Source organism: Erinaceus europaeus, chromosome 7 (genome assembly GCF_950295315.1).
Source record: "Erinaceus europaeus chromosome 7, mEriEur2.1, whole genome shotgun sequence".
Taxonomy (NCBI): Eukaryota; Metazoa; Chordata; class Mammalia; order Eulipotyphla; family Erinaceidae; genus Erinaceus; species Erinaceus europaeus.
In genome coordinates, this window is record NC_080168.1 from 112395334 (window position 1) to 112464994 (window position 69661).

Below are 69661 nucleotides of genomic sequence, written 5' to 3' on the forward strand. Positions count from 1 at the left end.
TGTACCTCTGTCTGTGGTAGAGCTGGGGCAGGGAGGGTGGTGGCAGGCACCCTGTGGGTGACATCTCCAATCCTCTGTTTAGGCTTCCAACCTGGAGACGGCCATTGCTGACGCTGAACAGCGGGGAGACACTGCCCTGAAGGATGCCAGGGCCAAGCTGGATGAGCTGGAGGGCGCCCTGCACCAGGCCAAGGAGGAACTGGCCCGGATGCTGAAGGAGTCCCAGGAGCTCTTGAATGTGAAGCTGGCCCTGGACATCGAGATTGCCACCTACAGGAAGCTGCTGGAGAGCGAGGAGTGCAGGTGGGGGGACCTGGTTCTGACACAGACTCCTGAGCCTGGGAGGGATGAGAGGAGAAAGAAAACACACCCCAAAACACAAAAGATGAGCTCTTGGGGACAGGAGGGAGAGATGATAGGAAGGCCGACAGTCCTCAGCAGAGCCCACCCATCATGGGTGCTGCTTCTTCCCAGGCCCTGTGCTATGTCGTAACTTTCCTCTATATCCCAGGGCACAGAGTCAAGCCCTGACTACTGTGCTAGGATCTCTTGTTTCATCTCCTTTACTTGTTCAGGGGAAGACAAGCTGGTGGGGGACCTCCCAGGGCAGCCACTCAGCTTCCCCTCAAGTTCCTGGCAGATTGGTATGCTCTGTACCCTGGGGCCTGACCGTGGGTGGGGAAGCTTGCTGACCTGCATGTACTCTCTGACACAACTCGCTACCTGCTTACCCCAAAGAGTCAGGGACACCCTCACAGGTGCCTTGGTTCTGCCTGTGGTGGAGAGCCCCCAGAATTTCCTTAGGATTTAGAAACCCAACAGCAGGGCACTGGGAGGTCTGGTGGGGGTGGTACTAACTCAGGGGTTACCAGACTGTGAGTTGCATAACTGGTGGCTCTCATTTTATTCCCCTCCCTAACAGGATGTCAGGAGAATTTCCTTCCCCTGTCAGCATCTGTAAGTACTTCAATGCTTGAAACTTAAACTTGGGGAAATCTGAGGACCAGGCAGGACTTCAGCCAGACTCCATGTGTGCAGATGAGCAATCTGAGGACCAGAGATGGCCCAGACTTGCTTGAGATGACACAGCCAGGCAGCAGAGGCCCAGCCAGCGAGTGAGCTTGACTCTTAACTCAGCATTCCACTCTGGTTTTCATGCCAGTTCCTTGCTCTGGGGAAAGGCAGCCAGGAAGGCTCCATAAACCCCCAAGACAAGGAAGTAGGGGGGCATGTTCAAGAAAATGAGTATGGCTGTGTGAGGCTTGGGGAGCACACCAGCACTGAGGAATTAGGGGACTGATAGAATTCAGGAGCCTGGGAGACCAAACTGACAGCTTGATATCTGCATTTCTCAGTGGGGCTGAGAGAGTGGACTGAGCTTCAAGAAGATGCATTTGTAGGCAGCTGGCATGGGAAGGACATTTAACACAAAGGCTGCTGGAAGGGGCAGAGCTAGAAATACAGAATGACAGGTGGGTGCATTGGCACCTGACTAAAAGGATGGATCTCCTCATGTTGAGAACCATCCAGACTGGGTAGGAACTGGGCAAGTCAGGGCAGGACATGGTGGGAAGCTGTCTTCTGGACATTTCCCCAGAGGGGGTGTGCATCTGTGCCAGAGCCCCCATCGAGCCCACTGCTCCAGGAGGGAGCATGCAGCCTGTGGCGGGGTAGGCAGCCTCCTGCGGTGCCTGAGGGGTGCTTACTGCTCTCTCTCCACAGCCATTATCAGCAGCACCAGCGGCAGCAGCTTCAGGCCTAGCTCAGTCAGCGGCAGCTATGTGGCCAACAGTGGCAGCTGCATCTCGGGGGTGTGCAGTGTCCGAGGTGGTGACAACAGGAACCGGGCCAGTGCCAGTGACTACAAGGAGACCCTGGGCAAGGGCAGTAGCCTGAATGCCCCCTCCAAGAAAGCCAGTCGGTAGAGAGGGCTGTCAGCCCCTCCTGCCACCCTGCATGTATCCCTAGTTCTGACTCCCCCCCCATCATGCAATCCACTAGCCTACTGTCAGCCCCCACCCCCTCTGTCCCCTGCAAGTCCTGCCCTTGTAGCCCAGGTCTGGCCTCAGTCATCCCCTCCTTCCAGCCTGTCTCTTGAGCCTCACCAGGCTTGAGGGAGGACCCTGCTGGCTGATGCTCAGTTTTGAGTCAGCCAGCAGCCCATCCCTGAGCCCCGCCCCCTACCCCTCACTGCCAGCTCTTCTGCCTAGGAGAGGAGGCACCCCTGCTCCTGCTTTGTCCTCACAGCCCCTCCCTACTGCACCCTCAATAAACAGCACATTCTAAAGGCTTGGTCTCTGTTGCTTTTCTTTAAGAAGCAGGAACAGAAGGGGCTTTGGGGGAGTTGGGCAGTGGTACAGCAGGTTAAGTACATGTGGTGCAAAGCGCAAGGACTGGTTTAAGGATTCCAGTTTGAGCCCCGGCTCCCCACCTGCAGGGGGGTCGCTTCACAGGCAGTGAAGCAGGTCTGCAGGTGTCTATCTTTCTCTCTCTCCCTCTCTGTCTTTCCCTCCTCTCTCCATTTCTCTCTGTCCTATTTAACAATGATGACATCAATAACAACAGCAATAATAACTACAACAGCAATAAAAAACAACAAGGGCAACAAAAGGGAAAATAAATAAAATATATAAAATTTTTTAAAAAGAAAATCTTTAAAAAAGAAAAAAAGAAGACGGGGCTTTGGAACCAATGCAGAAGAGGGTGGGGGGATACAGCCAGGCCTTGGGGAGGAGTGTAGATCAGAGTCAAGGGAGGAAGCAGGGGTGTAGGGAGAAGAGAGGAGATATACAGGGGACGTGGGGGAAGGGGACATGTGAACAACGTAATTCCTAGCTTTTCCCAGAATCTTCTCAATGACAAGACAATCTGACAGGAACACCTGACAGGAACCTGGCCTCTTCCTGGGAACCAGCTCTCCCACCTGTCCACTGTGCTGCCCCCTTCACCCTGAGCTGAGTGATGCTCTGGGGCACAGACCCAGGAACGAGCCAGCAAAGGCATAGGCCCTGCATTTAGGTAGCTCCTGGCCCTCCAGGAAGCAGGCAGGTGGAGGAAAGTTGAAGTAAAGAAATAAAGGGCTGGGTGGTGATGTACCTAACTGAGCACACATGTTACAATGTGCAAGGACACGGGTTCTAGCCCTTGGTCCCCACCTGCAGGGGGAAAGCTTTGCAAGTGGTGAAGCATTGTTGCAGGTGTCTCTTTTTCTCTCTCTCCCTCTCTCCCCCTTCTCTCTTGATTTCTGGCTGTTTCTATCCAACAACTAAATAAATAAATACATTCAAAAAATAAAAAAAGAAATATAAGATAGGACGCATGTACAGAAGATGAACCCAGAGTGGCAGATACAGAACAGGGTGGTAGGGAGCATAGAGCAATGTATATGGGTCAGGCCCGAGACCTGGGGCCTACCTAATGGGCCCCCACTTTGCCCCGTCACCTCCCATTCAGTCGTTGAAGCTGCATAGAGGAACTGCCTTGCCACATCTATTAACAAGAGTGATGAAGGTGCAGAGGTTTCTCTTGGGCTGCCAGCAGAGAGGGACCTAAAGCAGCACAAAATGTATTTGCTGAAGGAGCATGGCTTGTGCTGCAGGGGATCAGGAGTGGGACTGAGGGGCAGGGCAAAGAGGACTTTGTGGGCAACTATTGATTGTGACTTTGGGAGGAAAGGACAGGGACAAGACGGGGCATTTCCTTTTCTCTTCTGCGAAGAGTGAAGACGGGTTGTCTGCAGATGCCTACCCTTCCTGAGACCCTGCTCTGCTCCCCAAGTTGCCTCACATGTGCTTTCCATCTGTTCCCCAACATCAGCGACCAGGGCATGAATTGTCTTCACCTGGAAGACTGTTTACACACAACATTAGCTGGTGGACTTATAATGCAAGGGCCCCTGGGGACTCTGGTTCCAGGCTGTCATGGCAACTGTTGATGGGACCAGAGTTGGGAAGCCCAGCTGGAGGGCACCCTGGACTAGGCCAAGCATCATTGTAGTGGTTGGGGGTGGGCAGCCAGGGGCTGCTGTGAGTCAAGCTGGCTGTCAATGGGGGCGGGGGAGTACCTTTAGGACCTCTCTGGAGGTCAAGGTGAATAAAAACAGTACTTCCTGGCCTTTGAGTGTCCCTCTGAAGGAGCGGAGTTTCCCCGACCTTGGCCATGGCACCCATCCTTTCTCCAGAACACATGTATGTGCCCTCAGTCCTGTCCTGCACTTTGGGCCTGATCGTCAGGTAGGGCTCCAAGAGGAGGGCTCCCCTGGGCAGGGCACATCACCTGTGCCACCTCTATGAGTCCCAAATCACTGTGCCAGACCTGGAGCCAAGATTCCATGAGATCTGTCTCTCTGAAGCCCACACTCTTTCCATGTTCTCTCCACCCAACTGGATGGGAACCTTCTGCTTCTGCCCACCTGCTGTGGAGTGTTCCCACCCTGCAGGCTCCCTACCTGGCTCCTGTGGCAATCTCTGTGGGATCCCTCATCCAGAGCCCGCCCTCTCTGGGTCCTAGGCATGGGGCTGGGCTCCCCTCTGCACTACTGGTTGTCATCTAACCCACCCACAGTCCCAGATTCCCTCCTGTGCATGGCCTGCTGAGGAGCCTTACTCACCCTCAGTAACAGAGAAGGGTCTGCTCATTGTTGGAGGGTATCGAGGCAGAAGCTAGACCAAGCTCTGCCTCAGCCACCCTTGAAGCCCTGGTCTCCGGGCTGAGTGGTGGTGGCCCTGGAGCAGGAGGGAGGCTGTGAAGAGGTGGGCTGGGGAGGAGGGGTGGTGGGTATTTTGGAGAAAGTGAAATGGGCGGTTTATTTAGAGAAGCTGGCTGGGAATTGGGAGTAGAAGCTCAAGAAACAACCCAAGGACAGCAAGAAGACTGCAGAAGAGACTTGGGAAGTGACGCAGTGGTAGAATTCTGGACGTGCAAGCATGAGGTCCCAAGTTCAGTCCTCAGCATTGCACATGCTAGAATGATAATCTGACTTTCCTAGTATGTGTCTCTCTCTTATGAAATAAATAAACTTAAAAATAAAGACAACTAGAGAAGCAGAAAGGAGATGGCTTGGGTCACAAGGATGGGATCCTCTCGGGGAGTCCTTTCTCTAGACACCCAAGATGGTTACCAGCAGTACTAGCTCCTGGGTGAGGGGGTCCCACAGGGATTATCACAGGAGCCAGGGAGGGAGCCTGCAGGGTGGGAACACTCCACAGCAGGTGGGCAGAAGCAGAAGGTTCCCATTCAGGTGGGTGGAGAGGCAACGTGGAAAGAGTGTGGGCTTTGGAGAGACAGATCTCATGGAATCTTGGCACCAGTCAGAGGGGGTTTCCTCCTTTGAACAGTCTGAGAAGATTTGGCTTCCTTATTTCTCACAGCCAGGCATCAGGAAAGCTCTGCTTTGTGTCTGCTTTGTGTCCCTCTTCCTATGCAGAACTTTAACTTCCTGCCCCACAAATGTGACCTGGTTCACAACAGAGGCTGCTTCTCTCTAGTCTGCTCACCCCTTCATCTTCTGGAGGTGGAGCCCCTCAGGTCTCACAGTCTGATCCCAGGGGCATGATCGACTAGCAATTTTTTATTCATAGGGTACCTGTGTTTTCATCCATGTGGTCCAGGTTGAGCCCCAGCATCACATGGGAAGCTTTATAGCAATGGAGGAAGCTTTGGTGGGTAGTGGTATCTCTCCCACCCAAGCCCCCACTTCCTATCTACATATGAAAAAAAAGTGGCCTGGAGCAATGAGATTGTGTATGCTCCAGGCTCTGGTTCCATCAGAATAAACAAACAAACAAATAAATATATAAATAAACAAACACATAAATAAAGTTATTTGGTGTTCCTGGAATTGAGCTAAGATCAGGAAGGAGTCTCAAGGATTGCATGGAAAAAAATCTTTTTTAAAAAAATTTTTTAAATCTTTATTTGTTGGATAGAGACAGCCAGAAGTTGAGAGGGAAAGGGGTGATAGAGAGGGAGACAGAGAGACACCTGCAGCCCTGCTTCACTACTCACAAAGCTTTCCCCCTGTAGGTGGGGACTGGGTGTTTGAACCTGGGTCCTTGCACACTGTAACACGTGCACTCAACCGGGTGCACCACCACATGGCCCCAGGGGGAAAAAAATCTTCAAAACAAACAAGAGGTGGCTGAATCATGACTTTTGACTGAGAGGCAGAAGGGACAAGTGAGGGCGGTGGGAAGAATGTTTCCTGAGTTTTCTTTCCCAGGGTGGCAAGTGGAGCATGAGGGCAGGAGCCTCAGTCTCAGGGCTGAGGCAAGTTTGAGGAAGAAGCTTGGTGGTGGTGGGAGGGGGTTGACACAACATACCTGCATCCAGGAAGATGGGATGCCCCCTGTGCATGTCCTCAGCAGGGAGGTCAGCACAGGCGAGGCTCTTTCTGAGACCCACTCCTCCACAGGAGAGGAGGACATCTTCCCAGCTAAGTGGGAAGTGACTGGGCACTGCCCTTGGCCCAGCCTTTCTCTTTTCCCTTGGTAGTGCAGCTGCACTTAGGAGCATGCCCTGGCTCTGTGTGGTGAGACTGGGGAGCTTGCTGAGCTATCCCTGGGGTTCAAGGTCTGCAGGGGAAGGCAACGGAGCCTCGCCAAGGTTATCCAAGCTGAGTTTCCTTTCATCAAAACAGGACATTAAAACAAAGACAAGCAAGCAAACAAAAACAATAGTTAGCTCCTACTGCCTTCACCATTTCAGAAAAGCAAGGGGGCAGTTTGACAGCAGGAAGGACATTGAGAATACCTAACACAGGCCTAACACAAAAAGGCCTGAGCCAATAGCTGATCAGAGTCCACCATCTATATGGCAGATGGGAGTGCAGCCAGTCTGCCTTTTTATTTAGTATCTTGTTTATTTTATTTGAGAGAGACACGGCAGCGCTGGAGCTCCTAACAGTCGGTGTCACAGTATCTTCCACTCGAACCTGAGTCACACACATGACACGGCAGGTGAGCTATCTCTCCCATTCAATTCTTTCTTTTTCTTGCCTCCAGGGTTATCACTGGGGCTTGGTGCTGGCATTACGATTCCAGCATTCCCAGAGGCCATTTTTAACTTCTCTCTCTCTTTCTAGAGAGAGACAGAGGAAAAAATGCGAGAAGAGGAGGGAAAGGGAGAGAAAGAGACCTTCAGACCTGCCTCATAAAGCACCCCTCTATGCAGGTGGAGAGCGCGAGGCTTGAACCTGGGTCCTTGAGCATGGCAACATGTGCACTTCAGAAGTTGCACCACTGTCCAACCCCCTCCAGTCTGATTCTTTAATAAACTTACCTAAAATCTGCATTTGTCTGTTCTCAGTTAATGGTTCTTTAGATTAAACAAAATGAGCCACATAAAAAAGTTTCAGTGCTTTACACATTTTTTTTCTTCTTTAGCTCCAGAGCAATGATAAAAACTTGCAAGTCGGTGTCCCTTCTTAGAATTTATGCTGTAACCTCTTCAGAGCTCAGTGTCTCATCTTTAAAAAACTTTTTTTTGTTTATTTAAAAAAGGAGACATTAACAAAACCATAGGACAAGAGGGGCACAACTCCATACAATTCCCACCGCCAGATCTCCATATCTCATCCCCTCCCCTGATAGCTTTACTATTCTTTATCCCTCTGGGAGTATGGACCCAGGGTCATTGTGGGATGCAGGAGGTGGAAGGTCTGGATCGACCAGTCAATGCCCATGTTCAATGTCTCATCTTAATAGTGAGGGATAAAATTGCTCTGTCAGAGACCTGTTGTTCAAGACTCATTAAAAGGGATAAAGAGGGGGAGACTCTGCATGTGAGGATGTGGGTGTGAGGCACCTCTGGAGACAGTGTTGAGTAATGGTGGGGACCTGGTCTCTGAACCCACATTCCATCCACAGGGAGCTTAAGATGCTTCGTCAACCTCGCTGTGTTTCTTCTTGTGCAAAATGGGAAGTGTAGCCAGAATTACCTCCTGGCATTGTTGTGGATGAGATATGAAACGCCAGGCCCTTACTGTGTTAGGTATTATTATTATTAGTGTTGTTGTAGTTGTTAACCATCGTCAGTATTATTAAAAACATCGTTATATAGAAAACCACAGGTATTTTTTTAAGGGTCCACTAGGGAATCCGAGTTTAACTTGATTTCCCAGCTTCAGGTATGTGGGTTTTTTCTCTTATTTTCCATACTGTCCGTATTGATGCATTTGACCCCATGTTGTGAAGCTTTGCTGCCTCCAGGGTAGCAGCCCAGCTCCTCAGAGAACACAACTGTTTCCTGTTGCTGCTCATACCCATAGCAGAGCATTTATCCCTCTGAGTCCTGTCCCTCTGAGCCAAATCCCTGAAGTCTCCTAGAACCACACCTCACTGCTCACTTCCAGATGCAAGGGTCTCCAGGCAAGCATGGGCAGGCAGGGCTCTGGTGGGACTCCAGCGGGGCACACAGCCCAGGAAGCACTCTCCCTGGTTGGCACTTAGGTCTGATGTCTAGAAACTGGGATTCAGGCCAGCATGGCGAGAGAACAGACTGGGAAGGGGGAAAAAAAAAGAGTTTGGAGGAGAACAAAGAGAAGATGCAGGTCAGAGAAGATGGAGGAGTCCCCATCCCTGAGGCCTGCAGATTTAGAAGCAGAAATATGAAGACAGATGGAATGTTGATGCCACAAAGGGCAGAGGCTGGGGCTGGGCTGGGGCTGGGGCTGGGGCTGGGGCTGGGCTGGGGCTGGGGCTGGGGCTGGGGCTAGGGCTGGGCTGGGGCTGGGGCTGGGGCTGGGGCTGGGGCTGGGACTGAGGCTGGGGCTGGGGCTGGGGCTGGGGCTGGGGCTGGGGCTGGGCTGGGGCTGGGGCTGGGGCTGGGGCTGGGGCTGGGGCTGGGCTGGGGCTGGGGCTGGGGCTGGGGCTGGGGCTGGGGCTGGGGCTGGGGCTGGGGCTGGGGCTGGGATTGAGGCTGGGGCTGTGGCTGGGGCTGAGGCTGGGGCTGGGCTGGGGCTGGGGCTGGGGCTGGGGCGGGGCTGGGGCTGGGGCTGGGCTGGGGCTGGGGCTGGGGCTGGGGCTGGGGCTGGGGCTGGGGCTGGGGCTGGGACTGGGGCTGGGGCTGGGGCTGGGGCTGGGGCTGGGGTTGGGGCAGGGTTGGGGCTGGGGCTGGGGCTGGGGCTGGGGCTGGGGCTGGGCTGGGTTGGGGCTGGGCTGGGGCTGGGGCTGGGGCTGGGGCTGGGGCTGGGGCTGGGGCTGGGCTTGGAGCTGGGGCTGGGTTGGGGCTGGGCTGGGGCTGGGCCTGGGGCTGGGGCTGGGGCTGGGCCTGGGGCTGGGCTGGGGCTGGGGCTGGGGCTGGGGCTGGGGCTGGGCTGGGGCTGGGGCTGGGCTGGGGCTGGGGCTGGGGCTGGGGCTGGGGCTGGGACTGAGGCTGGGGCTGGGGCTGGGGCTGGGGCTGGGGCTGGGGCTGGGGTTGGGGCAGGGTTGGGGCTGGGGCTGGGGCTGGGGCTGGGGCTGGGCTGGGTTGGGGCTGGGCTGGGGCTGGGGCTGGGGCTGGGGCTGGGGCTGGGGCTGGGGCTGGGCTTGGAGCTGGGGCTGGGTTGGGGCTGGGCTGGGGCTGGGCCTGGGGCTGGGGCTGGGGCTGGGCCTGGGGCTGGGCTGGGGCTGGGGCTGGGGCTGGGGCTGGGGCTGGGGCTGGGCTGTTGCTGGTGCTGGTGCTGGGGCTGGGGCTGGGGCTGGGCTGGGTTGGGGCTGAGCTGGTTTAGAAAAAGGGACCAAACAGTGAATGCTGCAAAGGGTTTTATCAACAATCTGAAAAAAATAAATAAGTGTTACATGTAACAGATATTTCTTTTTTTTTAATATTTATTTATTCCCTTTTGTTGCCCTTGTTGTTTTATTGTTGTAGTTATTATTATTGTTGTCGTCGTTGTTTTATAGGACAGAGAGAAATGGAGAGAGGAGGGGAAGACAGAGGGGGAGAGAAAAATAGACACCTGCTGACCTGCTTCACCGCCTGTGAAGCGACTCCCCTGCAGGTGTGGAGCCGGGGTTCGAACCAGGATCCTTATGCCGGTCCTTGTGATTTGTGCCACCTGCGCTTAACCCCTGCACTACAGCCTGACTCCCCCTGTAACAGATATTTCTATATGTGTATAGGTAACATATTTTCACACACATTTACAGCTGTCTACTTATATATAATATGGGTAGCACACCATTCACAAATAATAAAAGGTGCAGTGCTCACTATTGTAAAATCATATCACTTCAGCTGATCTTTCCCAAATGCACGTATTCATAGCTGCCCTGTGTTTACAAAAATAGCTCCAGTACAAATGTGGCTTCACATTTCCCCTCTAACAATTAAGACAAAGGTGAACCAGTGAAGATGGATGTCAGAACTGCATTCATTCTCCAGTGATGGCAGTGGCTCCTTTGCTGAGTCAGATCACAGAATTAGGAAATTCTGCGAGCTATTTAGCCCGGTTTGGGGGGTGGTGTGGTGGGGCCTATGATGTAATGGCTACAGACACAACACTGTCCTGAGGAACATTTTCTTCATCACTTAGTTGTGGCTGTACCAGGGCTGCCCAGCAGAGGGGTAACACAAGCTCTATGTGTCATGGTAAGCTTTCTTGCAGTGTTGAAAAAAAAAACCAGCTGCAACTAACAGTCATGATGTATTATAATGGACACAATCTACATAAAACATTATCACTTTATTGAGAAATTACTGTAAAATTATTAGTGATATACTTTAAGTCTCTACTCATGCTAAGTCTCGGAGACCCAGCACGCATTTTGTGTCTATAGTATAATGAGGAATTACTGTAAAATTATTAGTGACATACTCTAAGTCTCTACTCATGCTAAGTCTCGGAGACCCAGCACGTGTTTTGTGTCTCTAGTACATCTAACTCTGGACCAGCCACAATCCCAAGGGCTCAGTGGCCATGCAGGGCTACTGATAACTCTAAGAGGCAGTGTAGCTCTGGACAGTCAACTGAAGCAGTTCTGACTGGTGGTATTTTATTATTTCTCTGTTGGAATTGCTCCCACCATGATCATCTCAAGCTAAAGAAACAATCCTATTCATCCCACCAGCACATCAGAGTTTTTATTTCAAGGGCCTGATAAAGGCAAATGGTTTCCAGAGTCAAGAGTATTTGTGAGAGAACTACGTAGCTCTTGGCGCTGAGCATCTCTTACGTTTGGATTCAATTCAACTGATTGAACTGCAAGTCTAAGCAACTGTTATGAATTTGGGATGTTTGCTAACCAGCTCAGAGCACTCCTGAGGATTTACCAGAGGACTCTTGGAAACCATTTAACTGGCTGTAGCACTAGCCAGCATTCAGTGCTCAGGGCACCCTCAAATGGAGCAGGTGGTTTTAGAGCAAGGATCAAAACTGGGTTTTCTTTGTTGAACTGAACAGAGTGTGATGGTCACTCTGATGGAGCAGCTAATCTTCAGGAGTCTTCCTGGCTGAGAGAGACGCTTGAGTCTGTGGAGTGAGTCAGCTGGTCGCACTCCCATTGTAGTGGGCCTCATCCTATCAATTGAAAGCTCAAGATAGGACAAAAATGCTGAGTAAGAAGAAACATGCCAGACCTGACTATTTGAGGTACCCTCTCTCAGACTGGAAATTTTTCTCATCACCTCTCCTAGCTCTCACACACCTGAGGATAGTTGGCACTTACACCACCAGCTAACCTGTGGCTGACCCAGCCCCCACAAGCAGGGATTCAATTCTTTATGGTTGATCTCTACCCAACATCTCTCTTTACATCTATCATTTAGATATCTATCTTCTGTCTTTATATATGTCATCTATATACCTTTATATCTATTTTCTATCTATTTTCATCTATCTATCATCTATCTTTATGCCTTTTTATGAACTATATATCTTTATTTATTAACTTTTCATTATCTTTTATTTATTTGATAGAGACAGTCAGAAACTGGGAGGAAAGGGGGTAGAGAGTGAGAGAGACAGAGAAACATCTGCAGCACTTCTTCACCATTTGTGAAGCTTTCCCCCTGAAAGTGGAGACCAGTTGCTTGAACCCAGGTCCTTGTGCATTGTTAACGTGCGCTCAAACAGGTGCACGACCACCCAACCTCTCAGCTATATGTCTTTGTGTTATCTGCCATGTCTTTCTATCTTTATATCTCCCATCTACCCATTATCTATCTTTACTTCCACCAGGCTAACATCTATGCCTCATGACTTTTCTGACAACCCAGTATCTTTCTATATAATATCTGTATATGTCATTATATATTCATATCTATCTCTCTATTCCCTGTCTACCTACCAGTCTGTCATCTTGTTCTGTTGGTTCTGTTTCTCTGGAGAACACTCACTATCACAGTGACTATGCACGAAGAGCCATCTAACACAGGGGTTGTGTTGGAGAGAGGAGTCAGGGTAGGGGTCATTAGGAGAATGGACAATTTGATTCTGGCCCAGCAGACTTGTGCTCTAAAGGGAGGCATAGATAACCACAGCAACAATAATGTGCAAGCTGTGATGGTGGCCCTGAGGGCTGAGAAACCCTGAAGTGAAAATATTAAAGGGCATGTGGGTTCCAGACCTGGCTCTGTGACCAGTTCACTGCTTCATCTCGTCCTCAGGTTCCCTGTCTACTGCATGAGAGGTTGGGCTGTTTGAACCTCCAGGCTCTCTTCTGGCTTCCAGGGTGGTCTTCTCACTGGAAGTGAAGGAGTGATGGCTTCTTGGAAAAAGCAGAGTTTGAGCTGGACTTAAAAAAAAATGTCTTTCTCAACAGATAAAATTGTGATTTAAAGAAATCCCAAGTGTATGGAAAATAAGACAGACAGGAACATGAAAGATGGTTTCGGGAATGGCAGATGGCTCTAGGAGACGGCACACTTTGCTATGCCTGAAGACCTGGGCTCAAGTCCCCAGTCACCTCAGAAGCACCATGCATGGCAGGTGCTGTGGTGTCTCTCCTTCTCTCTCTGTCTTGATCTTAAATTATAAAAAGAAGAGTAAATGAGACTTTTGGGAATAGTAGAGTCACAAAGGCATGAAGTCTTGGTGAAGTCCCAATAAGCCCCCCAATAGAAAGGAAGAATAGCATCTGATTAAGTTTTCATTAGTGGTTCTCTTGGTGCTTTGGTTACCCTAGTTTTATGTAAATAAGAAAGCCTAGGACTCAGAAGATGGCAAAACATGTTGAGGGTCACCAGTCACACATGTCATGTCCCTCATGCTTTCTCTTTGGCTGATGATGTACAGTATTCTGGAGAGAGAAGCTGAGACAGAGTAGATGTCACCACCCCTTCTTGTATCTGCCCCAGGGCCCGGCTCTGTGTTGTTAGGCTCCAAATCTGAGATAATAGTAGACAGAAGGGCTCCAGAGAAGCTGGACACTCAGTGGAACCAGCTGGAACTATCTGGAAGGGCAAAGGGAGAGGTGGGAGTCCGCACCCAGGCCTGGACAAGACTGTCAGACATGGTTAAGGCTACACAAGGGCTGTGTGCTCCTGAAGTGGCCAACGAGACTGTGCTTGTGAGCCCAGTGCTCTGGGGAAGGGGCCACTGCCTTGAGGTAAGAAGCTTCTCAGGAGTTTGTCCTGGGCCCTGTCAGCGAGAGGTCAGTAGGAATGGTCCTCCGCATCTCTAGCGAGAAAGTGCCAGCTATCACAAGTGGGGTGGGGTCGGCCCACATTCACCCTGTCTCCCTTGACTCATTCCTGGCCTCCACTTCCCACAGCCTGGCTTATTTTGATGGTTTGGTCTGGAACTGCCTCTGCTAGCTCACCTTCTCACCTGTGAGGACTGTGATTTATCTTTCGAAGTGCTCATTTGTGGTTTCCAGACACTTAATGGTATAATTACAGAGGTGGACTTGACACCTCTGTGACTCTTGAGTCAAGTGTACCTGTGTGCTCAGGCTCCCCACTGGACATTCCCAGGGTGTAAGCCAGCCCAGGCACTGCCCCTGGCCTCAGCCTTTCCTGAGTGCTGCAGGGCGGTTCCTCTTTGGACTGGAGTTGAAGCTGGAGGTGAGAGAGTATGGTGTCACTATGCAGGTGGGAGAGAGAATGGAAATGGGGGACAGGAAATGGAAGGGAGATCTCTCCTAGTCCTTGAAGACTCCAGAAAGAGGAAGTGGAGGCATGCTGGGAAAGAGGATGGTGGAACACAGCTCCCTCCCTGAGGCCAGTCCAAGTCATGCCTCTCTCAGCAGAGACAGCGGAGCCACTGGCAGACAAACCCTCCTGGGCTGTGTCATAGCCTGTTTTATAGTCCTGGCGTGATTTCCATGTACATTAGAAAAGATGTCATTCAGTGGTTAACAGAGCGGCCTTATAAGGCAAATCAATCAGGTTAACACCAGCCTGTGTAAAGGGGGAAAAGTCAGTAAAGAAAGTCTCAGCAATAGGCAGTGTGCAGATTTGGACAAAATCCTGATGATGGCATCTGGAAGGCTGTAGTGTGGGAAACGTTTACACAGTTGTGTCTGTATTAGGCAGAGAACACAGGTACTCTCTGGAAAGACAGACTCCCAGTCCAGGTTTGGGTGGCAGCTCCTGAGGAGGATGAGGAGGCTGGAACAGGCCAGTAGTGTAGACAATTTAGGATGCAACCACATTATTCTCCGTGTCTTCTGGATCATAGAGATGGTGGAGGTGGTAGCACTAAGAAATGGTCCCTGAATAGAGAAAGATTTGCTAGATGGAAAAGGAATTGGAGCTCCACTTAGAGCAGAATTATAACAGAGTTGTGGATGCTGGTGGGAAGCCAGCATCAACCTACAATGAGGAGGAGATTCCATCCAATGAGTACAATCTGGAGACTAGTGGGTTTGGAGAGAGGAGAGCGCCCCTCTCTCACATCTAGAGGTGGGGCAGATGAGTGCCTTCTCTGCTTGCCAGCAAATGCAGCATATTCCATAACTATAGACCACTTCTCCCCAGAGGTGGCTGTGGAGAGGGTTGGCCAGATGGCTCTTTGGCCCACTGTTGCCAGGCCTCATCCAGTGTCTGAGAAAAGATACTTCACAGGTGAGATGAAGAACAATGCTGGTTGCTGGAAGCAGGATGAATGAGAATCAGGAGGGTAAGACTCTAAAATGTGATAAGAGATAGCCCTTCCTTCTGTTGTCAGTACACTTGGGGAGGCAAACCCTGCTTCCTACATCTGCAGACTCTCACCTATGGAAAATGACCCCTGGAACTGAAGGGTCTGGATCGAAGCCCATCAGAATGAAGGCTGTGGCCAACCTGCCACCCAGCATGTGGATGAACTTGAATCTTGGTACCAGCCCAGGTAATTGATGGTGCTGGAGGCTTTTGGAGGTGCCTGCCCCACTGACTCACAAGGTGGGGCCAGATCCAAGCCCAGTGTTTGGGTATCATCTGAACCACGCTCCTTGCGGAGCAAACATGGGCTGTCACTTACTTCACAGATTGGGTTTCCCTCTGGGGCTGTCCCCAGATGAGCCATAGACCAGCCACATCATTCCTCTGAAGGGACGTGAAGGGAACACAGGTTGTGGAGTCCTTGTGAGGGTGCAGAGTGAAGAGGAGGGCAGGAAGTGTGAGGGTCAGAATGATCCCTTAGTCTGTGCTCCCAGCTGAAACTGCTCTGAGGCAAACCCACAGGGCACGCCTTTGTTCTCCAGGATCCAAATCTTTGTCAGGACTCTAACACAAAGGGGTGCTCTCTGTTCTCTGCCAGACAAGAAGGCTGTGGAGCTGCAGGAAGACAGGCAGAGCCCACACTGGTTGTGGTCAGCCCTCTGGGACCTGTCTGGGGTTAGGGTGGGGCGTGGGTGGGGCTGGGCCCATTGCTCCCTCACAAGGAGCCAGAATGCTGGGAAATGTCTCACTTGTCTAGCAGGCTGGTGTCTAGAGGACACATTCTTCACTGACTGCCACACTCTTTCCTACCACTGTCATCTTGTCCTTGGCCTCACCAGCATGAATACCTGCAGGTGATGGGGTGAGAACCCAGGTGGACAAAAGCAACAATGAATGAAGCCAGTATGCTGCTCAAAGCTCAGCTCCTTCAACAAACAACCAGGACAAAGCCTGGGAAAGTGGGGTACTCTTCACCCCAAGTGGCAAGGGGCTGGCATGGGCTTCTGGTCATCTTCATTAAATGCTAACTAGAGGTCTATGTTCAATCTGAGTTCTTTCTGCAACCCTTGTGAGAGCCCTCAAGCCAGATGGTGAGTGTTAAATTCACTCAGCCTGGGCGTGGGGAGATGCAGAGGACTTGGGAGGAAAAGGTCAGTGGTGAGGAAGTTACCCAGGGACCCATTCATAGTGAGCTCTCTAGCTGAGACCAGTGGACAAAACCCTACAACCTCCATGGAGCAGGAAAACATACTACAGCCCTCACACCTGCCCCGCAGTATATAGAGAATGTATCCTGGCCTGTATTGTTCCACAGACCTAATCCAGCATCTATTGGTACAAGATAGGCAAGTGAATCAATGAAATACAGGGTGTTCCTCTGAAGTAGGCAGATTTTGGAGTGGAGCTTTGAGGACCAGACTTCAGGGACAGAGAGGGGTAGGCAGGGCTGGGAGGATACAGGGAAGAAACCTGGAAGTTGAGAGAGGGTGGCCTTGGTGAGGAGGATGCAGAAGAGATCCCCTTGAGAGAAAGTGAAATCTTGTGGACATGTTTTCTGTCACTGCTATAACAAAGTACAAAAACTACAAATGAGTTATCGTACAATCCAGGAAGTGAGAATCGGAGTGTTGGCAGGTTGGGTTTTTTCTGGAGGCTCAAGGGAAAGCTTGTGTGTTTGCTTTGTCCAGCTTCTAGAGGCTGCCCACAATCTTTGGCTTGTGGTCCCTTTCCTTCCTTTTTCAGGGCCTGTGGCAGGGGTCAAGTTTCTCTCCCCAGCATCATTTTTGCCTCCCTCCTCCTCATTTAAGAACCTTTGGGGTTACATGAAATACACTTGAATAATCTAGAATATGTTTCCTACCTTAAGGTCAACTGAGTAGCAACTGTAATTCTGCGGGTAGGGTTAGCTTCTCTTTGCTCTGTAGTATGGTCTGCTCACAGGTTCTAGGGATCCAGATGTGGACATTATGGGGCCAGTGTTCAGTCTACTAATAGGTGGAAGGAGGACGATGAGGAACGAAGAGATGTATATGGCCAGCAGGTTACGGCTGAATATTCTGGAGCTAGTGGGGTCTGTGCTTCACAGAGGTGCTGGGATAACCCCAGTTCTCAGCATCAGTGTGAGATAATTTTCCAGACCCAGAACAATAGCAGCATGTTATGTCTGAGATTCTGCAGACCACAGCATGCTATTGTTCTCTGTGGAGGGCACTGTGCCAAGCTCTAGGAGGTCATGGCTGGCACCAGAGTGAGGGGGCCCAGCCCTTGGGGAAGCCCAGGTCTGCTGGGGTAGGAGGCTGCCCAGGAGGCTGGGTAGGTCATGACTTTTCTGGCAGTGCTAGACACATATCTCTCTCAGCCTGGCCTTTGGAACTGCCCCTGGCAAGGAGGCCTGGAGGGTGAGGACAAGCCTTAGGGCAGACGCAGAAACCCAGAAACCGGTTGGGACTCCTGGGTGACTGGGGGAGGAAGCAGGTCCTGGTGGGGCTAGGAGAGGATCATCTTGAATTGAGCTTTTGTTCCATCCTTGGCATAGGCCCTGCCTGGACAGGCTGATGGGGAAAAGAACCCTCATTCATCAGAGTGTTGGGAAGCTCCGTCTTACAGTGGCATCATGGTATTCATGGCCCTCTGAGGCCTCCAGCATGTCTTCACGGGTGGGGCTTGGGGCTTCAGAGCTGCCAGCTAGTTAGAGAGAGGCTATGGGTGGCGTGGCAAATCTGTCTCAGAGCTGGTTTGCACTGTAGGTGGTATGCCTATTTGAGGATGCTTTTATGTGTGGGTGCTGATGGAGACTGTGGGGGAACTCTACCTCTCAGGGTTGCCTGGACACTGTGTTTTGGGTGAGAACACAGACTCCTGACAGTCAGAGCTGGAGGGTCACTTCTCAGGCTTGGCACTTATTAGCTGTGTGTCCTTAGATGAGACACATTTCTTTTGTGATGTTCGGGCAGAAGGAAAGAACAGAGCTTCCTTGCCTATGGATAATGTAAGTATATGCAAAATTGCACAAAGGGTCCTAGCATGGTATCAGATGTGCAGCAGACAGTCAACAGCCATTCACACAGAAAGAGGGCAGGGGACAATATCAGTCACCAAAAGAAAGGAAGCTAATGAAGTAGGGCTTGTGCTTTCTCTGAGGGGACTAGCTCAGGCAAAGAGTTGGTCTAATTCTTTTGGATCCTCTGGGTAGCATGGCCCATCCTAGAGGTGCAAAACTGCCAGATTCTGAGATGGCTCACCTGGATATTATACCTGCTCATAACACACCTCTTAACCAAGGTTCTATCCAGGCCCCTACTATATTAGAAGTTTCGATACTGTGGTATCTTCCCATCTCTCCCTGTGTCTCTTTGTATTTGAAAATTGGACCTAGAGTAGTGAGCCCCAGTAATCAAAAAAAAAAAAATCTAGATAATCTTTGGGCTGAGTTATCCCTCTGCAGATTTTCTCATTCATGGCTTCTGTTTATTTATCACCAAGTTGTGCAGGGCCCTACGCTGGTGCCTTGGCCATAGAGAGTTGGGAGAGTTGAGAAACAAAAAGTAAAGCTAGAGGCTGAGCCAAGACACTGGACCACATTTGAGGTGTTGGGGAAGCAGCTGTCAGACACATCTGGGTTATCTGGAGAAGACAGAATCAGAGACATCTGGACCTGTGCACTCCGTCCTGGCATAGGCAACTTCCCAGTCTCACCCCTGTCATCTCCTTTCTCTTCATCCCATCATGACATCACTGTCCTGACCCATCCCCTCATGGTGGGAACTCACCCAACACTGCTTGGAAGCAAGATCACTGTCCCCCATGCCTGACTTTACTGTTTCCAGATGAGGAAGTTGTCCAGCAGCAGAAAGTAAAGAACAACAACAAGCTTCTGGTTCTGCCTCTATTTCCCTATGGCTTCCCTGGGTGGGAGATAAAGGGACTGGGAACAAAGGGCCAGGATACAGCTTAAGAATGCAAAAGAGCTCCAGAGACAGAACTGAGATCCCACAGATGCATGTTCTCTGCAACCAGTTTTCCTTTCCTACATGCAACCCTATGTGAAGAGGGCAGCAGAGCTGTTGAACAGGAAAGAATGTTTAAGATAAGACAAGATGCAAGCTGTTCCTGCAACGGACAGTGAGACAACCTGAGTGCTACAGCCCCTAGTGCATCAAAGGGTGCAAGGCTGCTGCCAGCAATGGACTTTGGTTTCTCTCTTTGCACTCCCAGATCATCTCTGAGATGACCACTTGGGATGGAGGACTTACTGTGCTATTTTGTAGAAATCTGAGAAGCTGCCTTGGAACTTAACCAGACTCCAATTTCCTTCCATTTTACAAATGTTAACTTGAAATTTTATATCAAGTGGCAAGTTGCTTTCTTATCTAGCTTCCCCCCCCCCCACGCCATGTTTCACTTCATGGGACCTTATTTGTGAATAAAGAAAGCCCTCCTTAAAAAATAGTCAGGAAAGTCGGGCGGTAGCACAGCGGGTTAAGCGCACGTGGTGCAAAGCGCAAGGACCGGTGTAAGGATCCTGGTTCGAGACCCCGCTCCCCACCTGCAGGAGAGTCACTTCACAAGCTGTGAAGTAGGTCTTCAGGTGTCTATCTTTCTCTCTCCCTCTCTGTCTTCCCCTCCTCTCTCCGTTTCTCTCTGTCCTATCCAGTAATGACGACATCAACAATAATAACTACAACAACAATAAAAACAAGGGCAACAAATAGGAAATAAATCAATAAATATTTTTTTAAAAAGCAGTCAGAAGACTTCCCTGTGTGATTCTGGCTCCTTAAGGATAGAAGCCTGTTTTAAATGAACCCTGCTCCCACCACCTCAGAGGAGACAAAGACTGCAAGTTCCCACAGCAACCCAGGCATGCTCACTCACACCCACATGCAAGGACTAAAGCAAGAGCTCAGGAAATGGCATAAAGTCTCCTTTGCTGAATTACCATTTTAGAGGGATATATACAAAGTTGCTGGAACAGTGCTTGGCGCATGAGTGAGTCCTGTGTAAGTATTCATCTAAGAAAAAAAAAAACCTGCTATGAGAATGTAAAACTCAAGAGGTTTTTTTTTTTTTTCTGTTCTTTTACTGTACATTTTTAAAAAGTCTCTCTGACTAATTAAAGTATCTGTTGATTTCCAGCCCATAGTTTCAATCAACCAAGGGGGATTTTCAAAGACTTTGGTATGTCATTGGCAAAACACCCATCAGAGGAGGGAAGAACATTCCCTAGGACTTGCAGGGACCTGTTGGAGGGAGCTGAAAGCTCCCTTCTGAGAACATTACCCCTCAATGCCAATTGCCCGCTGACTCTGAGAGGGCTAGGGGCCAAAGCTGCTCTCCACGGCCCCCTGCCTGTTCGCCCCACCCTTCCTGCCCAACCCTAGTCACATCAAAATTACACTTCCAGCTCCCGTGGCTCCTCTAGTGGGGATCAGACCCTTTCTGCATCTGCCCATAACTTACACCATCACTCACCTTAGCAGTGGGGGCAGCTACAGGGAGAAAGTGGTCTCCATGTCTAGATTTCAACAAGCCAAGGACTGAACTAGGACCAAGATATGCACAGGATGGGGATACCAGGGTCTGCCCCGATGCTGTCACCCACAATCTTTGTGAAACCCTTGTGTTTAAACACTTAGCTCCAAGGGCTTAAGACTCACTTGTCGTGGTGACCCAAATAGTGACAAAGGGCACAGCCTCCATGTCCACTTCAGCCATAGCAAGTACCTGCTGTCCTCAGGGACATTCTCATCTACCCGGCTCTGTTTTCAGACATGAGATACAAAAGTCCCAGAAAAGCTGAAGGAGGGGGGCAGTCCTTGGTATCCCAAGGCAGCCTTGGGCTGGCTGAGGTGGCTGGATAAGGGAGGGTGGTGTGTATCCACTTTCCCAGTCCAGGACTTGCTGGTCTTTCTGGAGGGTGGCGGCGAGGGGGGAGGGGGGGTCGTTGCACAAGCCTGCAGATCCAGCTGAGATCAAAGCTGGGACCCAGAGTCAGGGTGGGGACAGGATTCCCACTGGCTCTGGGCGGAGGCAGCAGAATTCTTTCCTCAATTCCTCCCTCAGGCTAGGGCTTTGTGCAGAGCTGCTGAGGCTGGCACACCCCTCCACCTGCCCTTCTTCATCCTGCCCAATCTGGCTCCTCATTCTCCCAAACAGGGCAGCCAACATAGGCCGGTGAGCAGGGTGACTCAAGCAACAACTATTGCTCCCCAGTTTTGTGCTAATCACCCAAAGGATAGAAGGTCTGCAGAGACAAGAACACTGCAGCTTTCTTACTCATGGGGGTGTGTGTATGGGGGGACCAGGGTGTAGGGGCTCCTGGTGGATTCAGGTGCAAAGTACTCCAAGGACTAAGGGTCAGGGGAAGGGAAGGGAATGGAGGGAATCCCAAGAGATGAAGAGTGAGGGATTCCGTTCTCAGAAGGCTGAAGGGGATGAGACACTCACCCTCTGGACCACAACCCCCAGACAGAAGCAGGAGGACAAGAATCTGGGGCATGGGCCCTTGCAGGGGCTCACACACAAAGAAGAGGGGGTGTGGAAGGTAACCTGCCTGCCAGGCCAATGCAAAGAGTGTTTGCTGAGAACCTCCAGTGCCAAGGTTAGGTTGAACATGAATCCAGACCCAGGGCAGAGCTCTGACCTCAGGACTATGTGGTCTGGTGAGACCTAGAGGGATTCATAAGCCCACCTTCTGTGAAATACACAGCCCATTGAATATGTTCTCTTTGCCATGGTCTAGCCATCTCAAAACTATGCTTCTGGCTCCTATGGCTCCTGTAGGGGGGATCAGACCCTTTCTTCATCTGCCCATGGCTTACACCTCCCCCCTTGCCTTAGCAGTGGGGGTCAGCTAACAGGGAGAAGGTGGTCTGTTCAGGCCATACAGATTTTGGAGGGGGCTCCAAGGAGGGATTCCCCAGACTGCTGTCACAGACTTCTCTATACCTCAGCCTGAGATGAAGGGTCAAGAGCTCAGTCCTCCCCTCTGCATGATCTGTGGTTCATGTCTTAGTTTGCAGACAATGCCCACATACTTCTGTGAGGATCCCATGCAGTGATCCTTCTTTCTCTCTCTCTCTTTCTCTCTCTCTGACAAGAACAATAGCAGTGCTGGCCATCACAGCTCACTGTGTCCCACACTGTCTCTTGCTGATGGGGAAAAACAGTAAGGAGTATGCCCTGCCAAGTCTTGGTAACGCCCTCTGAGAGGTGCCCAGCAGAGCAAGGCAGGCTGTGGGCTCCCTCTCTTTTTGCCACAGTGCCATTCCAGCTGGGGTAAGCTGCTCCTACACTGGCTCCATTACTTACACACATGCAAGGCTGGAATCACAGAAAGGGTTGCTTTGCCCACCAGAGGAACAGGGTTCCCACAAAGCTTGGACAAAAAAAGCTGTTTTCTCCCTGAACCAGGCACTAAACACTCCCTGTCTTGTTTATCCGCTGCCCACACAGTGTCTGAATCTGAACTTGGCACATGCTAGTCATTCTCAGACTGACCAGAGCACATTCCTGTCACACCAGATCCCCTTCCTTCTAAAACTCAACTGGGAAGAGGAGAGGCTGGGAGAAGAGAATGTCCTGGTGTCTCTGGGAGGTAGGGCTCCCCCGAGGACAGTGGGGACAACACACAGTGGAGTGTGTGTGTGTGTGTGTGTATGTGTGTGTTTTATTGGGGCTGAATTTCCCTGATTCTCCGGCTCTTCCCTCACCCTCTCAGACACTCACATAGACTCCTGGAGAGACAACCAAGTGTAAACTGACGAATTTGGTAACCTTGCCTCTGAGAGTCTCAGAAATTCTCCAGGCAAGGGGATCACCCACACCATATTACCCAAGGCCTAGAGGTCTGTTTGGATCTACCTGTCCACCGCTATCTCACTCAGGCTCCTGGTGAGCCAGCACCTCTGGCTGAGCCCCCGTGGCTCAGTCATTTTCCCACAGCCCTGACTTCCTTGTGGCAACCACAGGCCCTGAAGAAAGATTCCTGGCCTGGGCTGGGCCTTACTGCTTATGTTCATGACAATGTGCTCCTCAGCTCTGAAGTAATGAACTTCACACACACCTGCAGCTCCAGCCTGGCCTTCTCCCCCCCCCCCCCCCCCCAGCTCTTATGACCCAAGTGCTTTTCTGCCTGAGATCACTACTTCTGTCTGGGGCAGAGGTGACCCCATTCAGGCCTCCCACTGAAAAGATGAAGTGCTTCTTAGAATAGAAACTGGCTAAGCCAGAGCCCCCTCCTGAACCACCTGGACTAGCTCTAGAGAGAGCGTTTAGAAGGGGTGAGCTCCCCAGAGTTACCATGGCAGACTGTCACTGCCAGCTGCTGGTCCCTCAAACCTGCCCTGGCTAGTCTCTCTGGCAGAATGATTCAAAGCTCTTGAGTCCCGTGTTCCATTCCCTTGGCTCTGAAGGAGACTCCACACTGGAACTGAGAGCAAGCACAGTTCTTCCCGCTGCCTGGAACAGGCCGCTCCCCGTTATAACAGGCAGGCTGATTCTAAACACGTTCCTGATGAGATTAGAAGCTCCTGCAGGTATGTGTCTGTGGCGGCCCTCAGCCTGTATCAACAGATACAGTGACTCATTTCTTCCTTAGTGGAATGACTGAGGGCTTGCTGGAACACACCCGGGGGATAGGAGCCCAGGCAGAGAAACACCCTCCCCCAAGAGAGACGTGACTGTCAGGGCTGGGTTTCAGGACTTTTTTGTGAGGATCGAATGGAACCCCCAATTTGATTAGCACCCCTTGTATCCCCGAGGCTCCAGCCTAGACTAAAGAGCAGGGAACAGGGTTGAAAAGCACAGAAAATGTGGAGGGAGGGAAGCTCTGGGGGTGGGGAGTGGGAGTACACCTGTACCTGCAAAGAGCAAAGCGATCCCACGTTCTCTGCTTCAAGAGCTCAGGGCTAGAGAGACTTCTGAATGTTGCTAAAAGCATCTGCCCAGTGGGTTATAGGGCAACCCCACCTCCTGCAAGCAAGGGAGCTCCAGTGGCCCTCCTAGCACACAGCTGAGACATCACACCACAGGTGCTTCTGCAAGTGAGGGAATTCTGGCATCAATCTGTCAAGAGGAGTGTAAGGAGATTGGACTGGCTTTGGCCCCACTCCTGGACAGTGTGAAGGGTGCTGGGATGGTTGACAGCATCCTTGGTCCCCTAAGGATCCTTGGGGCCATTGGCCAAATTGACCCCCTGGCATCATTCTTGGGCTGCTTGCAAGCCCAAACCCACCCCCAGGGAACAGATACTCTCTGGCAGTGTTGCACCCTGCTGCCAAGACATCAGTGCTGCAAGGCAAGGTTATTTCGAAGTGATCAGAGCAATCAAGCCAACAAGCAAGCAAGCAAGAAAGCCTGCACACCCCATACCTCCTGCAGGTGTGCTGGTGAGCTCACAGCTGCCCCCCAGGCATGCCCAGCCCACTTAATCATTTGCAGTCCGCAAGGCTCCCGCCCAGCTCCATGTAAAGGATAAAAGGGGGCGACTGTAGGTCCTGGAGCCACATTCTGCAGCCGGCTGAGCTCTGTCCTCCAGAGCACCTCCCAGTCCCCTCGAGTCCAGTCTTCTCACTGCACCAGGAACCAGCCATCATGTCTCGCCAGTCGAGTGTGTCTTTCCGGAGCGGGGGCAGCCGTAGCTTCAGCGCTGCCTCAGCCATCACCCCATCTGTCTCCCGCACCAGCTTCACCTCCGTGTCCCGTTCTGGCGGAGGTGGTGGTGGCTTCGGCAGGATCAGCCTGGGGGGTGCAGGCGGTGCCGGTGGTGGCTATGGCAGCCGGAGCCTGTACAATGTGGGGTCCTCCAAGAGGATCTCCATGAGCACCGGGGGCGGCAGCTTCAGGAACCGATTTGGCGGTGCTGGAAGCGGCTATGGCTTGGGAGGAGGCGCAGGGAGCGGATTTGGTTTCGGCGGTGGAGCTGGTGGTGGCTTTGGGTTCGGTGGTGGATCTGGAGCTGGCTTTGGAGGTGGATTCGGTAGCACTGGCTTCCCTGTCTGCCCCCCTGGAGGCATCCAGGAGGTCACTGTTAACCAGAGCCTCCTGACGCCTCTCAATCTGCAAATCGACCCCACCATCCAGCGGGTGAGGACAGAAGAAAGAGAGCAGATCAAGAGCCTCAACAACAAGTTTGCCTCCTTCATCGACAAGGTGAGAGACACCTCTTTGTGACAAAGCCATACAGGTCTGGAAAGAATGCAGAGAAAGTGGGGAGAGGGGAGATGTTTGCATTTTGTGCAGAGGCTCTCGGGGTCCACTATGACATGCCCACAATAGTTTCTGAGCTCCAGGTTACAACCGCTTTCCCACTGAGACTAGAGGGAGAGGCATCTCTCTCCCCTTCCGAGAGGGGCTTCTAAGGGCTCCTAATGACATCTGGGGAAAGATAGGTTCTGGTCCTCATGTAACGGGCCCAGCTGCACAGCAAGACAGATGAGGTCACCAGGCTGCAGCCTGAGTGGCTTCCCAGCCACCAGGGCTCTGGGCCAGCTGCCACTCAGCTGAGTCATGTTATCTGCACCTTGTGTCCTGTCTCCCCTAGAAGAGTGAGACTGGGCACCTCACTCTGGACCCTGACTCCCACCCCCTGGGCACCGTGTGTGGGAAAGGTTCAGGGGAACAACATGGGAGGAGAGGGAAACTAGTGAACTGATTGCTGAAATCCAAGTCTCTCTGTCTTTAAACTTTTCTCCAGGTGCGCTTCCTAGAGCAGCAGAACAAGGTCCTGGACACCAAGTGGACCCTGCTCCAGGAGCAGGGCACCAGGACAGTGAGGCAGAGCTTGGAGCCCCTGTTTGAACAGTATATCAACAACCTCAAGAGGCAGCTGGATGGTGTCCTGGGGGAGAGGGGTCGCCTGGACTCTGAGCTGAGAAACATGCAGGATTTGGTGGAGGACTTCAAGAACAAGTGAGTTGCTGTGGAGTGGAGGCAGGGAAGGGTGTACATTCTTGGTACTTGTTGTGTTCTTCCTGCCTTTGTCTGGGCTGGAAACACTCACCTTCCATAAATGCCCCCGGTACCACAAAAAAGAAAAAGAAATCTGAGTTCATATTTAGAGAGTTCCAGCCCTAGTCTCCATTCCTCCTCAAAGCAGTTGGCCAGGAGTCAGAGTAATAATTCTTATGCGTAGGACTACCTGGTGAAAAAGTGGGCATGCAGTTCATGCATGGAGGTTTCCTCCCCAATATTCTGAAAGTACAACACAGCATACTTCTTTTTCTCTTTCTTTCAATTTTGTAAAATTATCTTTATTTATTGGATAGAGACATCCAGAAACCAAAAGGAAAGGGGGTGATAGAGAGGGAGAGACAGAGAGATAACTGCAACACTGCTTCACTACTCATGAAGCCACCTGCATGTGGGTACCGGGGTATCAAACCTGGGTTCTTGCACATTGTAACATGCGTGCTCAACCAGGTGTGCCACCACTGGGCCTCTTCTGTCTCCCTTCAGCCCTTCCTCCCTTCCTCCCCTCCTTCCTTCTTTCCTTCTTTTTTAGTAACTTCCCCTTCTTCTATCCAAAGCAGAAATGGAGACATAGCTCATGTTGGTGGCTCAAATTACTTTTCTAGTTTTTATGAACTAGTAACTGGTTGTTTTTTTTAGGATTGTAAAATCTGAGAGAGAGAGAGAGAGAGAGAGAGAGAGAGAGAGGAAAAAGAACCAGAGAAATTGACTAGACTTGGAATTAGGGTGAATCAGTGTAACATTTTTTACAGGGATATTATTAAAGCAGCTTAATTATAGAAATAATAGGGTGACTATCTGCTTGGTAGTTACAGAAGAAAAGGATGTTGTGATTGGTGAAAGCCTCTTCCAGTTTGGGGCTCACACTCTCAGTGCCCTCTCCCTCTCTGTCCATATGATGTGAGCAACTCCCTCCCAGTTGAAGAGCAGGCTCCTGGTTGACTTAATATAACAAAGACCTGAGGCATGACTGGCCCTCATCCTCTGTTATGCACCCATTCCTCCCATCTTCTCCTTTTTCTTTTTACCACCAGGTATGAAGACGAAATCAATAAGCGCACCACTGCTGAGAACGAGTTTGTGATGCTGAAGAAGGTATGTGGGAAGAGGCTAAGCCATGGCCTGTGGCGGTGCTCTCTGAAGGTGGTGGCATGTAAGTCTGGGTGGGAACAGGATGCAGTGCCAACTCTCCCTGCCCCTCTAGGATGTGGATGCTGCCTACATGAACAAGGTGGAGCTGGAGGCCAGGGTCGATGCTCTGATGGATGAAATCAACTTCATGAAGATGTTCTTTGAGGCGGTAAGAAATGCTTTCTATTCAAGGCCAGAGAAGTGGCCACTGGGTCCCCACCACCAGGGATCACGGTCCTGGATGGCTGAGATTCCTTATGACTATAGGACTTTTTTATGGACCCTAAGCTCTGTGTTTCCTACCCCTTTGGTGTTACTCATGAAGCTAATGCTTTTTTAAAAAGTTTTTATTTATAAAATGGAAATATTGACAAGATTATAATGCCTTTTATTTTTAAAGGGCAAGTTCAAAGCAGAAGACCAGGGGCTGGGTGGTGATGTGTTCGGTAGAGTGTGCACTACCATGCGCAAAGGTCCTGGCTCGAGTTCCTGGACCCCACCTGCAGAGGGGAAGCTTCATGAGTGGTGGAGTTGTGCTGCAGTTGTCTCTCTGTCTCTTTCTCTCTTTCTGATTCTCATCCTCTATCAAAATAGAAAGAAAGAGAAAAAAATAGCCACCTGGAGTGGCAGCGTAATGCAGGCACCAAGCCCCAACAATAACCGCTGGTGGCAGACAAAACAAGAAGAACAACAAAAACTGTTCAGCAGTCACTTCTCAGATGAGCAGTCAGAGGCACAGTGTATCTGCAGCCCTTTCTATAGCTCCTCACCATGCAGACCACATCACCAGAGCCTTTTAAATAACTGATGGCACAAGAAGATGTGGGTCTGCAGGCATTTTCTTGGAGGTTCAGAACTGTTTTAAATTTCTAGTTAAACTGATTTAGTAGTGATATGAACCTCTTATTAATGGACCTAAGTTTGTTTTTTTATGTAGGTGACTATTTTCCCTAAGTTGACATTGCACAGGAAGTAAAATATTTGAGTAGACAAGGCAGTGAGTAACTCAGAGTCAGACAAGTGACTTCAAGTATCATTGCAGGAGCTGTCCCAGATACAGACACATGTCTCAGACACCTCTGTGGTCCTGTCCATGGACAACAACCGCTCCCTGGACCTGGACAGCATCATTGCCGAGGTCAAGGCCCAGTATGAGGACATTGCCAACCGCAGCAGGACGGAAGCTGAATCCTGGTACCAGACCAAGGTGGGTGCTGTGGTGAATGTGTCCTGAGGGAGGGTGTGACAGTTGTTTAGGATTCTGACTCATGATAAATTAGCATGGGACTCCTAAACAGTGCCAAAGCCTCTTGGGATGGATGGTGGGAATAGCATGAATACTTCCACCACAAAAATCCATGCCAGTGTCTCTAAAAATCAAAGGCAAGAGGATGTTACCCAAGGCCAGGTCCACCTTGAGCAAGCCTGGAGCATCCCAGACCTAGATCACTGCATGACAGGTCCTTCTTATTAGCCCCTGCCTGGAACATCGCCAAAGTTCCTTCCATGCTCATGCATATGAAATCTCCTCTCTTTCCTGGTGGCGTCAGTATGAGGAGCTGCAGCAGACTGCAGGCCGGCATGGCGATGACCTCCGAAACACCAAGCACGAGATTTCCGAGATGAACCGCATGATCCAGAGACTGAGAGCTGAGATCGACAATGTAAAGAAGCAGGTAGGTTGAGGGGGGAAGAAGGCAAGGGCGAGGCCAGAGCTCAGACGTGGAAGACCCAAACACCAACACTCTGATGTTGGTCATTAGGGTCATGCTCCCTAATGACCAGGAAATATGCAAACTCCACTGGAAATATGCTCCCTAATGACCAGGAAATATGCAAATTCACCTGCCAAAATGCCCCCTCTCTTCCTCCCTTCTCTGTAGTGCGCCAACCTGCAGAATGCCATTGCTGATGCTGAGCAGCGTGGGGAGCTGGCCCTCAAGGATGCCAGGAACAAGCTGGCAGAGCTGGAGGACGCCCTGCAGAAGGCCAAGCAGGACATGGCCAGGCTGCTGAGGGAGTACCAGGAGCTCATGAATGTGAAGCTGGCCCTGGACGTGGAGATTGCCACCTATAGGAAGCTGCTGGAGGGCGAGGAGTACAGGTGGGTAATATGGTGGACAACACAAACTCAGAGAGGCCTCTCTCTCTCTCTCATTTATATAACCAGCCACAAACAATCTAGCTTGTGTTCTGGGAAGTGGCATAGTAGATAGAGAGTTGAGCATGAAGATGAGAGTTCAGCATGAAGTCCTGAGTTTGGTCCCTGGTAGCACATGTAGCAGAAAGATGTCTGGTTCTTTCTCTCTTCTATCCCTCTCATTAATAAATAAATAAATAAATTTAAATGCATAAATAAAGAAACTGTCTAGGGAGTTGGGTGGTAACACAGAGGGTTAAACGTAGGTAGTGCAAAGCACAAGGACCAGGGTAACGATCCCAGTTCGAGCCCCTAGCTCCCCACCTGCAGGGGAGTCGCTTCACAAGTGGTGAAGCAGGTCTGCAGGTGTCTATCTTTCTCTCCCACTCTCTGTCTTCCCTTCCTCTCTCTATTTATCTCTGCCCCATCCAACAATGACAACATTAATAACAACAACATTAATTACAACAATAAAAAGAAAAAAAAACAGTCTAGCTCAAGTCTGATACCTGGCACATAGTTGACCTACACAATGTGGCTCAAACTCACTTTTTCTGACCCTGTTCACACAATCAGTGTTCTTGGATGCAGCCTCTCTTTCCTTCTTTCTTTTAACATTATTTACTCACTTTTTAATGAGATAGATACAGAGAGAAAGATACACACACAGAGAGAGAGACCAAAGCACTGCTTAACTCTGGTTTATGGTGGTGCTGGAGACTGAACCTGGGACCTTGGAGCCTCAGGCATGGAAGTCATTTTGCATAACCATTATATTGTCTTCCCCAGCCTGCAGCCTGTTCTTTGGTCTTTGGATATTGCCTAATTGCTATCAGAGGCATTGCTGTCCCTGCCAAGTTCTCTCAGAATGTAAGGTCCTATAAGGCAAAACTGCTCTGGGCGTACTCATAGTTCCTGCAGCCTCTTAGTCATGCTTGGTGCATAATGGGTGGAGAAGAATGTGAATTTTAATCTTCCTTAGACAGTTCATTTCTAGCTCAAGTCCTCTTCATCAGGAAGTCCCTCTAGAGGCCTATTTCTCCCTCAAATTTAAGCAATTGTTTGTGTTAGAAATTTTTGCCTAAAGAATAAACTCAAACATGACTACAAATACATTCACATACATAAATAGTTCAATGCTGTCTTTGGGAGGAGTATTTCACTCTTATTATTATTTTTTCTCTTTACAGACTGAGTGGAGAAGGTGTTGGACCAGTCAATATCTGTAAGTAACTTTAAACAGACAGTAATAGAATCCTTATGGTTTTAGATACCAGATGCTCCTCTCCCAATACAGTTAATATTTATTAGTATATTTCATACACTTAGAAGTAGATGGACGAGAAGAAAGGACACAGATAGAGAGAAGAAGCAATGTGATTCATGACTGATCTCCTAAAGGATCTCCTGCAGTTCTTAGTACCCGTCCCCCAGATTCCTAGTACCAAGGCCCACTGACTCTGTTCACCAGCTTTCTGTTAGGGATCATAGTTAAATGATTTAGCTCTTCTGAGGCTCACTGGATGGTCCTTGAAAGAGGTCACCTGGCCTTGTGCCCCAGGTCCAAATAAGCCAGATGTGTAGGACCAGTTGCATGGATGGATTTAACTGAGTTCTCCTGTCTCTCTCTGCAGCTGTCGTCACGAACAGCGTCTCTTCTGGCTATGGCGGTGGCAGTGGCTTTGGTGGAGGCCTTGGCGGGGGTCTTGGCAGTGGTCTTGGCAGTGGTCTTGGTGGAGGTGGCGGCTACTACTCTGGCAGCAGTGGAGGCATAGGCATGGGAGGAGGGCTCAGTGTAGGGGGCTCTGGCTTCAGTGCTAGCAGTGGCCGGGGCATGGGGGTGGGATTTGGCAGTGGCGGGAGCAGTAGCTCCAGCGTCAAGTTCGTGTCCACCACGTCCTCCTCCCGGAAGAGTTTCAAGAGCTAAGATGCAAGAGGCTGGTGCAGTTATTGCCAACCTGCCCTCCCACCCCCACCCCACCCCACCCACCCCACCCCATGGCCACCCCATCCCTACACCCAGTGCAGCAACTTAGCCCATGGTGAGCACCTCTTCCAGGTGTTTGCCGAGGCCAAGTTTTCTTTTTTGCTGGAGTGTTGTCTAGATACCATAGCCTTGTTCCTAGAGGAATCCCATCCCCTATCTCCTATCTCCCATGTTGAGAGTCCATGTTCAGCTTCAAATTGACCTTTAAGGTCTCTACAGCATGATCCTTATTGACAGAAGATCCAAAGTTTCCCAGTGTCTAACCCAAGCCCAAATTTTGTTATGGATCTGACTACCTCCAGCGTTTGTTCAATAAAAATGCTTTTATAATATAAGCTTTTGTGCAGAATTTTTTTTCTCAACATCCACAGCCTAGATACGCCATGAGGGCTGATCTGCTCAGATGTGATTGATTCCTTTCATGTTTCACAGGGTGACTGAGTGAATTTAAAGGGGATTAACATCATGGGTGGTTCAGCTTCCAAGGAACATGAGATTTCTGAACCTAGAATGAAGTGGTCTCTGGAGCATGTGCATAATGGTGTCCATTGTATTGCAATTCGGACTGTTTTGAAAGTATTTTTTTAAAAAGGGACCCTTCCTCCACCTTGCCTTACACACACACACACACACACACATACACACACACACACACACAACAACAACAACAACAACAACATAAATGGGCCTAGATGCACTTTATAAATTACAAATGCATTGCCTTGGGCCTGGATGTTGACACACCTGGTTAAATGCATATATTACAGGTCCAAGCCCCTGGTCCCCACCTGCAGGGGAAAGCTTCGCAAGTGGTGAAGCAAGGCTGCAGCTGTCTCTCTCCCTCGCTATCTCCCCTTCCCTCTCAATTTCTTTCTGTTCTATCAAATAAAGTAAGTAAAATTAAAAAAAAAATACATTGCCTTAAGGGTCCCAAAAGTTCTAAAGGACATTTTACCTGTCCTAGTATTGTGGGTATGGAGAGGGTTTTTTGAAAGTACCAGGGGTGGAGTGGCTTTTAGATTATCATATAACTTCAGCAATTTAACTGAGGTGGCAAGAACTCGTGATAAAAGGCCCATATTCTTTTCTGAGCACCTTTGTATTTCCATGTTCCAATTGAGTGTATAGAGTGAATTTATTTGGTGCAAGATTTATCAACATGACATGATACTTATTTTCTAGAATGTCAGATACATTTAAAACCTTGCTCTGAGGAGACCGGGTAGTGGTGCAGCCAATATAGCCAACACATTATCATGCAAAAGGCCCAGATCAGAGACCCCACTGCCCATCTGCAATGGGACAGTAAAGCAAGTCTGTAGATGCATTTCTTTTCCCCTCTTTACATGCCTCTCCCCTCTCTATTTATCTCTGTCCTATTTAATAAAATAGTAGAAGGGGGAGGAAAAGGAAAAGGAACAGAAGAGGGGGGAGAAAAAAATGGGAGTGGTGGATTCATAGCATTATAACCAGGCTCCAGAGATAACCCTGGTGGCAATTAAAAAAAAAAAAGTCTTGCTTCAAAAAATGATGTGCATTAGCAAGACCTCTAATCCACTCCATAAGAATCCATATAAAGATGGACAGTACTCTTTCAAGTTGAAGGCTAACCGTGATCAAGAGTTTTTGAAATAGATGTTGAATGGAACGATACTGAATGGATCCAAGAGAACAAAATATTTACCAGCCAATGACTGGACATATCTAGTAACCTTAGTAATATTGGTTAGGAATTCTTAATGGGGTAACTGTGGCATTCAGGTTGTAGTAGTCCACTCTGAGGCATTTTTTCATATATATATATATATTTGCCATTGTTTTATTGTTGTTGTGGTTATTATTGTTGTCATTGTTATTGGATAAGACAGAGAGAAATGGAGAGAGGAGGGGAAGACAGAGAGGGGAAGAAAAAGATAGACACCTGCTGGCCTGCTTCACCGCCTGTGAACAGGAATCCTTGTGCTGGTCCTTGTGCTTTGCATCTTGTGCTCTTAACCTGCTGCACTACCACCCAGCTCCCCAAGAGTGTATTTTCATGTCTTCCCAGGGTAGTTGTTAGCATGCTTCACCCTTCCCCAAAGCACCATCTCTCTCCACAAAAACTGTCCTAAAAGTTAAGTCAGGGGCTGGGCAGGGACACACCAAGTTAAGAGTACACATTACTAATCGCAAGCACCCGGGTTCAAGCCCCCACTCCCCAACTGCCAGGGGACTCATCACAAGCAGCAAAGCAGGCCTGCAAATGTCTATCCTTCTTTCTTTTATTTTTTTTTTTGATTTTTAAAATTTGTTTTATTATTTATTTATTTATTTATTTTTGCCTCCAGGGTTATTGCTGGGGCTTGGTGCCTGCACCATAAATCCATTGCTCCTGGAGGACTCCCCCCCCATTTTTGTTGTCCTTGTTGTCATTATTGTTACTGTTCCCTTGCAGATCACAGTATGAATGAGTCGCAAAGAGTTTAGCTGAGTGAAAAGATACACACACACACACACACACACACACAGAGTTGAATTTTTGTGATTCTATGTCTATAAAGTTCCAAAGAATAAGCAAATTGATCTAAGATGGAAAAAAAAAGGCAGAGATTCCTTGGGACACTGGTGTTAGAGCAAAAGGAAAGAAAAAAAATTCCTGAAGTGAATTGGGAGGGGAATCTATGTTAGTCAATGAACATCTTACTTTCTTAGTCATGCTGATTATTGTAAACTAGTATATAAAATCCAGAATACTTCCTGGAATCAGGTGAGGAAAAAGTGAAGGAAAATTGGAAGGGAGTTAAATTTATTAGATCCTGAGGCCTCCTTTGCAGCATTTCATTCCACAGACTAGTGCCAGAGCACTAGTGATCTGTCACTAATCCCAACTCCAGGCTTATTACTGTGAGATTATAAAGGATTAACAGATAGAAGTAGCCACTAAATGCCAAGAAATCACGGTACCGTTTGCTCTCTAGGATACTCCTATTCTACGAGCCAAGTGATTTTTGAGATGAGTTTTGTGGGTGGAAATTATTCCAAATTATCCTAAACTTGGGGAGGGATAATTTGGTGCATGCACAAGTAACTACTTCCATTTTACTGAAGTAAAGGCCGTGTAAGTGGGAAAGGCAGGAAAGGCATACTAGTAAGACATCCAATGAGACTGCACCGCATTCCATCACTTGTGCTCTTTAAGTCAGCGTATTTCATCAGAGAATGTTGGAGTTGTCACCCACACATACTTTTACCCCACTTTGCCTAGTGGTTAATACTTCACTTTTGCTTGTAAGATGGTACAATGTCATGAAACAAAGCCTGCAATCGTGAGGAGGTAAAGATCAGATGCTCAAAGAAGAAACAAAGAAAATTGAAGTGTGTGTGTGAGAGAGAGAAAAGGAAGCCAGGTGGCCAAGGAAGATTGCTCAGCACCTTGAGGGCAGAATTTGCATGCATGAAATCCCAGAGTTCAAGCCCCAGTACCATTGCATGTTGGAGTTGAACTGTGCTCTGGTTTTGCTCTCTCTTCCTCTCTGTCTTTACAATAAATCATTGACCCAAAGTAAAAGAAGATTCCCACTGGTGAGTTTTCCTGGAGATTTCATTGGTCTTTCTGGAGCTCTGGCCTGGCTACCTTTGATGCTGTATACACATTTGTATTGTTGACATGTGAGGTTACCTGAGTCTCTCTCTCTCTCTCTCTGTCTCTGTCTCTGTCTCTCTAAGTGGGTGCTCCAGGAGACAAGGCAGGGTCTGTAGGGTTCCCTCTGCAGAGCATCATCTTGTGCTGGGTCTTTTGGTATGAGACACTGAGTATTAAGCTTCTGACGATGATGATGACGATGATAATTGCCTCGCCTTCATTCTCATCACTTGGTTCCACCAGCTCCACCCAGGGAAACACAAAGACAAGACTCACCCTCCTGAAGCAGACTTTCCATGGGTTCAGGACCTAAGGGTTCCCTCCTGCCTTTTACCATCCTGGGAAAGACACACAAGAGCTACAGGTTAACCCCTGGGCCCCAGAACAAAGGTCTTCCTCATGTCCCAGCCTGGCGTGCCAGGCACTGTCCTGGGGGAGAGTGGAGGGTGGTTATGCAGCTGGCTGGGGAGGAGGCAGCTGCCATAGCACTTACTCACGCTACTCCTTCCAGTGTGTCTCACAGAGCTGCCTGAACTGTCACTCTTTGTTCTAATCTCATCGTGAAGCTCTGACCCTACCCGCCCTACTGCTCTAGGAAAATGTAATTCCCCTGGGTTCCACCGTGGGGAAGGACTCAGTGTCACCCAGGAGATATCACCTGAGAAATCACGTCTCTGACCACCAGTGGGTCCCCACTGCCTTTGAGCACTACCCTCTCCTGTGCTGATGGAGGGACGGGGTGGGGCTGGGCTCTCAGGGAGGAGAGAACTGCTGGCAGGTCTTTAGTAATATGCTTTCTGTCGGTGTCATGTAGGGATTCTGCTTGTCTCATCAGTTTTGTAGTGAAGCAGTGTCAAACAAGATGTTTTTATTTAAGAACATGGTCTCAATATATCACCCTGTGCTTAAGACCCAGCAGCTATGTACATATCCAAGACATTGTGTGAGGACTTATTGGATGGCAGCCTTGTCCATGGCTGCAGTCTACAAGCGAACTAGATGACATGGGCGCCTCTCCTGGCTCAAAGAAGGCAAATGAATCCAGTGCGATATTGACTTTTTAAGGTTGATGGGACTGGGGAAGAGTGGAGTCAGGCATGGACCTTCAGCCCTGCTTCCTCTTCTCCAACCCCCTATCATCTTAGGAGCCTTCACCTGCCTTGTGAGCTCCCTCAGCTGACCTCACTCAGGGCCAGGACCACTAAAATGGGTTTCCACAGCTTTCTGTAACAGGTGCTGATGAGGATTTTGGAAGGGAGAGCTTTCTAAGCATAATGCACAACATACATACATAGTAGTGTATGCTCTCTGCTGGGTGCACCAACACCTGACCCCTATCCCTACACATGTACATATTAGAATATATGCATACATATTATACATAACTACATGTAAATATAAGTTGGATACATGTGATATGTACAAATCTAAGTATATATATATATGCTTTATATAATACACACATATTATGATCTAAAATAGCTTATACATTAGGGGACAGCTTTAAAATCCATAATAGAAGGACTAGAGAGATAGCTCACCCAGCAAGCTGTATTCCTTGCTATGCTCAAGGTACAAGATTCAGCCCCAGCACCACTTGCAAGATGCCATTGTCATGGGGTAAGGTCCAGTGCTACTCAAAGCTGTCACTGTAGAGTGAAAGCAGCTGCAGTCACTGGGCACTGGCATTGTCATAGGAGGTAGGGGAAGCACGTACTGTTTGCACCTGACCCGCCTATGCTGGGAACCCCCAGCATCATCCACATTAAGCCAACATTCTCTGCACCAAGATGGGAGAGTGGCTCAGAACTCTATGCTACAGGGAATGAATGTGACTGGGAAGGAATGTCTTTTTCCCAGAACTGGGTGGAAGCACATTTCTTGAACGACTGTTGTGTAACGAGGGTGGAGGGAGAGGAGCTGCTTCCGTTGTCTGAGAAGGTACCTTTTCCTGGCAGACGCTGCATTAGCACCTCCTGTGGGCAGGAAAAGCCCTGCCCACCTGGATGTGTCTCCTGGCCCCCTCAAACATTAGAGCAATGGTCTGCTTCTGAAACAGCCACAAAGGATTCCCCCATGCTCTTCCACTGAAGGAGCTTGCCTTTCACACCCTGGCTGCCCACTTTACTGCACATTCACTCCTGCATTTTTCTCTCAATGTTCCTTGTCCACAGTACAGAAAGAACTAAAGAAAGGAAAACAACCTCATTCTTTCTAAATCAGACAGCACTGTCATTTGGCATCCTTCTCTCTGAAGAGATGTTGATGGCTTTGGGATTTCAAGTGCTGAGATTAGAGGAATAAATCCAGAACTGACTTCTGATGTCATCACACTTGTAAGGGCACATTTTCATGAGTCACTGCTGCTATATGCCCCCTCAACTTGCTTTACACACCCCAATTTGGTGTCTGATTCTTAAAAGAAAAATGTCAATGTCTGTGGGAATAAAAATGCGTTGAACGGCATAATAAGCTTTGTCCTATCCACTATTTATTTGCTTTTTAGATTCTGTATATTAAGCTCTAGGGAAACATTCCAATGCAGCTACAAAGGGAGTTTATGAATCTGGAAAGAATGACTGACATGAGGATGCTCTCAATAGACACAAGCACTGAGAAGGATATCTAGACATGGAGAGATGCCTGTGTAGAAGCTGGCTGTCTGGGCTCCCTGACCATGGATATGCCACCGAACTCTCAGCCATGGGATGCCACCGAACTCTCAGCCATGGGATGCCACTGAACTCTCAGGAAATTTCCAAAGGGGCAGTGCATCACAGAGCAAAGAGAATAACACAGACACAAGAACTCAGCAGCTTGAACCCCCCTGCCTTTCTAAGGAGGATTTGAGGCACTGAACACTGCCCCCATCTTGGTTGCCAGGGGGAACAGCAGGAGCATCAGATAGACAGGTAGAAACTTGGCCAGGGAATACCTGCAGGCCATTTCTTGCTCAGGCCATTGGGCGAATGCCCCAAGCCCTCAGCAAGACTCACCTAGCTAGGAAGGGTGGTGTGGGTGGAGGAGAAAGCCTGTGTGGGAAGGGGGCACAGAGGAGTGTCTGAGTAAGCAGAAGGAAGGGACGATTATCACAGATCAGCTCCTTGACTCCTTTGTTTAAGAACATGACTAACCTGTGACTTCAGTCAGTGCCTATTGTGTTGAGATCAAGTCAAGGCTGGAAGGCAGGAGAAAATGCTCCCTGACTAAAGGAAGCCAGGATGCAATCTTCATATTTCATACCTTTCTAGAAGCTGGGGGTGATCTCACTGTTTGTAAAGCCCAGCCCTTCCCCTCTGCAAGCTCACCTGCCAGTCCAAGCCCAGCCCAGTCTCACCATATATAAAGGGCCATCAGGAGCCCAGCTCACACATCTCCTCTCTCAGCCCCACTCCAGCTACTCCTACCTTCTCAGCTCCTTTACTTCAGCAGTATGTCCATCAGATCCACCATGAGGACCCAGAGCAGCAGCCAGCGAGGCTTCAGTGCCAGCTCAGCCCGGGCTCCTGGGGGCAGCCGCTCTGGCTTCAGCTGTGTCTCTGTGTCCCGCTCCAGAGGCACTGGGGGTGCTGGTGGAGTGTATGGAGGAGCTGGCTTTGGCAGCCGCAGCCTTTATAGCCTAGGAGGCACCAAGAGAATCTCCATTGGAGGGGGCAGCTGCGGCCTGAACAGTGGATATGGCAGCAGAGTTGGAGGTGGCTATGGCTTTGGAGGTGGTGCCGGGAGTGGATTTGGCTTTGGCGCTGGAGCTGGCAGTGGCTTTGGCTTCGGTGGGGGTGCTGGCTTTGGAGGCTCTGGCTTCCCTGTCTGCCCCCCTGGAGGCATCCAGGAGGTCACCGTCAACCAGAACCTGCTCACTCCTCTGAACCTGCAAATCGACCCCACCATCCAGCGGGTGAGGACCGAGGAGCGAGAGCAGATCAAGACCCTCAACAACAAGTTTGCCTCCTTCATCGACAAGGTGAGTTGGGTACCTGCCCTCCACTGGCTGCTCAGAGCCATAGCCTGAATACCAAGGGCTGTGGCACCAGGACAGCTCAGGGACAGAGACAGGTCACTAAGATCAGCTCCCCATGGCTGACAGGCGACTCCATGCTGACCCAGACAGCAGGGAAGGTGATGCTTTAGTCCTGCTGAATCTCTTGACTGCTGTCATGCTGACTAGGAGGAACTGTAAACTTTCTATTAGCCCCTAGAAAAATGACAGGGTATATGGGTAGGTTTGTCTTTCAAAGGATATGAACAAATAAATGGACATTACAGGGGAAATGTAGAGCTATAGAAATGAAATTTTTATGTTAATAAATCATTTTAATGAATAAATGAATGTAGTAGGAGAAAAAAAATAAGAGAAACTTAAATATAGCCTAGAAATCTGTGTGTCCAAGTCAGGACCATTAAAGGAGGGTGTTTCAGAGCAGACTGGTGCTTCCAATGACAAGTCAGATCAGAGTCCACTCAGGACTGCACTCACATTTCATCACTGGGCTTCGAACAACATCCTGTCACCTGAGACTTAATTAATGAAAAAACACTTTGTGGGATGCTTCTAGAAAATATCTAGTAAATTACAGAGATGAGGCTTCTATCAAATCTAATGTTGATTGTTAAATAGTGTCTGATTGCAGAGAATTAAGTCTAAGGTCCCTGGGAGAGTTTTCAAGGTAACAACTGTTGCTGGAGGCAGTGGTTTGAGGAGCAGATGTCAGCCTGAGTCTCTGCACTAACTGTGAAATAATCCAGCACTAAGAGATGACCAGGGTGATTGGGGAACTGAGTACTCACATCTCTTCCTTCCTGTGTCTCACAAGTGACTATCTTGACTTCTCCAGGTGCGATTCCTGGAGCAGCAGAACAAGGTCCTGGACACCAAGTGGGCCCTGCTCCAAGAGCAAGGCACCAGGACAGTGACCCAGAGCTTGGAGCCCCTGTTTGAGCAGTACATCAACAACCTCAGGAGACAGCTGGACAGTATCCTTGGGGACAGAGGCCGCCTGGACTCAGAGCTCAGAAGCATGCAGAGCACAGTGGAGGACTACAAGAACAAGTGAGTGGAGGATGGAAAGAGGCTCTGCGTCTTCAAGGACAACTTCACATCTTTTGGATGACCGTGTGCAGAGAATCTTAGGATTCTAGATCCAAGAAAATTCTCTGGCACCCACAGTCATCATCCTGACCCACCCCAAGGATGAAGCCCCAGAAGAGCTTGTGGGTTGATGGGAGGGTGAAGGGGGACACATGGAAGGACCCCAAGACCAGCAGTCAGGCTCACTGGCAGGAAGACTCTACAGCGATATTTCCATTTGGCAGTGGGTCAGGCTATGGGTGTGCTTTCTGTGGCATGTCAGTCTCTCCCTCAATTATCTTTTTCCCTTTTCTCACTGTAGATATGAAGATGAAATCAACAAGCGCACAGCAGCAGAGAATGAATTTGTGACTCTAAAGAAGGTGAGCTGGTGGAGTTCAGGGGTGCATGTGTCAGTGCAGAAGGAGAGGACTGGGTCCCTGTCCACGTCCCAGAGGATCCTGGGGAGGGACACTCAGAGGTGGGTGGGTGCCTGGAAGGAGGCTCCAGCTGACTCTTGGTTGTGGCTAATTCCCCAGGACGTGGATGCTGCCTACATGAATAAGGTTGAACTCCAAGCCAAGGCTGATTCTCTCACAGATGAGATCAACTTCCTGAGGACCCTCTATGAAGCAGTAAGCACCTCTCCCATCCCTAGAGTTGTTGTTTTCTCTAGTGAGGGTCTCCAAGCAGGGGAGGCCCTGAGTTTGGCTGTCACACAGTTAGCCTCTACCTTCTGGGGTAGACAGACAGGCAAAGGTGATCTGATGTGCCTCTGTTGTGTAGGAACTGTCCCAGATGCAAACCCACATCTCAGACACCTCCGTGGTTCTGTCCATGGACAACAACCGCTCTCTGGACCTGGACAGCATCATTGCCGAGGTCAAGGCCCAGTATGAGGAGATTGCCCAGAGGAGCCGGGCTGAGGCTGAGTCCTGGTACCAGACCAAGGTGAGTAGTCAGTCAGCAGATGCTGAGGTATCTCCATGCCCCTGGACCTCCCTATCAAAGGACAGCAAAGCTAAAGAAATCACTTGGGAAATCCACAGCTAGAATGATGGGCACATGTAACACATGGGCACCCTTTTGTAGTAGCATGAACGTTTATATAATTTTTGTCCATGGCCAAGAACAAGAAAAAAAATATGAATGATAGAAAGAGGAATAAATGGAGTGCGGGTAGATAGCATAATCATTATGCAAAGAGACTAATGTCTGAGGTTCCAACATCCCAGGTTCAGTTCCTGCACCACCATAAACCAGAGCTTAGAAGTGTTCTGATAAAAAAGAAACAAATAGGGAGTCGGGCTGTAGCGCAGCGGGTTAAGCGCAGGTGGCGCAAAGCACAAGGACCGGCATAAGGATCCCGGTTCGAACCCCGGCTCCCCACCTGCAGGGGAGTCGCTTCACAGGCGGTGAAGCAGGTCTGCAGGTGTCTATCTTTCCTCCTCTCTGTCTTCCCCTCCTCTCTCCATTTCTCTCTGTCCTATCCAACAACAACAACAATAAAACAACAAGGGCAACAAAAGGGAATAAATAAATAAAATAAATATTAAAAAAAAGAAACAAATAAACAACACACACACATATGTTCAGAAAGAGGAAAATATGAAGGAAAGGTAGAATGAAATAGAGAGTGAGAGAGAAGGAAAGAAAAGCAAGTGTAATTTGTACACTGATGTGGGCCTTTAGCCTCACCATGTACTACTCTTAAAGTCCTGTTAGTACTACAGAGCACTGGCATTGACTGGGAGCTAGTCACCAACAAACAGGTCTTTGGCTAAATAGAGCATTAATTGAGTCTAATGCCCCTGTGGGAAAGCCACTGGGCTCAAGGGTGTGAGGCCCCTGACTGTGTCCATCTCTGCTGGCTTGGGGGCCCACTGACACCTTCTCCCTCTGGACCACAGTACGAGGAGCTGCAGGTCTCAGCAGGCAGACACGGAGACGACCTGCGCAACACCAAGCAGGAGATTTCTGAGCTCAACCGCATGATCCAGAGGCTGAGGTCTGAGATTGACCACGTCAAGAAGCAGGTATGGCCCCGCTGTGGAGAGAACAGCATCACTTCCTTGCTGGCCACTCTGTGCCCATCAGCCACCGTTTGTGGCATTTCGTGGCACTGCAAGAGCAGCAGCAAGGGAAAGGGAAAGCTCAAGTCCATGACAGACTCAACTCTAACTGACCATGTTTTTGAAAATATTAACTGTAGATGAGAAAGTGATGGCTTAGAACAATGATTGATGTGGGACTGTATACAAATCCCACTTTGATCAGAAAAGAGGAGGGGCTGGAGATTTTATGAATGTTAACATTTGGTGGGAAATTTATCACCTCTCAAAATATATGTAATTTTGTACATACTTGTGGGTATCATACTGATAGCATCACCAGGCAATAATCAAAAAAAAAGAACAAAAAGTCAGTGGACTGTTTCTTCCATTGTCAGCAGGGATTATGTCTGCTGAAGTAGCTTTATCAGCCACCAGCTGTGGCTCATGCAGGGGGTTGACAACAAGAGGCAGCAAATCTCACTACTAGCTAAGGCTGACAGAGGCAGATGGAGAAGCTGTGCTCAAGTCTAATAACCCAAAGACTTGGCAGGCAGACAGAGTCAGAACTCCTTCTGAATGAAATTCTTTGGAGGATCTTCTCTCCCTGGGAACTGAGCCAGAAGCACCTCTGTTATTCTCCTGTGAGAAAGACAGGCCTGCTCACTGGGCCTCTCTGCCTTCCCTCAGTGCGCCAGCCTGCAGTCCGCCATTGCTGATGCTGAGCAGCGTGGGGAGTTGGCCATCAAGGATGCCAAGAACAAGCTGGCTGATCTGGAGGATGCCCTGCAGAAGGCCAAGCAGGACATGGCCAGGCTGCTGAGGGAGTACCAGGAGCTCATGAATGTGAAGCTGGCCCTGGACGTGGAGATTGCCACCTACAGGAAGCTGCTGGAAGGAGAGGAGTGCAGGTGGGTGCCTCCATGTCTCCAAAGAGCTGGGCACAATTCCATGAGGGCCAGCCAAGGGGCACTAAGTCAGGCACCTGCCCCTCGAGACTGAAATGCTGTTCTCAGAGAAACATCTGAGGGCAGCTTTCCCAGGGCCTCCCACCTGTAGGCTTCCTGTGGGGACAGTGGTGGTCTGTGAGTCTCAGCCCCTTGTGTCCTCTCTCCTAGGCTGAATGGAGAAGGAGTGGGACAAGTCAACATCTGTAAGTACCTGTGCTGGGCCCGCCCCCTGCCCTGGGTTCCTGCTGGGTCAGGCTGGTGTGTGGGCTCACCTGTCTTTTGTGTTGTCCCTTTACTCTACAGCTGTCGTGCAGTCCACCGTCTCTGGTGGCTATGGTGGTGCCAGCGCCATTGGTGGCTCCTCAGGCCTGGGTGGAGGCAGCGGCTACTCCTATGGTAGTGGCCACAGCCTTGGAGGAGGCTTCAGCTCTGGCAGCGGCAGAGGCCTCGGCGGTGGCTTCAGCTCCTCTGGGGGCAGTGGCTCCACCATCAAATACACCACCACTTCTTCCTCCTCCAGCAGAAGGAGCTACAAGAACTGAAGTCCTGCCATCAGCTCTTGGTCCCACACTTCCTCAGGGCCATCTCCATTTCCTCTTTCTCTCTCAGGATGCTTCTCCTCTCCTGCCCCCCTTTGCTCTCACTCTCTGAAGAGGCACTGAACTTGCTGAGTGCTCTCTTCCCCTCAGTGCCTGTGTGATCTTGCTGAGACTCCACAGCTCACTCTCAGGGTTCACAGCCAGGTCCTCCAACAGAAATAGACAGCCTTGCATGGTTTCAATTGTCCCTGGATGTCTCCATCATACAATGTTGGACTCTTCCTTTCAGTGGCCTTGAAATTCCTGGTAACTAGGCCTGGAATATGCAAATTCTTTTCCCCTACTCGTTGCTCTACTCTTCCTTTGCTAATGGCTAAATAAAGCAGATTTATAATATAAAGCATGGTTTTGTGTTGCCTTTATTTTTATTGGTGTTACTTGAAGTTTTTCTTTTTCCTAATTGCTTCTTTGTGAATAAGAGATTCACCCAGTTAACATGCACCTCACCCAACTTCTGGAACTGTTACAGAAACTTAAGATTCCCCCCCTCCCCCCATATCACTAGTACGTTCTGGTTTATATAGTTAATGGGGATTGAAGATGAGACTTTGGAGCCTCAGGCATATGAACTTCTTTGCATAGCCATTATGCTATCTCTTCTACTGGAAACTTTTTTTTTTTTGCCTCCAGGGTTATTGCTGGGACTCAGTGCCTGCACCATGAATCCACTGCTCCTCAAGGCCATGTGTTTTTCCTCTTTTGTTGCCCTTGTTGTTGTAGCCTTGTTGTGGTTATTATTGTTGTGTTTGATGTCATTCGTTGTTGGATTGGATTGAGAGAAATGGAGAGAGATGGGAAGACAGAGGGGGAGAGAAGGATAGACACCTGCAGACTTGCTTCACTGCCTGTGAAGTGACTCACCTGCAGGTGGGGAGCCAGGGGCTTGAACCAGGGTCCTTGCTCTTTGTGCCACGTGTGCTTAACCCTCTGTGGTACTGCCCGACCCCAGAAACTAAAATTTTAATGCTGACCCTGCCTTTTTTGATGTCAGATAAAACTTCATAAATGTTGATCTAAAGTAGTAGAATAATCAGATGCTCAGAAGTTAGGCTAGAAACTATCAAATAACTAAAGTCAGAGATCTCTTCCACATAAGTTGTTGCAAAGTCTTCACAGAGTCAAATACAATTTCAAGCACAACTAAAGCCAATACAGTCCAATGGGGCTCCTTCTAAGTGAAAAGCTTTTGTGTGGCAAAGGCAATAGCCCGTCATAGAGAGCCCTCACAGAGTTGGAGAGACTGCTTGTATCAATACCTCAGACAGAGTACTAATCACAATACAAGGAGAGTTCGCCAAACTCAACAATCCAAAGACAATCAACTCCTTTGAGAAATAGGGAGATAATATGACAGAATCTTCTCCAAAGAAGAGATTCAAACAGATATAGGAAAAAAAATGCTCCAAGTCACTGAGGAGCAGGGAAGTGCAAATAAAAACAATAGTGAGATAGCCACTTACACCTGTGAAAATGTCATACATTAGAAAGTTACATAAAAACTTATTGTTGGAGAGGCTGTTGGGGGAAAAAGCATTCTCCTATCTTGCTGGTGGGAATGTTAATTGGTCTATCCCAAGAGGAAAACAGTCTACAGATTCCTCAGAACTCTAGAAATGGACCTACCATATGACCTAGCCATATTTCTTCTTGGGGTTTTCCAGGAAAACCAAAAACAACTATCTGAAAAGACCTTTGCTCACCAATGCTCAGAGAAGTCCTGTCTGTAAAAGCCCAAACTTCGAAGCAACCCAGATGCCCAACAACAGATGAGTGGCTCTGAATGTTGTGGCGATATAAACAACAGAGTACTAGGAGTACAGTACAGCTATTCAAAATGATGAGATCATCACTTTTGCAATATCATCATCAGTTCTGGAAGGCATCATGTTCAGTGACACAATCCAGAATGAGAAACACCAATACCAACTGATCTCACTTACAGGTGGAATAAAAAAATAAATGACAGTAAGGGAGGTCATAGTGGCACTTGGATAGGGTGTTACATATTGCAGCAAAGTAGGAGTAGAAGGGGAAGTGAAATCATTAAGGGACATTGGGTCCTGGTGTTTCTCCTAGACACCAATTAAGAGGAAATGACAGGCTGTGCCTGTGTGTCAAAGACTACACTGTAAGCCATTAACGTCCCAGTAAAATAAATCAATCAATAAAATAAAGAGATGATTTGTTTGTTAATGAGAGTGGAAGAGAAAATAAGAGCATGAGTCTGGCTTATGTGTTATCAGGATGCCTGAGTTTGAAATCCAACCTCACTCAACACAAATATCATAATGTACCCTTGAGGAATGATGGAAGAGTAAAGGACTGAACATTCAAAGTATTCAAGATGAGTCATACACAAGAGATAAAGCTAGATTTGGTGTATGCGCACCATGAAGATGTCTCAGCCGCAGAGCACACATCTGTCATGTGTGAGGCTCTGGGTTCAATCCCTGGCACCACATGGTAGCAACAAGGATGCTCCAGGAATAGAGAAGCAGTGCTCAGTGCTCTCTTGCTCTCTTTCCTTCTATCTCTGTCTTACTCAGTGTCTTCTCATAAAAATAAACAAAGCAGAAAATGACCAGGTCTTTTCAGTGGCTCAGTGCTGGTGATATGTAGGCCTTAAGACTTTCTCTCCATCTCTGGCACTGCACAAATCAACACCAGCTGTTTATATGGATTTACATCACATACAGTCTTATTGTTCATTGGGCACTTAAAGCATAATAAATGAAAGCTATGAATAACTCTTGAAATTTTGATAACTTGGATGAATTAGGTCAAATATTAAATGATGCACATATATACTAATATCAAAGTCAATAACTTTCAAGTTCTTACAACATGTAACATACTATTAATAACAAAAGAAAATAACTACCAAGCATTCTCAAGAGCTCTCTAGTGTAATAAACTTTTTACACAAATAAAACAAATTTAAATGTTAAAAAGTTGTTATACAAAAATCTACCTCTTTCTTATATGCCAGCCAATGAAATTTGAAGTTAAAATCCACATGATCAATTTCAGCACCAAAAGATTAGGAACTCTACAAACCTAGTAGAGTACAGGCAGAATTCATTGTAGAAATATTATCACCTAATAGAAAATAAATGAAGGTTGTAAATACAAATATAAGAGTTGTCCATAGTCATGGATGAGAAGACTCATCGTCAATATCTTTATTCTTCCTGACTTGTACAAAGAATATAAATAATCACTATTGAAATTTATATAATATCTTTCAGTTACCAAAAAAATTGATTCTAAAGTATATATGTAAATAAAAAACAACCATAGCAAAATTAAATAGGTATAATACATGTTCTTTTTATGAAGGCTGTTAGGATATAACACTGTAATGTCTCACTTATGACACTGTGCTTTATCTAAGTTTACAGAAATTGTAGGTAGTATAAAAATGGGAGTTGGGCTGTAGCGCAGCGGGTTAAGCGCAGGTGGCACAAAGCACAAAGACCGGCATAAAGATCCCGGTTCGAACCCCGACTCCCCACCTGCAGGGGAGTTGCTTCACAGGCGGTGAAGCAGGTCTGCAGGTGTCTATCTTTCCTCCTCCTCTCTATCTTCCCCTCCTCTCTCCATTTCTCTCTGTCCTATCCAACAACGACTACAACAACAATAATAACTACAACAATAAAACAACAAGGGCAACAAAAGGGAATAAATAAATAAAATAAATATTTAAAAAAATTAAAAAAAAAGAAATAGTAAAGGCATCAAAGTGAAAAAAAAAGTGCTGCTGCAGAAAAAAAAAATGTCTGAAAATTCTTAAATTATTTATAAAATTCAGAAGTTCCAAAGCAGAATGTAAACTGAGAAAAATGATGTAGCTGAATTATAAAAACATGAACAACCCCAGTGGAGTCAGGAAGAAAGCTTATTAAAACTGTGTGTTTGAGTTTCCATGAGCACACTTGGGTTTGAGCCTAGCCACACAACACTGAATGAACTTTCAATATCATTGTGCCTTTATCTCTCTTTCTATCTCTGTCTCTTTTCTTTCTATCTCAAGAAAGTAACCTACAGTGGTGAATTCCAGTGATGAAAAAAAATATTGATTTAATAGTGATCAATAAGACCATAGATAAGAGTGTTACAATTCCACACAATTCCCACCACCAGAGTTTCAAATCCCATCTCCTCCATTGCAAGTTTTCCTATTCTTTATCCCTCTGGGAGCATGGATCCAAGATCATTATGGGATGCAAAAGGTGGAAGGTCTGACTTCTGTAATTGCTTTTCAGCTGGACATAGGCATTAGTAGGTGGGTCCATACTCCCAGCCTGTCTCTCTCTTTCCCTAGTGGGGGAAGGCTCTGGAGAGGCATGGTCCCTGGACACATTGGAGAAGTCATCTATCTAGTGATGTTAAGTTTGCATCATGGTAGTATCTGCAGCTTGGTGGCTGAAAAGGCATTAAAGTATAAAGTAGAACAAATGGTTTAATAATCAGGAATCCAAAGTGTTGTGTGTTGTTATTTAACTTAAAAAGAGGTTGGGGTCTGCTGCAGTGTGTAACAGGATTCACAGTGGGGAGCTGGGAACTGGTTTAAATAATATGAGGTTTATTAGAGTGAAATAAGTAAAAGACAAAATAAGCACTTATCATCAAGGGTTAAGAGTATGCTAGGTACATAAAGTCTGAATATAGTCATCAAAAGTTTAGTTCCATAAAATAAACTATTATAAGCTCTGGTAAAGGTTGCTCATGGCTGTAGAGGGGTCTAAAATTTTGCCAGCTAGCAGAGTCACACATGTTCATTTCCCAGGAGAAGTAGCCATGGAGGAATCTGGTGCATCTCCATCGAGATGCTTCTGACCTAGAGAAGCAGCAGCAGCCAAAAAGAGCGACCTGTTCAAGGTCCTGTGCTTTTATACATTCCCTTCTCTGAAGCACCTCCTCAGGGTGACATCATTTGTATGCTAATAGTCCCAAACTCCTGTTGGGGTCACAACACCAAAGTTTTTAAAAAGTAGTGAATTAAAAAAAACTGATCTAAGTAGCCCCAGGAAAGTAAGTACAAGTTAAACAAAAGTAAGTGAACAAAAATGTTATAGTCTAGTGGATAAGGTTGTTTTCCATGGAGATATTTTGAGAGACAGAGAGAGAAAGAGAAAGAGAGAGATCCTTTTACTTTGGGGAGCTCTGAGTAATACTATGAGGGGTGAAGGACCTTACTTGGGAATAACGAAGAAATGATATTGGAGGAGTCAGGGTACACATTCTATTAGATGACCTGGAGCATTCTTCCTAAAATATGAAGATGTCATCTAAAAAAACCATCACTGAGAGCATTGATCATGGCCAATTGGAACAATTAGAGATAGACTGAAAACCAAAGAGCCGATTAGATTACATATCAATGTATTCCATAGATATTCATGATCTCATATTTATATGAATTCAAAATTCAATTATGAGATAGTAAGGGGGGTCAAATGACTCTTAAGCTGAAGCAATTCAAATTATTTACGTATACATCAAACATTTACTGAAAGAGCTACAAAAATATATCAGTAGTAACACATTAATAGTAGGAGACATCACAAGATATGGGATTAGTTCTCATAGATACAGGCTGACTATTATTTCTGTTACTATCTATTTACATTTATAAGTATTTGCTCATTTTCCCCCCTATGGTCTTGCCTTTTCTTCCTAAGTCACACCACCTCCTCCTCTCCCTCCTCCTCCTCTCCCTCCTCCTCCTTTCTCTCTCCCTCTTCCTTCTCCTCCTCTTCCTTTCCTCCCTCCAGGTCCAGATGGAATTGGATATCAGAGCCCTCTGGCCATCTTCCCATAATATTCACCCCTCTAGGAGTATGGAACAAAATTTATGGGGTACATAAGTTGGGAGTTCTGGCTTCTATAATTGCTTCTTCTCTAGTCATAGGCACAGTTTATCAGGATAGTGATCTGAAATGGCTTCTACTCCATAGCCATAGCCAATAAATACATTTTTTAAAATACATTTAAAGAAACAAAAGTGCACACTGAGTAGCTCAGCAGGTTTGCTAGATGCTGGAACCGCAACAGTTAAGTCTGCATCTCCAGTCCTTGAACAACTTAAACGCTTATCAAATGTAACTGGACAGAGAAATTACAGGATATATGCTTTCTGGAGTCTTACTCTGCAAAAAGGAAAAAAAAATTGATACTGTGTCCCTTGGGAGAATATGTATGAAACTGGAGAAAAATAATTAAAGAAGTGAAAAACAACGACCAATCGGTTTCTTTCATCTATAGAATCTAGAGAACTAAAAAGAAAAGAACTTGCAAACAAAACAAAAAAGAACATAAGTAAACAAACTGTCTCTACGACTTCATGAGAAGTGTGGCAGTCATTGCTGGGGTGTGGGGGAGTGTGTGGTGAGTACAGTGTAGAGCCAGACCCTGTCATCTTATAATCCTGGAAGCTGCAGCATTTGTCACAAACAAAAGATATCTTGATAAAAAAAAGAGCCTAATCATTTTGTTTAAAAAAAAAAAAGTAGGAGGCGTCTGAATTAACAACATTCACATATTTGTGTCAATACCCCACTCTCACACTTAGATCATCTAAGCAGAGAATCAACAAAGAAACAAGATAACTAATTTAAGAGTTATATAGACTAGACCTCCTAGACATTTTCAGAGTTCTTCATCCCAAGAAATTGAAACATATCCTTTTTTGTGCCATGTGCACTTAACCCACTGGGTTACCCCTCGACTCTTTCACATATTCTTTTTTGCTTCTTTTTTATTTTTTATTTATAAAATGGAAATATTGGCAAGACTATAGGATAAGGGCTATATTTGCACACAATGCCCACCCCCACAGTTCCATGTCCAATCCCCTCCCATGATAACTTTCCTATTCTTTATCCCTCTGGGAGTATGGACCCAGGATCATTACAGAGTGCAGAAAGTGGAAGGTCTGACTTTTGTAATTGCTTTTCTGATAAACATGGGCATTGGAAACATATTATTTTCAAGTCCACAGGGTACATCCTCAAGGATAGACCACATGCTGGGCCACAAAGACAGTATCAGCAAATTCAAGAGCATTGAAATCATCCCAAGCATCTTCTCAGACCACAGTGGAATAAAACTAAGATTTAACAGCAACATAAAAAAATTAGTAAAAAGTTACCAAATTTGGAAACTCAACAACACACTGCTTAACAACTGCTGGGTCAAAGAAGAAAGGCAAGCAAGAAATTCAAATCCTCCTAAAATCAAATGAAAATAAAGACACAAGCTATCAAAATATTTGAAACACAGCTAAAGCAGTACTTAGAGAAACTCATAGCCATACAAGCACACATTAGAGAACAAGACAAAGCTCAAGTAAACTACCTAACTTCATACTTTAAAGACTTAGAAGAAGAGGAACAAAGGAACCCTGGAGCAACCAGAAGGACTAAAATCACTAAACTTAAGGCAAAGATAAACATCGAAAATAAGAGAACCATTTAAAATATCAGTGAAGCCAAATGTCAGTTCTTTGAAAAATTAAACAAAAATTGACAAAGTCTTAGCCAGAATCACTAACAAAAAAAAAAAAAAAAAAAAGAAAAGAAAGAAACAAGAAAAAAAAAAAGGGGGGGGGAGAAGATTCAAATCAGATTCTTCACATAGTTGCCTCATCCTGAAAACTCACACAAAGGACATGGGTAATGGTCACTTATACATATTGTGGGCAGTGTAGAAAGATGCCTTTTCTAAAAGTGTGGCATGACATGGGGCTTAGAGAACCATTTTACACTAGAGAAGTCTAACAACACTCCCATGTCTAGTTGAGAAAAGCAAAGATTACAGTGACCAGTCAGGTTGAATAGTCTCACAGAGAAATGCAAACGTAAGTGTTAGCAAAATTCAGAGAGCTGTAGATCTGAGGAGAGAAATAAACATGGTAACATTGTCATAAATGAATCTGAGCCAATCATGGTAACCACCAGATACACCAAAGTTGGCACTGAGGGCTGACTATCAGCCAGGCACTGCTGACTCATGGAATCCACAATAAGTCACTGTAATGAGATGCCCACAGGACATATAAGAATGCCTTCTTCATAAGAATCAGAACTGGGTGTGTAATTCAAAGGAACACAGGCACCCCTGTGTTCATAGCTGTACTATGCACAATAGCCAAACATTGAAAGGAACTGAAATACCCATGAACAGATGACTGGCTAAAAATGTGGTTATGGGATGTACATTTCATGGAACACTACTACTCTGCAATAAAAAAGATGATATTGTGTCCTTTGGGGAGAAATGCAAAATAATTAAAGGAGGGAAAGAGAACTACTAGATGGTTTAACTCATATATGGTATTTAGAGAAGTGAAACACATGAAGTTGCAAAAAAAAATGGCTCAGAACTTTGTGCAATCTATGTTTATTATCCTTGGGAGGATAGGTGTACAAAATGTTCCTGGTAGGTATGGAGTGGAACTATAACCTATAATCTTATAAACCACTATAAATCAGAAATCTAAGAAATGCCTTAAAAAAGAATTAGGTCTGTAAGGAGAAGTCAGAACCCTGTTTTGTTGCTGAAGCAAGGGAAACAGAAAACTGAATTTGAGCCTTTCTGCAGTGATTTTGTTGTTTTGGCTGAATGTAGGGTACAAAGAATTATTTTTGTAACCCCTCAGAAAGCGGCAGCCCAGAAAGAACTCACCTGCTTCAAGGGACATCAGTGAGAAATAATCCATTCAGTGTCCACTGAACATACTCTACATTCAAAAGGGATAGGAAAACACAAGGCACATAATACAGATCATTAGACAGAACTCACAGTGACGTGGTATCCAAAACTTTACCTAAATACATACTACAGGAAATGAAGAGAATGGAAATGCAGCCTCGAGAGACAATAGAGATAACACATTATCTTGCATAGGTCACATAAGGAACAGAGGGCTAGTGGGTGGGGTCTGGGGGAAACCACAGTGGGATGAAGACCAAACTGAAAACAATACAAAGAGGAAAGTATATTGCTAAATGCACAAGAGTGGACAAGTAGGCAACAATGGAGATAAGTAAAATAAATAGAAATCAAAAGTTTTGGGTATCCAGAGAAAACCTACATTTAAGACAAAGAAGGTAAATATCAAGGTTTCATCAGGGAGCACATATGTTATGTGTGTTTTATACATATAATGTTTAAACATTTCATATATAAGACCAACAGCTTAATAGGAAATTCACTAAGATCTTTCAATAAATGGAAGGTTGGTCTTTACACACCTCTCATCTCTGTCCCCCATCTCTGTCACAATTTCTTTTATACAAATACACACAGAAGCATATGTATAAGCACACACACACACATACACACACACATGCAGAGAGAGGAACAGATCTTTTAAAATGACTACATGTAACAACTATATGCCAACAAGCTAGAGAACCTGGAAGAAATGGAAGAAGTCCTGGATACCTACAAACCTCCAAAATTAAACAAAGAGGAACTAGAAAATATGAACAGGCCAATCAAAACCAAAGAAACTGAAACAGTTATCAAAAACTTTCCCAAGAATAAAAGTCCTGGACCAGATGGCTTTTCAAACGAATTCTACAAAATCTTTAAGGAAGAGATAATAATTTTTATTGACTTAATAATAATCAACAAGACCATAATATAAGAGGGGTACAATTCCCACCACCAGAATCCCATATCCCGTTCCCTCCTTTGGAATCTTTTCTATTCTTTATCCCTCTGGGAGCATGGACCCAGGATCATTATGGGGTGCAGAAAGTGGAAAGTCTGGCTTCTATAATTGCTTCTCTGCTGGACATGGGCAATGGCAGGTCAATCCATCCTCTCAGCCTGTTTCCATCTTTCCCTAGTGGAGCAGGGCTCTGGATAGGTGGGGTTCCAGGGTACATTGGTGAAATCATCCAGCCAGTGATTTAGGTTTGCGTTATGGTAGTACTACAACTTGGTGGCTGAAAAAGCATTAATATATAAAGTAGAACAAGTGGTATAATAATCAGGAATCTAAAAGTAAGACTATAGCAATTGAGAAATGAGGTCTCAATTTTGGAAAAAGCTAGTAGGTCTATTTTAGGTATACTCTTCCAAAAGATTGAAGACACAAGAATACTCCCTTTCAGCTTTTATGAGGCCAACATCACCCTGATACCAAAAGCAGACAGGGATATAACAAAAAGAGAAAAGAGAAAAGAAAAGAAAAGAAAAGAAAAGGAAAGGAAAGGAAACTACAGACCAGTATCTCTGATGCACACAGATGCTAAAATATTGTGCAAGATTCTAGCCAACCAGATACAGCAGTATATTAAAAAGATTGCTCCTTCATGACCAAGTGGGGTTTATCCCAGGGGTTCAAGGTTGATTTAATATACATAAATCAATCAATATGATCCAACACATCAATAAAAGCAAGACCAAAAACCACATGGTTGTATCAATAGATGCCAAGAAAGCTTTTGACAAAATAGAGCATCCCTTTATGATCAAAACACTATAAAAATGGGAATACATGGAAAATTCCTGAAGATAATGGAGTCCATATATAGCAAACTTACAACCCACATTCTCAAAGGTGAAAAACAGGAAACATTCTCCCTCAGATCAGGTACTAAACAGGGATGCCCACTATCACCATTACTATTCAACATAGGGTTGGAAGTTCTTGCCATAGCAATTTGGAGAGAGCAAAAAATGAAAGGGATGCAAACTGGAAGCAAGGAAGTCAAACTTTCACTATTTGCAGATTATATAATAGTATACATAGAAAAACCTAAAGAATCCAGCAGGAAGATTTTGGAAATTATCAGGCAATATAGCAAGGTTTCAGGCTACAATTTTAACATATAAAAGTCAGTAGCATTTTTCTACGCAAACACTAAGGTAGCAGAAGAAAAAAAAAATCCAGAAATAAACTCCTTTGACTATAGCAACAAACACAATAAAATATCTAAGAATGAAACTAACCAAAGAAATGAAAGGCTTGTATACTGAAAATTATGAATCACTATTCAATGAAATAGAAAAAGACCATCCTCCCTTCAGAGGATGGACAACATACTCTATGCTGTATCTGAGAAACATGGGTCAATACTGGGGCAGCATGGAATGGTCCTACTCATGACCACAGAATGTGAGCTCAGATCTAGAGGGATGCAGAAGTCACACAGGCTCCTAAGCTAATTATGGGCCCCAGATCACATAAAATCAATGGGGTTTATAGTCAACAATATTTATAACCCTTTCCCATATTAGGGAGCTACTCTATTCCATGATCCAGCTTTCTGGTCCTTTTCCCAGCCATGACATCATCTCCCCAGACAATAACTTGGATCCACTGGCATATCAGATTTCAGGCTCAGGGGCAAAAAGAAAAAGGAAAACAAAACAAAACAAAAAAACTAGTCTAGCCACAGGTCCTTTGGAATATAACTAAAATATGCCTACTAGCTATCTACAAAAATGGAGGACCCCCCCAACTCTTTATCTGCACTATTCCAGCCCATAGGTAGATGATTGGTGAACAATTTGTTTGACTTTGTATGTTAACTCTCTTATCAACCACCAGGGTCCAGATGCCAGCATGATGCCAACATGATGTTCCCTGGACAGACAACCCTACTAACGTGTCCTGGAGCTCTACTTTCCCAGAGCCCTACCCACTAGGAAAAGAGAGAGACAGGCTGAGAATGTGGGTCGAGCTGTCAACGCCCACGTTCATTGGGGAAGCAATTACAGAAGCCAGACCTTCCACCTCCTACAAGCCACAATGACCTTGGGTTCACACTCACAAGGGGTTAAAGAATAGGAAAGCTATCAGGGGAGGGGATAGGATACAGAGTTCTGGTGGTGGGAATTGTGTGAAGTTGTACCCCTCTTATGCTATGGTTTTGTCAATGTTTCATTTTTTTAAATAAAAAATTAAAAAAGAAGAAAAAAGAAATAGAAAAAGACACAAAGGAGAGAAAGATATTCCATGATCATAGGTTCCAAGAATTAACAACATCAAAATGAATGTACTGCCCAGAGCCATATGTAAATTTAATGCAATTCCCATCAATATTCCACCCAATATTTTTAGGAGACCAGAAAAAAAACTACAAATGTTTATCTGGAGCCAGAAAAGACATAGAATTTACAAAACTATCTTGAAAGAACAGAACTGGAGGCATCACACACCCAGATCTCAAACTGTATTATACTGTCATTAATAAAAACTGCTTGGTACTGGAACAAGAATTTAGCAAATTCTAATAGGCAGTAACTCTCAGAAATTTGCTAGACAGTGACTAACTCCTAGCTAAGCAAATTAAGATTAATTTTATTGTCCCAAGATCAAGAAAAGCTGGAAGGCAGAAGAAAATTTCCCTGACTAAAAGATTCAAAAGGGATATTTCATAACTTCTCTAGTTAATCCAGATGTGATCTCACTGTGTGTAAAGCCCAGCCCTTCCCCTCTGCAAGCTCACCTGCCAGTCCAAGCCCAGCCTAGCCTCACCATATATAAAAGGCCATCAGGAGCCCAGCTCACATATCTCCTCTCTAAGCCCCACTCCAGCTACTCCTACCTTCTCAGCTCCTTTACTTCAGCAGTATGTCCATCAGATCCACCATGAGGACCCAGAGCAGCAGCCAGCGAGGCTTCAGTGCCAGCTCAGCCCGGGCTCCTGGGGGCAGCCGCTCTGGCTTCAGCTGTGTCTCTGTGTCCCGCTCCAGAGGCACTGGGGGTGCTGGTGGAGTGTATGGAGGAGCTGGCTTTGGTAGCCGCAGCCTTTATAGCCTAGGAGGCACCAAGAGAATCTCCATTGGAGGGGGCAGCTGCGGCCTGAGCAGTGGATATGGCAGCAGAGTTGGAGGTGGCTATGGCTTTGGAGGTGGTGCCGGGAGTGGATTTGGCTTTGGCGCTGGAGCTGGCAGTGGCTTTGGCTTCGGTGGGGGTGCTGGCTTTGGGGGGTCTGGCTTCCCTGTCTGCCCCCCTGGAGGCATCCAGGAGGTCACTGTCAACCAGAACCTGCTCACTCCTCTGAACCTGCAAATCGACCCCACCATCCAGCGGGTGAGGACCGAGGAGCGAGAGCAGATCAAGACCCTCAACAACAAGTTTGCCTCCTTCATCGACAAGGTGAGTTGGGTACCTGCCCTCCACTGGCTGCTCAGAGCCCTAGCCTGAATACCAAGGGCTGTGGCACCAGGACAGCTCAGGGACAGAGACAGGTCACTAAGATCAGCTCCCCATGGCTGACAGGCGACTCCATGCTGACCCAGACAGCAGGGAAGGTGATGCTTTAGTCCTGCTGAATCTCTTGACTGCTGTCATGCTGACTAGGAGGAACTGTAAACTTTCTATTAGCCCCTAGAAAAATGACAGGGTATATGGGTAGGTTTGTCTTTCAAAGGATATGAACAAATAAATGGACATTACAGGGGAAATGTAGAGCTATAGAAATGAAATTTTTATGTTAATAAATCATTTTAATGAATAAATGAATGTAGTAGGAGAAAAAAAATAAGAGAAACTTAAATATAGCCTAGAAATCTGTGTGTCCAAGTCAGGACCATTAAAGGAGGGTGTTTCAGAGCAGACTGGTGCTTCCAATGACAAGTCAGATCAGAGTCCACTCAGGACTGCACTCACATTTCATCACTGGGCTTCGAACAACATCCTGTCACCTGAGACTTAATTAATGAAAAAACACTTTGTGGGATGCTTCTAGAAAATATCTAGTAAATTACAGAGATGAGGCTTCTATCAAATCTAATGTTGATTGTTAAATAGTGTCTGATTGCAGAGAATTAAGTCTAAGGTCCCTGGGAGAGTTTTCAAGGTAACAACTGTTGCTGGAGGCAGTGGTTTGAGGAGCAGATGTCAGCCTGAGTCTCTGCACTAACTGTGAAATAATCCAGCACTAAGAGATGACCAGGGTGATTGGGGAACTGAGTACTCACATCTCTTCCTTCCTGTGTCTCACAAGTGACTATCTTGACTTCTCCAGGTGCGATTCCTGGAGCAGCAGAACAAGGTCCTGGACACCAAGTGGGCCCTGCTCCAAGAGCAAGGCACCAGGACAGTGACCCAGAGCTTGGAGCCCCTGTTTGAGCAGTACATCAACAACCTCAGGAGACAGCTGGACAGTATCCTTGGGGACAGAGGCCGCCTGGACTCAGAGCTCAGAAGCATGCAGAGCACAGTGGAGGACTACAAGAACAAGTGAGTGGAGGATGGAAAGAGGCTCTGCGTCTTCAAGGACAACTTCACATCTTTTGGATGACCGTGTGCAGAGAATCTTAGGATTCTAGATCCAAGAAAATTCTCTGGCACCCACAGTCATCATCCTGACCCACCCCAAGGATGAAGCCCCAGAAGAGCTTGTGGGTTGATGGGAGGGTGAAGGGGGACACATGGAAGGACCCCAAGACCAGCAGTCAGGCTCACTGGCAGGAAGACTCTACAGCGATATTTCCATTTGGCAGTGGGTCAGGCTATGGGTGTGCTTTCTGTGGCATGTCAGTCTCTCCCTCAATTATCTTTTTCCCTTTTCTCACTGTAGATATGAAGATGAAATCAACAAGCGCACAGCAGCAGAGAATGAATTTGTGACTCTAAAGAAGGTGAGCTGGTGGAGTTCAGGGGTGCATGTGTCAGTGCAGAAGGAGAGGACTGGGTCCCTGTCCACGTCCCAGAGGATCCTGGGGAGGGACACTCAGAGGTGGGTGGGTGCCTGGAAGGAGGCTCCAGCTGACTCTTGGTTGTGGCTAATTCCCCAGGACGTGGATGCTGCCTACATGAATAAGGTTGAACTCCAAGCCAAGGCTGATTCTCTCACAGATGAGATCAACTTCCTGAGGACCCTCTATGAAGCAGTAAGCACCTCTCCCATCCCTAGAGTTGTTGTTTTCTCTAGTGAGGGTCTCCAAGCAGGGGAGGCCCTGAGTTTGGCTGTCACACAGTTAGCCTCTACCTTCTGGGGTAGACAGACAGGCAAAGGTGATCTGATGTGCCTCTGTTGTGTAGGAACTGTCCCAGATGCAAACCCACATCTCAGACACCTCCGTGGTTCTGTCCATGGACAACAACCGCTCTCTGGACCTGGACAGCATCATTGCCGAGGTCAAGGCCCAGTATGAGGAGATTGCCCAGAGGAGCCGGGCTGAGGCTGAGTCCTGGTACCAGACCAAGGTGAGTAGTCAGTCAGCAGATGCTGAGGTATCTCCATGCCCCTGGACCTCCCTATCAAAGGACAGCAAAGCTAAAGAAATCACTTGGGAAATCCACAGCTAGAATGATGGGCACATGTAACACATGGGCACCCTTTTGTAGTAGCATGAACGTTTATATAATTTTTGTCCATGGCCAAGAACAAGAAAAAAAATATGAATGATAGAAAGAGGAATAAATGGAGTGCGGGTAGATAGCATAATCATTATGCAAAGAGACTAATGTCTGAGGTTCCAACATCCCAGGTTCAGTTCCTGCACCACCATAAACCAGAGCTTAGAAGTGTTCTGATAAAAAAGAAACAAATAGGGAGTCGGGCTGTAGCGCAGCGGGTTAAGCGCAGGTGGCGCAAAGCACAAGGACCGGCATAAGGATCCCGGTTCGAACCCCGGCTCCCCACCTGCAGGGGAGTCGCTTCACAGGCGGTGAAGCAGGTCTGCAGGTGTCTATCTTTCCTCCTCTCTGTCTTCCCCTCCTCTCTCCATTTCTCTCTGTCCTATCTAACAACAACAACAATAAAACAACAAGGGCAACAAAAGGGAATAAATAAATAAAATAAATATTAAAAAAAGAAACAAATAAACAACACACACACATATGTTCAGAAAGAGGAAAATATGAAGGAAAGGTAGAATGAAATAGAGAGTGAGAGAGAAGGAAAGAAAAGCAAGTGTAATTTGTACACTGATGTGGGCCTTTAGCCTCACCATGTACTACTCTTAAAGTCCTGTTAGTACTACAGAGCACTGGCATTGACTGGGAGCTAGTCACCAACAAACAGGTCTTTGGCTAAATAGAGCATTAATTGAGTCTAATGCCCCTGTGGGAAAGCCACTGGGCTCAAGGGTGTGAGGCCCCTGACTGTGTCCATCTCTGCTGGCTTGGGGGCCCACTGACACCTTCTCCCTCTGGACCACAGTACGAGGAGCTGCAGGTCTCAGCAGGCAGACACGGAGACGACCTGCGCAACACCAAGCAGGAGATTTCTGAGCTCAACCGCATGATCCAGAGGCTGAGGTCTGAGATTGACCACGTCAAGAAGCAGGTATGGCCCCGCTGTGGAGAGAACAGCATCACTTCCTTGCTGGCCACTCTGTGCCCATCAGCCACCGTTTGTGGCATTTCGTGGCACTGCAAGAGCAGCAGCAAGGGAAAGGGAAAGCTCAAGTTCCATGACAGACTCAACTCTAACTGACCATGTTTTTGAAAATATTAACTGTAGATGAGAAAGTGATGGCTTAGAACAATGATTGATGTGGGACTGTATATAAATCCCACTTTGATCAGAAAAGAGGAGGGGCTGGAGATTTTATGAATGTTAACATTTGGTGGGAAATTTATCACCTCTCAGAATATATGTAATTTTGTACATACTTGTGGGTATCATACTGATAGCATCACCAGGCAATAATCAAAAAAAAGAACAAAAAGTCAGTGGACTGTTTCTTCCATTGTCAGCAGGGATTATGTCTGCTGAAGTAGCTTTATCAGCCACCAGCTGTGGCTCATGCAGGGGGTTGACAACAAGAGGCAGCAAATCTCACTACTAGCTAAGGCTGACAGAGGCAGATGGAGAAGCTGTGCTCAAGTCTAATAACCCAAAGACTTGGCAGGCAGACAGAGTCAGAACTCCTTCTGAATGAAATTCTTTGGAGGATCTTCTCTCCCTGGGAACTGAGCCAGAAGCACCTCTGTTATTCTCCTGTGAGAAGGACAGGCCTGCTCACTGGGCCTCTCTGCCTTCCCTCAGTGCGCCAGCCTGCAGTCCGCCATTGCTGATGCTGAGCAGCGTGGGGAGTTGGCCATCAAGGATGCCAAGAACAAGCTGGCTGATCTGGAGGATGCCCTGCAGAAGGCCAAGCAGGACATGGCCAGGCTGCTGAGGGAGTACCAGGAGCTCATGAATGTGAAGCTGGCCCTGGACGTGGAGATTGCCACCTACAGGAAGCTGCTGGAAGGAGAGGAGTGCAGGTGGGTGCCTCCATGTCTCCAAAGAGCTGGGCACAATTCCATGAGGGCCAGCCAAGGGGCACTAAGTCAGGCACCTGCCCCTTGAGACTGAAATGCTGTTCTCAGAGAAACATCTGAGGGCAGCTTTCCCAGGGCCTCCCACCTGTAGGCTTCCTGTGGGGACAGTGGTGGTCTGTGAGTCTCAGCCCCTTGTGTCCTCTCTCCTAGGCTGAATGGAGAAGGAGTGGGACAAGTCAACATCTGTAAGTACCTGTGCTGGGCCCGCCCCCTGCCCTGGGTTCCTGTTGGGTCAGGCTGGTGTGTGGGCTCACCTGTCTTTTGTGTTGTCCCTTTACTCTACAGCTGTCGTGCAGTCCACCGTCTCTGGTGGCTATGGTGGTGCCAGCGCCATTGGTGGCTCCTCAGGCCTGGGTGGAGGCAGCGGCTACTCCTATGGCAGCGGCCACAGCCTTGGAGGAGGCTTCAGCTCTGGCAGCGGCAGAGGCCTCGGCGGTGGCTTCAGCTCCTCTGGGGGCAGTGGCTCCACCATCAAATACACCACCACTTCTTCCTCCTCCAGCAGAAGGAGCTACAAGAACTGAAGTCCTGCCATCAGCTCTTGGTCCCACACTTCCTCAGGGCCATCTCCATTTCCTCTTTCTCTCTCAGGATGCTTCTCCTCTCCTGCCCACCTTTGCTCTCACTCTCTGAAGAGGCACTGAACTTGCTGAGTGCTCTCTTCCCCTCAGTGCCTGTGTGATCTTGCTGAGACTCCACAGCTCACTCTCAGGGTTCACAGCCAGGTCCTCCAACAGAAATAGACAGCCTTGCATGGTTTCAATTGTCCCTGGATGTCTCCATCATACAATGTTGGACTCTTCCTTTCAGTGGCCTTGAAATTCCTGGTAACCTGGAATATGCATATTCTTTTCCCCTACTCATTGCTCTACTCTTCCTTTGCTAATGGCTAAATAAAGCAGATTTATAATATAATGCATCATTTTGTGCTTTATTTATTTTTTGATATTTTCATTGTAGTATCTATTTGTGAATGACAGATTCACCCTATTAACATGAATTTCACTAAATAACTAAAAATTGACATTTACTTTTCTGTTTCTAAACCAAATTTCAAAAAATATTGTTTCAATGGAGTGGAATAATCAGGTCTTTAGAAGTTAGGCTATTAACCATCACATATTTAAAAGAACGTGTAGGCAGAACTCCCTTCCATATGGTTTTTTTAAAGAAATATCTTCACTGATTCAAATCTGACTTCAAGGGCAACAAATGCTAAAATAACCCAACAGGTCTTAATCAAAGTGAAAATCTGCATAGCAAAGATCATCCCACCCATCACAGAAAGACTTCTCCTTGAGTAGGAGAATATCATATATTAAGCAAAGGACTAGTCACTAAAATACACAAAGAATTCACTATTTCAACAATATAAAGACTAGCAACCCCACTGGAAAATGAAGAGGAAGCAACCCCACTGGAAAATGAAGAGGAAAGGGACCAGGAGCTCATGCACTCAGTTTTGTGCACATTTTTCTAAACTCATGGACCTGCACAGGAATCTGGGTTTGAGCTCCTGGCTCCCCACCTGCAAAGAGGGAAGCTTCACAAGTGGTGAAGCAGGTCTACAGGTGTCTATCTTTCTCTCCCCCTCTCTATCTCCTTCTCCTCTTTCAATTTACCACTGTCCTGCCAAAAAAAGGAAATACGGCCACCAAGAGCTTTGGATTTGTAGTTCTGGCATTGAGCCCCAGTGATAAACCTAGAGGAAATAAAAATGAAGAGAATATTATGATAAACTCTTCTCCAAAGAAGAGACCCAAAGCCAACTGACATATGAAAAAATGTTCATAGCCATTGATGATCAGGAAAATCCAAATAAAAATAACAATGAGATAACATTTTACATCTAAGAATGTCATACATTAGAGAATACATAAAAACTAATTGTTGGAGAGGCTACTGGGAGAAAGGGACTCTCCTACTTTGCTAGTGGGAATGTAAATTGGTCCAACCCTATAGAAAACAGTCTGGAGATTCCTCAGAGCTCTAGAAATGGACCTATCGTATGATTCAGCAGTCCCTCCCCTAGGTATTTCCCCTGGGAAACCAAAAACACCCATCTGAAAAGACCTATAAACACCAATATTAATAGCAGCACTGTCTGTAATAGTCCAAGCTTGAAACAGCCCAGATGCTCAGATGCCCAGTGTCAGATGAATGGCTAAAAAATTGTGATAATAATATACACAACTGAGTAATAGAGTACTATGCAACTGTTTACAAAGATGAGGGAATTGCCTTTGCAAACTTGTACTGAGTGTGGCACATTATAACAAACCAGTGGATGGAGGGGAAGGGACAGGATGAAGGGACCTTAGGGTCCAGTGTTTCACTTAGACATCAGTCAGGAGGTGATAGGCTGTGCCTACTTGCTAAAGACTCTACTTTAAACCATTAATTCTCTCCCAGTAAAATTGACAAAGATAGACGTGTTTTTTGTTTTTGTTTTTTTGTTAATGAGAGTGGGCAAAGAAACAAGAGCATGAGTCTGCCTTATGTGTTGCCAAAGACGGATCCCAGGACCTCAGACTTGCAATTCCATTGCTCCTCTCCTGGTGTGAGCTCCCAGACTCTCACATCACAAGTGCATTTCCTTGGATTAGCTCACTCACTTGGGCTGCTTCTGGAGCCTATGGACTCAGTACCCTGCTGACTTCACTTCTTAACAGCCTTCAACACCTGAGCATCACTTTTTTGTAAACTCTCAAAATCTTCAAGAAAGAATATGGCAAATCTTGGTATTTAATTGGTTCATTTATCAAACATTTAAACAATAAACGGAGGGGTCATGTGGTGGGGCATCCACATTAGAGAGCATTAGGACCAAGTTTCGAGCCCCCCAGACAGCAAGTGTCTCAGTTTCTGTCTGTTGATCTGTGAGGCTACAGAGAAGCAAAGAAAGAGACAAAAATGGTCTTCATCAGTGATGAATTAGCACTGCAGACATCAGAATGATACTGTACCTAGTTTAATATAACACAAATGGCCACAGTTACTTACATACAGGGACTAGTCCATGGGCATATCTTTGGTTGCTCCATTACCTGTCAGGGGGATCTGGAGGCAGACATCCTAGCAGTGCTGTGCAGATCTAGCCCCCAGATCTCGGTTTCTAATAGCATGGCCTGACACTGGTGATGGTCAAAATTATGTGTTCACTTCAGTGGCTCGCTGGGTGCCACCAGATTTTTGGCTGAAAAAAAAAATCTGTGTGTTTCTGTGAAGATGTTTTAAAATGAAATCTACACTAAACTTGGTTTTATCCTGGTTAGGACAAACAACTTCCCTCCTCTAAATAAGATAATTTTTTCACTAAGTAGTTTTTCAACAAGAACATTGGGGCTTGCTGGATATTCAGTGAATATCCCCTTTAGACTTCAACTGGGAAATCAGTTCTTTATAGTTTGAACTTGTCACGATCCATATTCATGAGTCAATTCTTTATAAATAATTTTTATGTAGAGAGACATATACATATCTATGTATATAATACACACACACATACACACACACACACACACACACACAGAGAGAGAGAGAGACAGAAACAAAGAGAGATCCTTTTCTATTGATTCTACTACTCCAAAGAACACTGACTAAAACTATAAGGAATGATGATTCACTGACTGGAAATAAAGGAGAAATGGTATTGTAGGGATTGGGATAGACTTTTTTTATTAGATGATCCAGATTATACTTCCTAAAATGTGAGGAATTAATTTAACAAAACATCCCCCCAAAAGTTGTCCATGGCAAATCAGAACAATTATGGTCATAGACTGAAAAACAAAAAGTGTATTAGATTATAAACCATAGTATAGTATACAATAAATGTTCATGATCCCATATGGATATAATCCAACTCAAGAAAGAATAATGAGGTCAGCTAACTCTCAAGCTGAAACAATTTAAATTATTTACACAGTTGCCTGTTAAGAGTGTGGATAATAATTCCTTCATTTTAATTTTTTTTATTTGTGTGTAGTCTGGTAGGTGGCACAGTGGATAAAGTGCTGAACTCTCAAACATAAGGTCTTGAGTTTTATCTGTGGCAGCTCACGTACCAGAGTGAAGTCTGGTTCCCTGTCTGTCTGTCTCTCTCCCTCTCCCTCTCCCTCTCCCTCTCCCTCTCCCTCTCCCTCTCCCTCTCCCTCTCCCTCTCCCTCTCCCTCACCCTCTCCCTTCCTCCATCTCCTCCTATTCCTCTCATTAATAAATAAATAACTTAAAAAGTTGTATTTGTGATTAGTCATAGATTATAAGATTACAATGTGTAGTTCCACACACACCCACCACCAGAGTTCGATATCTGCACCCGCCCACTGTCCAAAGATTGCCACTATAGTTCTTACAAGTTTTAGGAACAGTTTTTTTAATGTTCATGTGTATCTGTTGTCTAGATTCCACATATGAGTGAAACACTCTAGTAGTTCTTTCTCAGCTCTTTACTTATTTTCACTAAGCATAATCACCTACAGTTCCATCCATTTTGTCTCAGAGGACACAGTTTCATCTTTTTTTATTGCAGAGCAGTATTCCATGGTGGATGTATCCCATAACTTCTTTAGTCAGTTATCTGTCAATGGGCATTTCACTTGGAGAATTCCTTTCTCCTTAGCGTTCAAAGAGAAAGCAAGATTCATTTTTCTGCCCTGGTGTCAATGCATGTGTAGCCTACACAGGATTAGTTCTCAGTTGGGTTTTTCTCAAAAATCCTGGTGATCTTTGTGAGCAGTTAAATATCTTACCCTGATTTCACACTTTAAGGCCTCCAAAGTTCCCTGCCTTCCTTCCTCCTACCATGTGCTCTGTTTTGTACTAGTGAGAGCCTCTCCCACACTCTGGAACAAGCTTGCCTCTACCCACTTGAGGTTCAGTGAATTACTTAAATGATCACAGTTGTAAATTGGTGATTTTTAAGGTGATTTTTTTAAACAGTTGTTATAGCTTTAGTTCAACACCCCCCTCCCCATAACCTCCCAGTGACATACCTCAGCTGCTAACATTTGCCATGCCACCAGAAGTTGGCTGGGATTTATTTTACTAGCTGGCTGTGGGAGCATGAGCTGATCAGAGCTTTTTAATTCCAGCCAGCTATTCCCCTTAAACACATTACTGGGGTGTTGTGGGCAGTTCAATATCCTATTACCCTGAGTTCACAGGTCAAGCACCCAGACCTACTTTTCTTCCACCAGTCATGTACTCTACTGGGTAACTCCCAATTTGCCTCCAGAGATCACTGAGTATGGCTTTTTGACACATCATGATGATGATGATGATGATGATGATGATTTGCCTTCAGGGTTGTCACTGGGGCTCAGTGCAGTATGAATACACTGCTTATGGTGGCCATTTTACCCCATTTTATTGACTAAGACAGAAAGAAATTGAGAGAGGAGAGGGAGATAGATAGATAGATAGGTAGATAGATAGATAGATAGATAGATAGATAGATAGATAGATAGATAGATAGATAGAGTCAGAGAAGTAGACACCTGATGACCTGCTTCCCCACTTGTGAAGTGCATCATCACCCCTGCAGGGTGGGGACCAAGGCCTCAAACCCGGATCCTTGAGCAGGTCCTTCTGCATAGTACTATATGTGCTGGACTAGGTGTACCATCTCCTGGGCCCGAGTCCTAATGATCTCTCTGTCTCTCTCTGTGTCTGTCTGTCTCTCTCTCTCTCCCTCTCTCTCATCTTTTTTCCACCCACTAATCACTACTCATCTGTGGGCTTCATGAGTTTCTAGAGAGATCCTGGTTGTAGTTTTTTGAGTTTTCAGGTATTTCTAATGCTTTTTCTAGTTGTTTGGGGAGAGTGAAGTGAGACACTTTTTACTGCATAGTCATATCTCTCGATGTCCCACAATAATTTTCTTCATATTGTGAGCAGTGTATAAAAGCTTCTTTCCTTGCCAGGTACCAAACAGAGGAGCTCAGAGAAATACAAGTCTGGAAAGAGTGTGCATTTCATTTATCAGCAAGCATAGCTGGATCTATGACAAAAATAATGGTTTGGAAAGGGGTTAAAAAGCCTTATGTGAACAAATCTAGGTAACAGTCATTAAGTTAGACAGATAATGTGCTTACTTGGTTTCCTTTGGCTAAAGGTAACTCATGCTTCTGTATTCAGAGACTGGAGAAGTATGATGGCTTCCTTGGTTTCCTGTTTTTGTTGAGCATTTGCTTCTAATCACTTTGTAGCAAGCTACACAGGGCAGCTCTTTGTGAAAGTGGCTTATTTTGGCTACTGGAGAAAGAGACTGAAAAGTTAGGTAGCCCCACTCTATTGGAAGCCACAGTAAGTTACTATAAATGAGACTTCCACAAAACGCATTAGAAACCCTACTTCATAAGAATCAGAACTGGGTGAGCAACTCTGTGTCCATAGCTGCATAATGCACAATAGCTGAAGACTGGAAGCAGCTGAAATGCCCATCAATAGATGGCTGGATAAAAAAGTTATGGATATATATTTCAAGGAATATTACTCTGCAATAAAAAAGGATGAGATTGTGTCCTTTGGGAAAAAGTGGTTAGAATGGAGTTGATTATGCTTAGTGAAATAAGAACATAAAAAGAACTACCAGATGGTTTCACTCATATGCAGTAGAGAATTGAAACACGTGAAGTTTGCAAAAAAGAAAAGTTTTAAAAAATGGGTGGGGGACAAAAGTATAAATAAAAACGGTCACAATTCCCACCATCAAAGGTCTGTGATCTACCACCCTCCTTCAGTGGAAACTGAAATAGTTCTCCCCAGGTCACAGTTACGGGTTGACTATTTATCTATACACCCACCCACTCACACAAACATACACACACACACGAGTCCATTCTCTTGTCCATTTTTATTCACTTCTACAGTCTACCTTCACTTCCTTTCTAAGTCACACTATGCTAATTCTATTTCCTAGTGTCCTTCCTTTTTCCTGTCCTATCTCAGATAAGTCAAACAGTGCCTGACTTTCTCTGGTGTTTTTCAAATTTGCTTCCCTTTCAGTGATGATATAAAAACAAAGACTCTTGGGTGTGGTTATGGAATAGGAGTCATTTCAAATTGAGCTCCCAATAAACTAGAAAAAAAATTACCTGAAAACTCAACAAAACACAAGCAACATCTCTCCAGAAACTCACTAAATCACATTCACCAAGTTTCAGACATGACTAAGATTTCATCCTGAATTCCCTGAGCAGAAGACCCCTCACCAATGTGTCCCACAACCTCACCTCTCTAGAGCCCTATCCCATTAGTGAAAGATAGAGATAGACTGGGGGTATGGGCCAACCTGCCAATGGCCATGTCCATGTCCAGTTGAGGAGTAATTACAGAAGACAGACCTTCAACCAGTGGCACCCCCATAAAGAATTTTTGTCTATACACCCAAGACCCAAGAGAGGAGAGGAAAAAAGGAAGGACATGAGGGAGTAGTAACAGTAAGTGTGACTTAGAAAGGAAGAGAAGGTAGGACCATAAAAAATGGGCAAATTCCTCCTCTCCTCTCCCGGATCAACTAGGAATACCAGAGGAGACCACCCGGACCAAAACAGGACAGGACTAGAATGACCACAGGAACCCAGTAAATCACCCGTGAGTACAAACACGCGTGGCTGGTGACAGAGAGGAGAGAGGGGCCTAAGGAGAGACTAAGTGGCTGCTTAGTTCGACAGTTTGTCAGTGGAGACACCACCTCCAGTCTGCTCCACAACAAGGGGACAGCTGAAGGGAGGAGGAGGCTCCACAGAGACTCACCAAGTGCAACTCTGAGTCTCCATTGCTACTGCCTTCAGAGTCTGGAGCAGCAACAGGGAGGGACACCAGGGTACAGAGATCTGACTGGGAAACTCAGGAGAAGACCTATGCCTCTCGGTGGCATAGCTGAGGGGCTGTGAAAGTCTCTTTGCATAACCACTGGAGTATCTCTGCCACACCCTGCTTTATCTCTTGGTCAGGAGTCAGTGATTAAGCCAAGAAGCCTATTGATAGTTTAAAAGACCTCAGGCTCCCATAGCCTACAGGGGGGAAAAAAAAGGCTTTTACACCACTGAACTCCAACTCAGGGATTGAAAAAACTGTTAACTTATATAAAATGGTTAAAACAACAAGAAAAAATATTGGAGACTCGAACCAGGACAAGAGTCCAGCTAAAAGTCCTCCAGAGGGTGAAGCACAAAACAACGAGTTCAACATCCAAACATTAGCTAAGGAAATAATAACAGGAGTGAGTAAAGAATTTGAAAAAATTGTAATCAGAAATGCAGGAACAACAAATGAGAATATGGAAGAAAATTCTAATTATCTCATGGTTATTAGAGAGCTGAAAGCTGAAATCGCTGAGCTAAGAAGGCAACTAACTGAACAAGCTAAAACAGTATCAGAGCAGGGCAACAAAATAGATGAACTCCAGAAAGCAGTAGAGGGCAGAGAGAATAGAATCAATGAGGCTGAAGACAGAATTAGCAAGATTGAGGATGAATTAGAGACAACTAAAGAAGAAGTAAGAGATCTCAAAAAGAGATTAAGAGATGCTGAAAACAACAACAGAGTCCTATGGGATGACTTCAAAAGAAACAATATATGCATTATTGGCTTACCAGAGGAAGAAAGAGAAGGGGAGGAAGAAAGCATTCTCCAGGCCATAATAGCTGAAAATTTCTCTAGTCTAGACAACACCAAAGACATAAAGATTCAAGAAGCCCAGAGGGTCCCAAACAGAATTAACCCAGACCTAAAGACACCAAGACATGTCATACTTAGATTGGAAAGGAATAAGGATAAAGAAAGGATCCTCAAGGCTGCAAGAGAAAAACAAAGAGTCACCTACAAAGGAA

At 46.7% G+C, this 69661-nt stretch overlaps 4 protein-coding genes and 1 long non-coding RNA gene across 6 annotated transcripts in view; all 5 read left to right on the forward strand.

Moving 5' to 3' along the window:
* KRT71 (keratin 71) overlaps nt 1-2289 on the forward strand; it is an 8824-nt gene extending 6535 nt beyond the window's left edge. Inside the window, exons 7-9 of the mRNA XM_007518217.2 lie at nt 83-303; nt 923-957; nt 1723-2289. Coding sequence (XP_007518279.2) covers nt 83-303; nt 923-957; nt 1723-1925 — 459 coding nt within the window. The 3' untranslated portion in view covers nt 1926-2289. The remainder of the gene's footprint in view (nt 1-82; nt 304-922; nt 958-1722) is intronic.
* An 11607-nt stretch (nt 2290-13896) lies between these two features.
* LOC132539320 (uncharacterized) lies at nt 13897-15252 on the forward strand. Of its 2 annotated transcripts, none has more exons than XR_009550571.1 (3): nt 13897-13983; nt 14899-15040; nt 15128-15252. It is a non-coding gene; the product is annotated as an uncharacterized LOC132539320 (long non-coding RNA). The 2 variants fall into 2 exon arrangements; XR_009550570.1 differs by lacking the exon at nt 13897-13983 and adding an exon at nt 14195-14463.
* Nucleotides 15253-24562: 9310 nt separating this feature from the next.
* Nucleotides 24563-31627, forward strand: KRT5 (keratin 5). Its single transcript, XM_007518218.2, has 9 exons — nt 24563-25215; nt 25760-25974; nt 27069-27129; nt 27239-27334; nt 28208-28372; nt 28716-28841; nt 29049-29269; nt 30496-30530; nt 30940-31627. The coding sequence occupies exons 1-9, from the start codon at nt 24658-24660 to the stop codon at nt 31230-31232; spliced, it is 1770 nt and encodes a 589-aa protein (XP_007518280.1). The 5' UTR covers nt 24563-24657; the 3' UTR covers nt 31233-31627.
* A 6651-nt stretch (nt 31628-38278) lies between these two features.
* LOC103109273 (keratin, type II cytoskeletal 6A-like) lies at nt 38279-43919 on the forward strand. The gene is made up of 9 exons (XM_060195306.1): nt 38279-38875; nt 39747-39961; nt 40302-40362; nt 40519-40614; nt 40766-40930; nt 41890-42015; nt 42721-42941; nt 43149-43183; nt 43284-43919. The coding sequence occupies exons 1-9, from the start codon at nt 38348-38350 to the stop codon at nt 43520-43522; spliced, it is 1686 nt and encodes a 561-aa protein (XP_060051289.1). The 5' UTR covers nt 38279-38347; the 3' UTR covers nt 43523-43919.
* Nucleotides 43920-56111: 12192 nt separating this feature from the next.
* Nucleotides 56112-61643, forward strand: LOC103109181 (keratin, type II cytoskeletal 6A). Its single transcript, XM_007518219.2, has 9 exons — nt 56112-56702; nt 57574-57788; nt 58129-58189; nt 58346-58441; nt 58593-58757; nt 59716-59841; nt 60547-60767; nt 60975-61009; nt 61110-61643. Exons 1-9 carry the CDS (start codon nt 56175-56177, stop codon nt 61346-61348), a joined length of 1686 nt encoding a protein of 561 aa, XP_007518281.2. The 5' UTR covers nt 56112-56174; the 3' UTR covers nt 61349-61643.
* Nucleotides 61644-69661: the final 8018 nt, after the last annotated feature.

What these genes read in the sequence shown, in the direction of transcription:
- KRT5 (XM_007518218.2), top strand. Translation starts at nt 24,658, where the DNA reads ATGTCTCGCCAGTCGAGTGTGTCTTTCCGGAGCGGGGGCAGCCGTAGC. An exon ending in TTGCCTCCTTCATCGACAAG is followed by an intron (nt 25,216 to 25,759) that starts GTGAGAGACACC and finishes ACTTTTCTCCAG; the next exon opens with GTGCGCTTCCTAGAGCAGCA. An exon ending in GTGGAGGACTTCAAGAACAA is followed by an intron (nt 25,975 to 27,068) that starts GTGAGTTGCTGT and finishes TTTTACCACCAG; the next exon opens with GTATGAAGACGAAATCAATA.
- LOC103109273 (XM_060195306.1), top strand. Translation starts at nt 38,348, where the DNA reads ATGTCCATCAGATCCACCATGAGGACCCAGAGCAGCAGCCAGCGAGGC. An exon ending in GTGGAGGACTACAAGAACAA is followed by an intron (nt 39,962 to 40,301) that starts GTGAGTGGAGGA and finishes TTCTCACTGTAG; the next exon opens with ATATGAAGATGAAATCAACA. An exon ending in CTGGAAGGAGAGGAGTGCAG is followed by an intron (nt 42,942 to 43,148) that starts GTGGGTGCCTCC and finishes CCTCTCTCCTAG; the next exon opens with GCTGAATGGAGAAGGAGTGG.
- LOC103109181 (XM_007518219.2), top strand. Translation starts at nt 56,175, where the DNA reads ATGTCCATCAGATCCACCATGAGGACCCAGAGCAGCAGCCAGCGAGGC. An exon ending in AATTTGTGACTCTAAAGAAG is followed by an intron (nt 58,190 to 58,345) that starts GTGAGCTGGTGG and finishes CTAATTCCCCAG; the next exon opens with GACGTGGATGCTGCCTACAT. An exon ending in TGAGGACCCTCTATGAAGCA is followed by an intron (nt 58,442 to 58,592) that starts GTAAGCACCTCT and finishes TCTGTTGTGTAG; the next exon opens with GAACTGTCCCAGATGCAAAC.